A 72,089-nucleotide genomic window follows, 5' to 3' on the forward strand; every position below is an offset into this window, starting at 1 on the left:
ATCCTCCTAATAAAAGGTCTTCCAATCGAACTAGGAAACTAAATACTAAAATAAAATAGGAAACATAATCCTAAATTAAATGGTAAAATTCGCCTAAAATCTGAATAGCCACGTTTTGGACCCCTAAAATTCTCCAAAACTGGCCCAATATAGCTGGATTTAAGGTTTGAAATATTCTGAACACTTTTCCAGAAGGCCACGAACCTATCAGAGGTCATCTCGGGCTCCAACAACGCAATTTAAGCCCGGAAACGTTATTTTCCAGCAGTGCACACTACTCCTTTATTTCGTCGCCAGAAAATAACCGCTTAGTAGAAAAATCTCAAATTTTGATACAAACACGCCAAGAGACACACAAACGTCTTCTAATTTGAATCACTCTAAAATTCATCAATTTGATCATGTTGTACTCCAGAGGAAATCGAATATCTTATATTGAAAATATAAATCAAAATATCAAAATTCTGCCAAAATAATTACCAAAACATAATAAAAATAGGGTAAAATATATAATATAAAATTAACTCATCAACATGAATGTGAAGCACTCCCATTTTCTTGGTTATTAGTAAACCTAATAATGGGCACGACACCCATTCCTTACAAATCCATTCTTTCTAAGTAAACATGCTCTTAATGAGATGCATGTAAACTTTTTTTAATGGTAGATTGGATGAAATGCGGGAAAACTTGAGAATAGGAAGAAATTAGCCCTTTATAATAGTTCAAGAGTAAAATTGTCCAAAATAAAATTTTAGCTGGCAAATCAATAATAAGGTACATGTAGTTAATTATCGGGGAAAATTGATTTAGCTTAGAGTGTTTAATCTTGGGTAACAAAGAAAATCACTGCTTGCACTTTACTATCCTTAGATAATCGCATACACATACAATCACTAACAAATTAAACATGTCATGCAGATTCACATTCGTTTATAAATTCATCTATAGTTATTGGTTGCTACGAGTAATATTACTATTTCAAAACTAGACTAAGACGAAGAAGATGAATTTGAACAACCATTTTAAGAGAGATTATATTCACATATCTCAAATTACTTAGTCTAATGATCTTTTTAATTTTTTAATATTTTTCTATCAAGTATTAGTGGTGCGTCAAAAAATATTAAAAAAATAAAAAGCTGTTGGGAAAATAACCTAGGATGTGTGAATATAATCTCTCAATTTTAAACCTGCAAATTTCAACTTATAAACCACTATTCTTGAATATTTTTTTTTTTTGGACAACGATATTTTTATACTAAGCGGGAGCAATGTAGCGCTTCACACTAGGCTCGTGGTAATATGATTCAAATTTGTTTTTTATGAGACTTGAACCTAAGACTTCTCACTTAAAAGTGAAAAGCAATATCATTAAACCGTAATATGGTACCACTATTTTTGAATTAAGAACAACATCAGATGCTAAATAATTTCTCGTTCAAGAAATGAATAAGGAATAACAAAAGTTGGAAACCTAATGGACCAAAATAAAAGGAAATTGTTATTCGTATTCTAAAATTTTCATTTTATACTTCAAATTTTCTACAATTAAAAAAAAAATTAAACTTATAAAAAATGTAAAATAAAAATTTTAAAGTAGTAATAATAGTTTTCAAATAAAAAGGTTGAAAACTTGAAAACCTTTTCACGCGACACCGACTCTATACGCGATCTCTACTGCCATCTGTCCACATTGTCTTGGATCCAAAACGACATCAGATTGGAGTATCACTCCAAGTATCCAATTCAAACCCTCAAAAATCCCAACCCACTCTTGCTCTCTGTCCGAACTCCCAAAAAAAGAGTGGTAATTTGGCCGGCACTCCATGGACAAAAAGGTCAAATGGAGCTGGACCTCCGCCGCAATCGGAGCGGCATCGGCTCTAGCCATGACTGCGCTCTTGTCGTCAAAGCCCAAAGACCCAACCTTCCACCTCATCTCAATCAACCTCACCTCCTTCAAGCTCAACCTCCCAGTCCTCGAAGCCGACCTCATCCTCACCGTACATGTCACCAACCCCAACATCACCCCCGTCCACTACTCCTCCACCGCCATGTCCATCTTCTACCACGGCTCCCTTCTCGGCTCTGCCCAAGTCCAGGCCGGCTCTCAGTCACCCAAATCGTGCCAGCTGCTCCGGCTGCCAGCTCGGCTCGACGGGCTGCAGCTGGCCCAGCACGCTGCTAGCTTTGTTGCCGACGTGGCGAAACGGGAGATGGTGCTCGACGCCGCTGTGGATATCGCCGGCACGGCGAGGGTTTTGCTGTGGGATCACAAGTTTAAGGTGCACGTGGATAGTCACGTGACGGTTGATCCGGTTTTTCTTGATGTCATTGAACAGGAAAATAAGTCCGAGATGGAGATTTTTATTGCTTGATTAGTGGTTGGGATCATGAACTATAACTCTGTGTTATGCAAAATGCATTTAGTTAATGCAATGAAAAATATGATTTTATTTTATTTTCTTTTTATTCTAGCAGGGAAGCCTAGAAAAAATTCGACATAACTATTATGCTAACTACGGCCTTCTCCTTCTAGTAACTATTATGCTAACTACGACCTTCTCCTTCTATAGTTGCCGGCGTGTCAAATTGCAACCGAGCTTGGTCGAGCAAATATGATGATTGTGGTGGTGTGGTGATGAAATTATCTGTTCTAAAGTTGGGGAGAAAGTGACTATAACTTGGCTACAGTGAAATTTGGAATTAGGGGATTTCACTTTATTTATGAAATTGCTTTTTTTTCTTTTTTTGGGCCGAAGGTCTTGATTTTGCTCTTTTGTCCCTTATTTGGGCTGTTAAAGAGTGAAGCATTTGTGTTAAACTGACTGTAATGCCTATTTTGATTTGAGATCCAAAGGCCGATAATAAAAGATTGGTGGGCATTATTGTCATTCTTGGTTTGGGAGAGGGTGGGGTTCTGTTGCTGAAATCTAGGGGCGGGTCTGAGATTGGGTGAGGGGAAATCAAAAAGAGAGAGCGAGGTAGGAAGGTGGGTTTAACCTGGTATTTTCAATCTGATCAGTTAATCCAATCCAATCCAACCCGTTAAAATTAGTATTCGGGTGAGTGATAAACGGGTTGGATGATTAATGGGTCAATCCATTAAATAACGGATCATTTTGGATGAATTCGTTAACCATCCATTATGGAGGAATGTCGGCCTGGCGAACGAAGTCGACCATGATTGCGGTGCCGCTGATGTTTTGGATAATTTTATTTGTGATACGAGGGAATTGACGAAAGGAAATGGAAGGGTGGGACTCCCACAGTGGGAGTGGAAGATGCGGAAGATGTAGGCGGGGTCTGAGCTCTTTGTTTGCTTCAAAATTCTCAATTCTTTCCCTTTTTCGCTTTTGGATTTTTGTTTTCTGCATCAGTTTTGCATTAAATTTTTACATTTACCAGAAAAACAAACATGCAACTCACCTGGGTTCTTAATTTTTTCCATTGATGGTATCTTTTTTGTTCCTAAAGACTGTGTTTTTGACTTATGAACTAAAGATGAAATTTGAAATATTTTATCTGATTGATGATTATAAATATAAAAGTTGAATTTTTGTTTTGTTTTATCCCATTGAATGTGAAATGTGTTAATTTGTTGTCATGATCATGTATGTATGTCAATGCCATGGTGTTTTATGTTGTGAGACAGTAGTTGGGTAAGCAGTCATCAACCATGACGGTGACACCGTAGATTTGGATCAATGATGGGAACCTGGTGGTTCCTGGAAGGACTAGTTTGATTGGAGTTCCAGACAACATCGTACTTAGGGGTGTCGAAGAAGCTGCCGTAGGTGTAAAGAATGGTGAGGGAGAACTTGTGGGGGCCGTAGCGGTGGATGAGCTTGCCGAGCTCCATCATGGAGATGATGTGACCCATTCCTGCAGCTACGTACAACATTATTACGTCTCCCATGGCGGCTGCTACTGCTCATTTGTTTGGGTTTGGTGTTGTGTTTTCTCTTGAAATTATTTGATTTGATTTGAAAGAAAAGAAAAGAAAGAAAAAAAAAATTGTTAACGGGTGAAACGGATGATCCGTTAGTTTAACGGGTTAAGTTCGGATGACTCGTTAGATTAACGAGTCAGGTTAAACCCGACCCAAACCCAGTAAACCCGACCCGTTTATAGGTCTAGGTGGGTTGTAGAGGCAGAGGGAAAACGGGTGGGGTAGGGGCGCTAAACAGGAAGAAGTAAGGCTTTGAACAGAAGAACGCAAGGTGCCTTTGTGCTTTATTTCAATTCAGTGAGAGAGAAAGAGATCTTATGGAGAGAGAAAGAGACGGATGAGTCGGAATCTTGGTGACACGTGTTATTTTAACTGTTTTTTTCCCTCTCCTTCCTCGCCTAATCTGACAAAAATTCATCATCTTCATCTCTGTCGCTCACATTATCGTAAAAAATTTCAAAACCTCAAACCAATAAATCGCAAAGAACCTCAAACCCTCATATTAACAAAGAGAAATCCCACATTTAATCAAACTTTGAAAATAATTGTTAATATCCCAAAATATGGGTTTAACCTTGACCTGCGGCAACAATGGTGAAATTGCAGAGAGAAGAAGAGAACAATTGAAAAGTATTTTTTAATATTAATTTCATATATGACCGTTGCCTCATTCAAAGAGGATATAACAACTTTTGCTGCCTTCACCAAGTGCGTGAACGCTAGCTTAGCACAACAAATCGAAAGTCTATTAAACCAGCCCTATTTAGAATCTATTACAAAAATACCCACAAATTCTCCTAACAATTAACTCCCTATTACAATTTCGTCTAATGTCCTGCGATTAAGGCAATCTCAAAATTGGGATCATAACAATACTTCCCCCTTCAAGAACCTTGTCCACAAGGTTTTTATAGAGAAAAATCTAAAAATTGTGCTTTAAATTCTTCAAAATCCTCCCAAGATGCATCAGCAACCTTTTGTCCCATCTAATGAACCAATAGTTGTACTCCAACCGAGATACCCTTCTGGCCAGAATTTCTTTGGGAATTTTCAAGGATAATCCATCATCAAGGACCTGTGGAAAGGTAGCATGCAACTCAGTGCCAGTTCCCAATTTCTTCTTGAGGCAGCCACATAGAAGACGAATAAATCTTGCTCTCCATAGGAAACCTGAGCTTATAAGCCATTTCTCCCACCCTTTCAATCACTTCATAGGGTCCATAAATCTTTGGTTGTAGTTTGTGGTAGCTATGTGTTGCCAAAGATTGTAACTGATATGGAATTGATTTCAAGAAAACTGAATCTCCCACTGCAAATTGTCTTTCACTTCGTTTTTTATCAGCTTTAACTTTCATTCGATTTTGACCCAACTCCAAATTACACTTCAACATAGCTAACACCTTGTCTCTCTCTATAAGACTTTGTTCCACTGAGTCTATGGTAATACTACCCACTTCATAAGCAACCATGTGTGGTAGGGGATAATTGTACACCAATTTGAAAGGGTTGAACCTAGAAGAAGTGTGATATGAAGTATTAAAGCACTATTCAGCCCAAGCAAGCCATTTGACCCAAGACCTAGGCTGTCCTCCCACAAAGCATCTCATATAGGTTTCTAAACACTTATTCATCACCTCAATTTGCCCATCACTCTAAGGGTGATAACCATAGCTCATACATAATTTAGAATTCTACAATTTAAAGAACTTTTTTCCAAAATGCACTGATAAAGATGAGGTACCTATCACTAACAATAGATTAAGGCATGCCATGCAATTTAAACACATTGTCAATGAAAACCTGTGCAACTCTAGCAGCTGTGTAGGGATGAGACAAAGCTATAAAGTGTGAGTACTTAGGCCTTCTCCAACCAAAGGGTCCAGAGGGCCGAAAATAGCCTGAAACGCGTCTCTAACCGAGGGCTAGGCTAGATAGCTCGTGGCCCCCCACAAAATCTGAAAGGGCCAAAGGGCTGGCCCAATCCAGCCAGCCTGCCAGCCTCGGGCTGGGCCAGAAATCTGAGCATTCATATCGGATATAACCGACATCAATATAATATATTCCTGTTGGTTATATCCGACAGGAATGCTAGACCAAATTTTCAAATGCAACAGCTAGATGTTATTATTTATTTATTTTTACAGTTTTTTTTTTCTATAACTTCTATTGTACAAAATTTAAATTTAATTTGTTGTTTTTAAATTTAAGTTGTAGTTTTTAAACATAAGTTGTAGTTTTTTAAATTTAAGTTGTTGTAGTTTTTAAATTTAAATAATAAATTATGTTTGGCCCTATAGCTCTTGGGCCCTCAGTTGGAGACGATTTTTTGTGACAGGACTAAAACGAGCCCTATGGCCAGCCTTCGGTTGGAGATGGCCTTAGATAGCCCATCTACCACAATCATGATCACTGATTTACCTTTACATAAAGGCAGCCCAACTATGAAGTCCATATTGATATCAGTCCACACCTTAAGTGGAATAGGTAGTAGGTGCAACAAGCCTGGAGCAGAGGTTGTTTCGAACTTATTTTGCTGACACACATGGCAATTAGCTATGAATTTTCTAACTCCTTCTTCAACCCATGCCAATAGAACCTTTTCTTCAACCTATGATATGTTTTCACCACTCTTTGATGGTGCAGCAGGAGTAAAGTGATGCTTGTCTAACAATCTGCTTCTCCACTCAGAGTCTGGACTTAGAACAATTCGTTTCTTATAGCATAAGAATCCAATTTCAAGTGAGAATCTAGCAAGTGTTAAGCTACTATTGCCAGTATCAAGACTCTCTAAAACCTTCCTTGTCTTTGCTGCAATCCAACTATCATGTTCATTGTTCCTCCTGAGATCATCCAACCATCCACCATAGGGGTATGAAATGGATGCACATTTAGCAGAAGCAAGAGGAGGATATTCATGAAGTTGATAAGTTCCATGGACCCTAGATAATGCATCTGCTACAACATTGTCATGCCCTGATTTGTATTGGATCTCATAATCAAAACCTAAGAGTTTAGACACCTATTTCTGTTGGAAAGGTGTGTTAGCCTTTTGGTTCAAGAAGTATTTAAGACTGTTATGGTCTGTTTTAATCACAAAATGTCGACCTTGGAGGTAACTTAGCCATTTCTTAATTGCATAAACAATGACAATCAATTCCTTCTTATAAGTGGATAGAGCTTGATTTCGAGGACCCAATGACTAACTAGTGAAAGCTATGGGCCTCCTTCCTTGCTACAATATTGCACCAACACCATAACCCGAAGCATCACATTCAATTTCAAAGGGTTTAGAAAAATCAGGGAGTGCCAAGACTTGAGGGGAGGCCATGGTAGCCTTAAGTTTTTGAAAAGCTTCAGCAACAACACTATTCCATTCAAAACTGTCTTTTTTGGTAAGATTGTACAGGGGTTGACAAATTCCCCCATACCCTGGGACAAACTTCTTGTAATAACCTATTAATCCCAAAAAACCTCTTAATTGTTTGACATTTTTTGGCACATGCCAGTCTTTGATTGCCTGCATCTTATTTGGGTCAACTTCCACCCTATCTTGAGACATAATATGGCCTAAATACTCAACCCTACTTTGCCCAAATGAACATTTAGACCTCTTAAGGTACAACTTGTGGTGTTGCAATATGTCAAATATCATTCTTAGATGTGCTAAATGATCAGAACAACTTTTACTATAAATCAACAAATCATCAAAGAAGATAAACACAAACTTCCTCAAATAAGGTTTAAGGTCATTCATTAAGTTTTGAAAGGTTGACAGGGCATTAGTGAGGCCAAAAGGCATGACCAAGAATTCATAATGCCCTTCATGCGTCTTGAAAGTAGTTTTATTCACATCAACTGGATTCATTAGAATTTGATGGTACCCGGACCTTAAATCTAGTTTGGAGAAGTAATTGGCACCAAACAATTCATCTAGTAAATCATCAATCAAGGGAATATGGTAGTTATCCTTAATTGTGAAGGCATTAAGTTCTCTATAATCAATGCACATCCTCCAACTGCCCTTTTTCTTCTTCACCAAAAACACTAGAAAAGCAAAAGGACTATGACTAAGCCTAATAAATCATGCATCCAAGAGCTCTTGCACAACCTTCAATCTCATTTTTCTGTAAATGACCATAGTGATAAGGCCTAATGTTGGGGGGTTTGGCATCAGGAAGCAAATGAATATGGTGATCATGTATTCTAGAAGAAGGTAATTGGGAAGGGATAACAAACAACTCATCAAAGTCACCAAGGAGAGACTGCATTTCTTGTAATTAGTGTTGAGTAAGCTCACTAGCCTCAAGCTTCCTAGTCTTAATGGAATACGAAAACAATCCTAGATTAGAATTGTAAAGTTCCTTGTCCAAGTGTTGCAGGGTAACTTCTTGAATAGATGGATCCACAGGAGGAGTGTGGTACAATTTAAACTATTGCTGATCTTTAGTAAATGCCATGGTAAGTTGTTGGAAGTCCCACAAAACTGGACTAACTGTGGACAGTGATAGAGATTTTACCACACACGCAAAAAGGGTTAAAAATTCCTATAATACTTGCAAGAATGACAAGGTTATTGTAGTATAAAAGAATCTCGCAAGGTCATTCTCCATAGGGATTATTAAATAATTTGAAGCAAACCAAATTCCAATTGATTATTATAAAACATAAATTTGAGATGATTGATTTTTATGACCTATTTTAATAAAACGAATTTAACTAATAAAAATAAACTAATCTGCAATATTAAAGATGAAGAAAAAGGAAACAGTTTTGTAGAAATCAAATTAAGAAAACACTAGGGATCCGCCGTCACCTTAACAATCCTATATAGTTCTCTCAATTACTTATGACTTATACATGCATATTTCGAAGGTTAGGTTTTCCTAATATATGCCTACTTTGACCCCCAACATAGAGCATATATCAAACATGCAATCCGTCTGTGGTATTGAAATCAAATCTAAACAAGCATGACTCATTAAGTTCTATGAAACCTTTTGAAAAACCATGCAACCCTCAAGATGTAGTATTCATCCTAAGTGAACTTGCACATATTAATCACAAGAAGCCTTCGTCAATTTCAGGGACCAACCTCCGACCAAAATTACATCTAATTACTTTTCTAAACTTCCTAATGGTGATCAAGCATTAAGATAATTAGATAGTTTAAATCAGTAATTAATAATTCAAAAACTTGCATGCATATAATCATAAGCAAATTGAAGAGAAACTACATATTTTTGCGAAGCCTTGTGGCCTCACCCTAGTAAAAAGAGAATTAGTTACGCATATTCATAATAAAAATCATAAAGTTTATTGAAATAATAAAAGATTGAGAACACCTAGAATGGAAAAAGTTTGAAAATCTCTACGCTTGGCCAATTTTCTCTCTTCAAGGAACGCACAGAGAAGAAGTAGCAAGAATAAAGCCGGCAAAGCTTATTTAACCTAGAAGAAATTAAATCATCGTAATAAAAGGTCTTCCAATCGAACTAGGAAACTAAATAACTAAAATAAAATAGGAAACATAACCCTAAACTAAATGATAAAATTCGCCTAAAATCTGAACAACCACGTTTTGGACTCCTAAACTGCTCCAAAACCGGCCCAATACAGCTGGATTTTAGGTTTGAAATATTTTGAACACTTTTCCAGAAGGCCACAAACCCATCAGAGGTCATCTCGAGCTTCGAAAACACAATTTAAGCCCAAAAACGTCATTTTCCAACACTGCACACTGCTCATTTATTCTGTTGCCAGAAAATAATTGCTTGGTATAAAAATTCCAAATTTTGACACGAACATGCCAAGAGACACGAAAACATCCTCCAATTTGAATCACTCCAAAATTCGTCCGTTTGACCACGTTATGCTCCAGAGGAAGTTGAATGTCCTATATTGAAAAGATAAATCAAAGTATCAAATTCTACCAAAATAATTACCAAAGCATACTAAGAATAAGGTAAAATATTCATCAGACAACAACTGAACACCCAAAACTACATCACAGTCCCCCCAATGGTAGTGAGTACAAATCCACTGTGTAATTATAACCACCCAAAGAAAAAGCAGCATACTCAAAGCACCCTGAGCCTTTTACTCGACCCCCATCTGCTATGACTTCAAAAGAATTTGTGGCATGAGCTTGTTGTACCTAAAGTTTCAGCAACTTAGAATCAATAAAATTGTGAGTGCTGCCTAAGTCTAATAGGATTGTAACAGTATGACCACCAATGTTACCCTCAACTTTCATGGTTCGTAGGGTCGATTTATCAGCAGTGCCATAGAAAGCACAAGAACTGAGTTTCATAGCCTGCAATTTAGGATTAGAGTCATTAATAACACAGTCCACTAGTACAAAAACATGTTTGCGCGACGAAAACTTGCGCGACGCAGCTAAATGCGTCACGCAAAGTATGTTTGCGTGACGTTAAGCACAAAACGTCGCGCAAATGGCCTTTGCGCGACTGCACTTTGCGCGACGAAGATTGGCGTCGCGCAATACTGTTTTGCACGACGTAAGGGTACTTATGTCGCGCAAAACAGTATTGCGCGACGCCAATCTTCGTCGCGCAAAGGCCATTTGCGCGATGTTTTGTGCGTCCCGCAAGATTTTGGCGCTAAAGCAAGTAAGTTTTACCGCTTTTTCTGTTGACTTTGCGTGACGCAGGGCTACGTGAGTCGCGCAAAACAGCTTTGCGCGACGCACGTGCACTTAGGTCGCGCAAAACATCTTTGCGCGACGTATGTGGCGTCGCGCAAAATAGCTTTGCGCGACGTAAGTGCACGTGCGTCACGCAAAACAGCTTTGCGCGACCTAAGTGCACGTGCGTCGCGCAAAGCTGTTTTGCGCGACGCCATATACGTCACGCAAAGTCAGCGACTTTTTTCTCCTTTACTTAATCAGTTTGGGTGGTAGAAACTGCAAACTAGTTGCAGCAGCTACCTTCCTTGGATCTTGACAATGTTTTCGCCATGCTTTCATGCAACCTCATTCAATATTCCTTCAACACCTTATTTACACTTTAAAACCTACATCTATGGATGGTTTATCTCGTTCGCACCTTTAAGAATAATATTTTGCAACGTTTACTTATTTGAAACAAGAGAACTTTAGAATCTGGGAATGAAAAGAACAAATGAATATGCAAACAACGAGCCTTCGAATTGGTTAAAATTCCTGATCCACGTGTTAGTAACTAGCAAGCTAAATTTTTTCAATTCCATGTGTTAGTAAACAAATAGATTGGCAAGTCGAGATTGTATTTTTGAACTTTAATCTTTTAAGACGATTAAAATTTAATAAAAATATGGTGTCAGATTGTATATTGATTTTAGTCTCTTAATGTGTACTGAATTCAAACTCATATTATATTTTTGTTTTATAGATATCTTATTTAATGTCATTGCATTAAATTTTAAATTTATTATTATACACATTTTAATTCATTAATTTTATTTAACTTCCTCTAACTAGTGTACCTAAACGTCCATATCATAATATATTTCACTAAATTAGTGTACTGAAATATCCGTACCTAAACGTCCATCAAAATGGTAGATTTACTAACACTTAGAGTTTATTAATACTTTCATTAAGTATAACATAAGATTTTGTGGTATCCACTTGTGTAAATACTTTAAATTGACGATCGAATTAGTTCATTGTATTCATATAGGGTCAAGGAGTGTAGCTGTAAAAAATCATCAAAATCGGAGTTAAAACTACCGTTAAATCGTTATTTTTCATTTATAACCGTCGAAAAGTTTTGTCGCGTTACTTGATCTCTAAATGTTTTTTTTTCCTATTTTTGGCGTATGCAATCTCGAAGCATATACAAACAAGTTTGACGGTTGGATCGTTGAAACTAGTTTCGTACAATGTGTTTCCCATCAAAATGGTAGATTTACTAACACTTAGAGTTTATTAATACTTTCATTAAGTATAACATAAGATTTTGTGGTATCCACTTGTGTAAATACTTTAAATTGACGATCGAATTAGTTCATTGTATTCATATAAGGTCAAGGAGTGTAGCTGTAAAAAATCATCAAAATCGGAGTTAAAACTACCGTTAAATCGTTATTTTTCATTTATAACTGTCGAAAAGTTTTTGTCGCGTTACTTGATCTCTAAATGTTTTTTTTTTCCTATTTTTGGCGTATGCGATCTCGAAGCATATACAAACAAGTTTGACGGTTGGATCGTTGAAACTAGTTTCGTACAATGTGTTTCCCATCAAAATGGTAGATTTACTAACACTTAGAGTTTATTAATACTTTCATTAAGTATAACATAAGATTTTGTGGTATCCACTTGTGTAAGTACTTTAAATTGACGATCGAATTAGTTCATTGTATTCATATAGGGTCAAGGAGTGTAGCTGTAAAAAATCATCAAAATCGGAGTTAAAACTACCGTTAAATCGTTATTTTTCATTTATAACCGTCGAAAAGTTTTGTTGCGTTACTTGATCTCTAAATGTTTTTTTTTTCCTATTTTTGGCGTATGCGATCTCGAAGCATATACAAACAAGTTTGACGGTTGGATCGTTGAAACTAGTTTCGTACAATGTGTTTCCCATCAAAATGGTAGATTTACTAACACTTAGAGTTTATTAATACTTTCATTAAGTATAACATAAGATTTTGTGGTATCCACTTGTGTAAATACTTTAAATTGACGATCGAATTAGTTCATTGTATTCATATAGGGTCAAGGAGTGTAGCTGTAAAAAATCATCAAAATCGGAGTTAAAACTACCGTTAAATCGTTATTTTTCATTTATAACCATCGAAAAGTTTTGTCGCGTTACTTGATCTCTAAATGTTTTTTTTTCCTATTTTTGGCGTATGCGATCTCGAAGCATATACAAACAAGTTTGACGGTTGGATCGTTGAAACTAGTTTCGTACAATGTGTTTCCCATCAAAATGGTAGATTTACTAACACTTAGAGTTTATTAATACTTTCATTAAGTATAACATAAGATTTTGTGGTATCCACTTGTGTAAATACTTTAAATTGACGATCGAATTAGTTCATTGTATTCATATAGGGTCAAGGAGTGTAGCTGTAAAAAATCATCAAAATCGGAGTTAAAACTACCGTTAAATCGTTATTTTTCATTTATAACCATCGAAAAGTTTTGTCGCGTTACTTGATCTCTAAATGTTTTTTTTTCCTATTTTTGGCGTATGCGATCTCGAAGCATATACAAACAAGTTTGACGGTTGGATCGTTGAAACTAGTTTCGTACAATGTGTTTCCCATCAAGTGCAATGGTATATGTATTTACTAAGTAGATTTTAATTTATTTATTTTGTGCTTATAACACTTAAGAAATTGAATGATATATATGTAAAAAAAATTATTATGGGTTTTTTTTAGAATAATATATTATTGTGGGGTTTATGTGAAATAAAAATTGAACTTGAAAGGAGTAAAGTCACATTTTTGGTAATTTTTTTAATACTTTAAAAAAAAAATAAAAAAACCTTGCGCGACGCTTTAATCGTCGCGCAAAACCACTTTGCGTGACGTCGAATTGTATACCTACGTCACGCGAATTGATAATTTTAGCGGTAGCGAAAAATTGGCGCTTTTTTTCAATTTTTCCAAGTTTTGCAACCATATATCCTATCCTCTTTTCCTCTCGGTTTTTCTTTCCGTAGAGCTCTTTTCCTCAAATTGCAGACCTCTTTTCCTCTTCCTCTTGCTTAAATTGCAGACTTTCCTCTCGCTCAAATTGCAAATCAAATTGCAGGAAAAGACTTTCCTCTTTTCCTCTCGCTCAAGTCCTGCGTCTCCTCAATCTCTTCCCTCTTGCTCATCTCTCCTCTTCGCATCCTTGATCCCCAAATCTTTAACCCAGACTTGCCTTCCCTCTCTCTTTCCCATAGACTTCTCTCTTCCTTCTCGTTCTAAACGATGGGTAGCCACACGAATCTCGAAGCCGACGGGAATCAAGTCCCAAAATCAAGGTAAGGGTTTGTGATTTGCGATGGGTTTTTGTTATTTAGGGATTAGGGTGAAATTGCAGTTGATGGGTTTGTGATTTGCGATGGGTTTTTGAGATTTGCGATGGGTTTTTGTGATTTGCGATGGGTTTTTGTTATTTGCGATGGGCTTTTTTTTTTTCTTTCTGTTATGCAGCTGAAGTAACTGGAGTTGAGAAATAACAATTGGAGCTTAGAGTCTTTGCATATGAAAGTTGAATATGAGCCTTTGAAAGGCTTTGTAAACGTGTTCTCAATTGTAGGGCATTGGATAGCAATTTTGGGTGAGTCTTGATTCCCCAGTGCACATAATTTTGTTTCAGTTTATTTGTCTACTTTTGCATTTCTGTGGAATTTTTTGGAAACCCCAATGATTCAGAATTGAAATTTATGTGTAAATTGATAAGTGTGGGTATGTCTAACAGAGTAAGAGCAGTAATCCAGTTTGCTGTACCCTGAATGGGGAGGGTAGGTTTCCATCCAGGGCCCTCTTGGCCTTTTTAACCTAGTATTTTGCTCAAGGATTGTCTACCTTGAGAGATTATCACATCATGTATTCTAGGAGCTCCAAATTTTGCACTATCTCTTACTTTTTGGGTGGCCGGCAGTTTTTGTTTAGTAATTTTTACTCTCATTTGCTTTCTCCCGAACATTTCTTGTATTTATCATCCTCTAGCTGTGTAGTTCCCTCCCCCCCTCTTTCTCGCTTCCATAATTCATCAATCATATCAACTCCGATGCAAGCTATTCATAGTTTTTATAAAATAGCATCTAGAGTTGCTTTGTTAACATTGATTTGAATTTATGTTTGCAGTAGCTGCGGTTATTCTGATATGTTCAAATGTTCAAATGGCTATCTTCTGTGCTCTTACTGTCAGTTATGCAGGTGTGTTTTCGATATTCTTTGCATATTATATATATATATATATATATGGAGAAGAATTATGCACAATTCGTTTAGTCAGGTTCTTTTGGTTTCCTAAAGTTAGATAAGTTAATTATTGAATACAACAATACAAACTCACTAAATAAATCATGTAGTGTATCGTATTCGCAAAAATCCTTTCGAGAAAAAGGAATATATTGTATGATTGTAACCTGTAATCTTGACGGGTTTCAAAGTTGACTTTATCTTTATGAGAGAAAGCTTGATAAACTTCTACACCTCTCAAAACAAGTTGATTCTTGCTATTTTTAGCTAATCTTTTGTTCTAGTTATACTACTTTGCGTTCTAGTTAAACTACTTTACGGTTGTCAAAAACAAATTCTGTTTATATTTGTGATCAGTTCGATTTAGGGGTTTTGATTCAGTAAGGGGTATTGATAGTGTGTGGACAGAGATTAAGCTCTGTGGTGGGCAGAAACTATAGTGTGTCTCCTACAGGAGAGGTCAACACCCTGAAGGAGGAAGTGACAACCCTAAAAGGTCAGCTTGCAGCCCAGGACGAGCAGATAAAGGCCCAGAGCGAGCAGATGAGGGCCCAGAGCGAGCATATAAAGGCTGAGAACGAGCAGATGAGAGCTGAGAACGAGCAGATGAGGGCCCAGATGAGTATGATTGTACAGGCCTTAGCGGTGTCCGGTCTCCAAATCCAGCTGCCAACACCTGATCTTACTCCACCTTCGACCTCCCAGCCACCTCACCTACCCGATACCCAGTAGTTTGCAAACCTAGAAGACTACTTGTTGTAGTTTTTTCTTTTTTTTGTTTAGACATCTTGTATGCACATTTTCATATGGTTTATAATTAAACTTTTTCTTGGTTTATTGTTTATTGTTTTAAATAATTACAATATTTATTAAAAATTAAATCCAAAATATTAATAAATCCAAAATATTTTTGTCAAAAAAATTAAAAAAAAATTAAAACATAAAAAGTTTGCGTGATGAAAAGGTTCCATAGGTCACGCAAAGTGGGTTTGCGTGACGTAGGTATGTGTCACGCAAACTGTCTTTGAGTGACGCCAACCCACTTTGCGTGACGCATCCTACGTCACGCCAACCCCACTTTGCGTGACGCATCCTACGTCACGTCAACCCACTTTGCGTGACGCATCTTACATCACGCCAACCCACTTTGCGTGACGCATCCTACGTCACGCCAACCCACTTTGCGTGACGCATCTTACGTCACGCCAACCCACTTTGCGTGACGCATGTTACTACGTCACGCAAAGACACTTTGCGTGACACATGTAACTTCTTCGTCACGCAAAACCTTCTTTCACAGGCGTGGCGCGACGCTTGTCGCGCGACGAAGGTTCGTCACGCAAATTTTTGCGCGACGTTTTTTTGACTTTGCGCGACGAAGGACCTACGTCACCCAAAATATTTTTTGTACTAGTGGTCTTTAGGAGGTTTTGCATCCAGTAAATCCATCATGAGTAATTGCTTAAGACCACATTTATGGCCTCGAACCCACTTATCATAACAAAACCAACATTCTCCACGTTCACATTTCTGTTGGATTTCAGGAAGAGTCAATTTCTCGATTGGCAAGTACCAGGGCGTGGAACATTGTGGGTATTAGGTGCTGTGGGAATAAATTTAGCAGCAAGATGAGCCCTATATGGGGGGAGGTTTTAACTCAGCAAGTTTAATTAGTGTCCAATTGCACATGAATAGCAATGGCTTACTGAACATTTGCAAATTTCAAAATTTTAACATCGAATTTCAATTCACGCTTAAGACCTCCTAGGAAACAACTCTCGAGTAAATTAGGACCTAAATCAGTAGTTCGATTAGCAAGCCTCCCAAATTCAGAGATATAATCACGCAATGTACCCGTTTGGCAAGGCTTAAACAAGGATTCAACACTATAGTCAAACTTAGATGGCCTAAACTCCCTGCAAAATGCTCGGGTGAAATGCTCCCAACGGGGAGTGGAGTGAGTACAATCCATCCACTGAAAACACTGCAGAGGCTCCCTATTGAGATAGAAAGAGGTGGTGAACACCTTTTGATTATTCGGTATATGGTAGCAAGCAAAGAACTGGTTAGCCTTATAGGTCTAGGCCAATGGATCGTCACCCTCAGTGAAATATGGAAAATCAACGCAATGAGTCCACGTTGGACAAGGCGATGAACCACCACTAGTCCCATTTGGGCTTCAAGGCAACTGGATATGGTCCCTATTGCGAAGAGGAGGATGATTGGAGTTTCCCAGAGCGGAAGAATTCTCACCCTCACCACGAGCAGTGAGTTCACGATGAAATTGCTCGAAATAGATGGGAAGATGATGACCGAGTTATGCCGAGAGCTGGGAATCCATGGTAGTAGTAATGGCGGCGTTAACAAAGGAGTTCACATTCTCGGCGATGAGAGTAAGAATGGAAGCAAAAACAATTTCTAATGAAAAAACTCGAGCATCCATGGTGGTGGCTTGGGTAGCAGCAATTTAGTGGGGCATGCACGGAAGGGAGCCAAGATCGTTGGGTGATACCAATGTTAGTATCCCAAAATTTGGGTTCAACCTTGACCTGCAACAATGGTTGAATTGCAGAGAGAAGAAGAGAACAATTGAAAAGTATTTTTTTAATATTAATTTCATATATGACCATTGCCTCAATCCAAGAGGATTAACAACCTTTTGCGGCCTTCATCAAGTGCGTGAATGTTAGCTTAGCACGACAAAACAAAAGTCTATTAAACCAGCCCCATATTAGACTCTATTACAAAAAAAAAAACCCCAAATTTTCCTAACCAAGATTCTAAAAGACGCTAGGCGCTAGTCTGGCGGCAGGCTGGGGCCTAGCGGCTAGGCGACCAGGCAAGGTCTAGGCGGACTAGGTGGATTTAATTAAATCTATTATATTTTGTGTAAATAAGTGTATGTTTATAATTAAAATATATATGATTTCATCATAAACTACAAAATGGAATGACATATATATTATGAGCCATTGGAACATAATGAAAACATAGAGAACAAGTATATAATCTGTGTTCCTTTAAGTATTCAACAAGTCTCTTATAATTTATTGAAAAAATAAAATACAAAAAGAAAGTTATCTATTTTCTGTGTAAGTTAGTCGTAACCTAGGCGGTTCTGGGCGGGCTAGGTGGGTACCTAGGCGGTGTAAGCAAGCGTCTTAATAGATCTAGGCGCCCTTTTTTAATTTTAAAATGCCTAGACATGAATTGGGTCGATGGCCAACAGCCTAGCACCTAGACGGGGATTTTTAGAATAGTGCTCCTAACAATTAACTTCCTATTACAATTTCATCCAATGTCATGTGATTAAGGCAATCTCAGAATTGGGATCATAACACCAACAAATCGATTTCAAGTGTTAAGCAGCTAGGGTTTGGGTCTTTGAATTAAGGCAAGTTGTTTCCGTACGAACGCTGGCACATTGTATCGTGCCTCGTCAACAATTCTCTTAGCTGTACCTCCTACGTTCAAGCCATTTAAGGTAAGCAGTTTCATATTTATAACCAAATTTACAATGTAGGGCTTTTGAATTAGGGATTTGCAAATTGGGGATTTAGGGATTAATTTTTTATTTAGGGTTTTAATTTTGAGAAATTAGCAGGGTAGGCAAGGTTTGATTGCATCAAGATTTGTTATTTGGGATTGTTGATCTGTGTTTGTTTTGTTATTGTGTTATTGGGTTGCTCTTAATTTTGACGATGAACTTGGTTTTGCAATGATCTGTGGATTCTTGGAATTTTTTAAATTGATTAGATCATGCCGTATTATGAAAAACTGAAAAATTTCTGTGTTCTTAGAGGTTTTGGGATTCTTTGTGAGTTTTGTCCATTGCTTTCCTGGGTTATGAAATTTTTATTTGTTCTTCAGTAATTTAGGTTTCAAGCTAATTTCAAGTACTTCAATTGTTTTTCCCTTTAAATGTAACCTAAAAGTTGCTTTTTTGGGTTTGTTTTGAGTTGTTGGACTGAATAGAACAAGCAGTGGTGTTTCATTGCCTTTTACTTCCCATTCTGAATTTGATAATGTCACCGTGCAAAACATACAACAAGAGTACAATGTTAATAAGTCCACACCCACACCCCACACCCACAAAAAAAAACCCAATTACTTGATAAGGTCTCCATGCAAACTTCACAACAAGAGTACGATGTCAATAACTTTTGGCTCCCCACTACTTTATATTTACAGGACATAGTAGCTGTACCTCTCTTAGTCATACTTCCAATGCCGGAACTAAGTTGAAGGAGAAGTTCAGGCGCTCAACAAGGAGGAAAAATATTAGTTGAGCGCTCAACTAATTTTCTTAGTCGGTGGGATGTATTTAGCGTTGAGTAACTCATTTAGATGTCTCTTCAAATCCTCTAACTCTGGAGTTGACATGCGGTAAGGTGCTTTGGTTGGCCGCCTAGCACCTAGTTCAATTGTCGATAGCATGGTCCACCACTGTCCTTGGCGGTAGCTTCTTCAACAACTCCTTCGGCATCACATTGCCAAACTCCTTTAAGAGATGCACGATCTTAGGGACTAGGGAGATGTCCACCACGAGCTTATCTTTCTTCATCGTTGCGAGGAGGGTTACCTCACCATTCTTCCACGACCTTGTAAACTGCATGGCAGACGTGAACTTCTCATTCAGCTTAGTAGATCTCATCAACGGCACCATGCAAGGCATTGTTTTGTCTTGTACAATGCACATAGTATGAGTAATGGGGAATGTTATCCATGAACTCCATGTCCAACATGATGTTGTAGTCATCCATTGTCGTCACAGTGAAATCCAAGTCTTTTTGTTTCCCCCACGGTAATGAAGTTATGAGATTCCCCATGTCCACCAACGGATGAGCATCCTTCCCATACACCACCATTTCAACAAAGATTATCCCATCTTATTGTTGGAAATATGCCTTAAAATCAATCAAATTTATAGGGAAAACAAGGATTAGTCCATAATCTATTCATTGGGCAAGATCGCAATAGGTAGGTTACCAATGCAATATCATTAGTGAGCCCATGTATAACGATTATATATATGTGTAAGATGTAACTTTGAAATAAGGGTGAAGTGCCGATTTAGTCCCTGAACCATCCCCTAAGTGAAAATTAGGTCACTGAATTATTTTTTTGGTAAAATGAGTCCCTAAATTCATTAAAAATTACTAATTTCATCCCTACTATGATATGAAAAGCTATTTTATCCATTTTTTCGTCAACTTAAGTCACTCGACAAACTTTAGAATGTAATACAGTCATTTTCTCACCTATAAGCCCTTAACATTTCATATAGGTTGTGAATCTAACGTCTATTTTACCCTCCAAAGTTAACTCCATATCAATCTACCCCCTAATGTGTGTCACATGCAAGTAATTTGACATATATTTACGAAAAATTGAATATAGTAGCTTCGAATATAATATTAAGGTTATAGTTGTCAAATTTTTATAATTCAAACACAGATTTTTCTAAAAAAAAAAAAAAAAAAAAGTTTATGGACCTAATTTTCACTCAAGTGATAATTTAGGGACTAAATTGACAGTTCACCCTTGAGATAATGTTAAAGAGACCCTCTTCATATGTGTTGATCCTAAACATTGTTCCTGGACGTTGTCTTTGTTTGAGTGGATATCATATACTTTGGTAAGATTGGTACACACTATGTCTACACAATTGTCTAGTCTCAAGTCATTAGTGAGAGTAGCTAAAACAAGTATGTAGGTGCTTAATAAGGATTAAGTTTACTAAACGTGATCTCCTTGAGATCCTATTTATGTATACTAGATACGTACTCATGTCAATAAGAACTCGATTGCTACAATAATGCATATTAATCCTTGGATATGAGGCATCACACATGTCTTGTGATTTGGTCCTTATTCTTAGATTATGTTAAAGACACTCCGATGTAAGAGGGTATCCACGACATCATTAGAGTTAAGCTACCTAATCATAGAGGCAAATGAATGTACAACAAAGAATCTCTAATCTTCACAATTGAAGGAGAATGCTTATCAACATGATTCAAAAGTCGTTGCCCAAAGCATCATGATTTAGAATGAAGTTCCAAACCTATCGAGTTAAATCATAAGTGATCACTTAAGCACTTGACATAAAATAAGCTAACTAATGTGATCGAGAGCATTATATTAGAGAATGACCGCATTACATTGTAATTACAACGGAATAGGTTCTGTTGTAATTAGTACATTAATCACCATGATATGCAACTACGCGTCTCTCATGGTCTATGAGATCCTCAAAGACGATCATTGTTGTCTTCACAAAAGGGTAGATTAAAAGATGAGTTTCAAATCCAACAAAAGAATTAGAACAATCTAATTCATCTCACAACCTCGTCAATAAGAACTTAAAATATCGCACACCCTATTCTAGGTTAAAGATGATGGAAATAATAAATTAGATTAATTAACATGGAAAAATAAATAATTAAACAATTTAATTAACTATTACGATGGTTATATGTCTCAAACTGGCCTCGAAACAGTTTTGGGAGTCAGATGGGATTTTCACTTCAATAGGAGGACCCACCACCAAAGATGTAAAATAAATATGTACATTTAGGTTTTTATTTTCATTTCTAGTCAAAATATATCTTTTACATCTCTCTCCACTAATGTAAAATACACATTTCAAGTCATTTTGCATCTTCCATCGAAGATGCCCTAATCACTGGGAGATTGTTAGGCAATATTGTACTATCACGCCATACATGATACTTCCTTTTAAAATTTGACATGCGGACCTATTTAACAAAACTGGATTTATAATTTATTTTAGGAACTAAAAATAAATAAAATACTTGAAAATTTAAAAAAAAACCTAGTCTGATCCTCTTTCTCTCTTCTTCCTCCGCCAGTCTGATCCTATTTTATGTATAAACGATTTGGCTCTAGCTCTGTCTGGTCCTAACAAAATTCCTCACAATTGATCCTCAATTGATCCACATCTGGTCCTAGCAGATTTCAAAATTTCGAAGAATTGTTTGTGTTTTGGCTTGTGATTCGAGGGCCTTGAGGTCAAAACCCAGACGGTGAAGGACGTGTCTGTACCGAAGTCAGAGTGTCGTGTTGCATAATTCAGACGGCAAAGGATGTGTCTGTACCGGCGTCGATGCGAACTACCTGAGTAACCAGCTGGGCGGGCGGAACACGATGGTGATGCTGGAGACAGAAGGACACTTACCCTATCTGAGCGCCTCGGGTCTACTAGCTCGGAAGCTCTGCTACGCCGTTGCATCGTGGGTGGGGCTTGTCGTAAAGGAGGGTGGAGGGTGGTCGCTGGAGGACGGAGGGATGATAGCTGGGTTTGTTTTTTTATTTTTCAAAGTATTTAATCTATTTTTAGTTTCTAAAATCTTTAATATTAGAATGTAAATTATAAATTCAGTTGTTTTAAAAAGAGTCCACATGTCAAATTTATAAGGAAGTTTCACGGATGACAGCATAGACCTAATAATTTCTCCTAATCACCCCCTCATTACAGTTCTCATTTTCTTTAGGCCTCATCGAATAAATGGTCCTTGTGATGCTAATGTAATCGGAAGATGGTCCTTGTGGTAAAAAATTAGGATTTAAATCCTCGGGGTGTTAGTCAATTAGCAAATTTAGTCCATAAGTGATTTTTCTGTTAAATGTCCGTTACATACAGGGGTAAAAATGTACACCTTCTTCCTTGTCTCTCTGTTATCTCTCTCTGCAATTTGTATTTTCTTGCATGAGGTCATCATTGGCAGCGGCCATAACTTGAGGTTCTTCGAACGATTATGAGCACGTGAGCTTCTTCGGAATTTGACAGTAGCCGTTGCCCTATCCAACGAACCTTCACCTCTTTCCAAGCTCTTAGGCTCTTAGGCTCACGCCCTTCTTCCTCCTCCCAACACAACAACGAATCCGTTCGATTGGGACCCAACTCCGGTCAAATTTCTAAGAAATCCTCAGGCCCCTTGGCTCCACAACTCCAGGTAACTGGCCTTATCACCTCCAGGCCATTGGGCTCGGGCCCACTAAGTTCCGGGGCCAAAAGGTCGTCCAGTCATATTGGCTCGATGAGCAAAGTGTTGTATGGTTTGTCGATGACCACTTTGAGCAAGGAGGTGAAATTGGAGTTTCGGGTGTCGAAGGTGGTGATTTGGGTGTTCATGGTGGTGGCAGTGATGGGGTTGCTAGTGGGTGGGTTTCTGATGGTGGCCGTCAAGAAATTGGTGATGTTGGTGGCAGTGGCGCTCTTTCTGGTGCTGGTGCTGGTGGTTGTTGTTTGGAATTGTGTTTGGGGAAGAAAAAGGCTGCTAGGGTTTGTGAGGAGGTACCCAGATGTTGAGCTTAGAGGTCCCATTGACGGACAGTACGTCAAGGTAATCACTCTCCCCATCCCTCTTAGATTTTCCTTTCCTTTTTCATATTTATTTATTTAGTTGCTTGCCCACTCTTAAAATAATTGCATTCTCTTGCTATTTAAATTAGATACTTTCCCAATTTTTTTTATTGATATTACATAAAGAATTCCGAAAAAGCTCACATGCTCACAATCTTCGAAGAACCTCAAGTTCTGGCCGCTGCCAATGATGACCTCAAGCAAGAAAATACAAATTGCAGAGAGAGAGAGCAGAGAGACAAGGAAGAAGATGTATATTTTTACCCCTATATTTAACGGACATTTAACAGAAAAATCACTTATAGACTAAATTTGCTAACGAACTAACACCACGAGGGTTTAAATCCTAATTTTTTTTTACCACGGACCATTTATCCGATTATGCCTTTTCTTTATTTCTTCATTAATAAAAAAGTTTAGCATTATTGCGCATTTTTTAATGCCAATCCCAACCGTATTTTATTGAGAGTTTTAATGAAAAACCTGCGGTATTGTTCATTTTAACGAAAAACCATATTTTTACACTAAAAAGTTAAACCTAATACTATTTATTTTACCCTTTATTTTACCTTTATTGTTAAACCTCAAATTTTTCAAAATCTTTTCATTAGTTTTGTTATTTTATTTCCCTCTCAAGACTTCCACCAAATCACCAAGTCTCTGTGTCTCTCTCTCTCCACCATCTGAAAACAAAAAAAACCATATTTATTTCAGTTAATGATACTCACGTCCCACACTGCTCGTCTCCCCCAATGAGACCCTTTCCCTTTCCTTTCAATCCAATTATCATCCAACTCTCGCTCTCTACTCTGTAAAACCTTGAACAAGACCAAGCCAAAGAAACAATCTTTGAAAAGCGCTTTCTTTTGTTTTTTAATCGAGTTAAAGCAAAAGGGTTGCTTTCGTTGCCAGCCATGACTGAGGTCCTCCATTCCCCTTCCCATTTTTCTTCCTCCCCAAGACCCAGCTCCTCTTCTTCTTCCTCTCCTCCTCCTTCCAATTCTTCCTTATCCTGCGCAGCCCCGTCTTCTTTATCCGGCCCACCCCGGCCCACCGAAGACGACGACGATTGCGACTCTGCGTTGACTTACTGTGAGGCGAAGGACCGTGACAAGCGCAGAAGGGAGCAGCTTTCTCTGTTGGCGTTGCTGGTAACCTTTTTCAGGAAATCTTTGATTCCTTGCAAGAGTGACAGAGGGGAGTTTTGCGCTATGGAGATCGGCTGGCCAACCAATGTGCGACACGTGGCACATGTGACCTTTGATTGGTTGAATGGGTTCTTAGTATAATCTTCTCAATTGGTTGATCAAGGTGGTGTCTTTAATGCAGTGAGGGCAATGACATTGACAATTGCGGATTCCATCTCATTGTACAATGTGTAAGGAACCCTTTACAACATTACATGAGCTCAACTATTTGTTTTTAAATTTATTTGTTCCCGACTCAAAGCTTGGTAGTGCTTGTTTTCCTTAGAAAGATATCGTGTATCATTCAAGTATTATCATTTCTGCCCTTCTGTTTATCCCTTGACCTTAAGTTTTTAATATGTAGTACAACTGTTTTTGGAGTATCCACGGAGTCCATGCAGTTGTCATACGACTCTAGAGGTAATAGTGTGCCAACAATTCTCTTGCTTATGCAAGGACGGTTATATGCAGAAGGAGGCCTTCAGGTATTCACTTCCCTCCATGCTTTCCAGGTTCATATCACGAATTCTGATTTAAGAATTGGTAAAACTATAGTTCTGGTTCATCTGTTGTATTTCTTGTGTGATATGGGGTAGTTCCTGTTCTATATTATTGCCCCCGACGTTTTCTCAAATTGTTCAATTATACATGTAGGCGGAAGGGATTTTCAGAATTAATGCCGAAAACAGTCAAGAGGAGCATGTAAGGGACCAATTAAATAGGGGAGATGTACCAGAAGGCATTGATATACACTGTCTGGCAGGACTGATCAAGGTAGAGTTATGATTGATAGTTAATGTATTGCATCATTTTTGGCATATGCTTGTTCGCATGAAATATGTGAAGGTTAGCTGATTTGAGTGATGAATTAGGATAGTCCAAAAAGGGTTGTACTTAATAGCTTCTTTTGGGCTAATTATTTCCTTTTCAAGTTTTCAGAAATTACGTGCCAAAAAAATCCCAAAAGAAGTTCAATGTATATATGAATTTAATATGTCTTAAACAACTCTATGTGTTTTAAGACTTAAACAATGAACTTCAAGTGTATGTTTTTGTCAGCTTGTTTTACAAACTCTTAATTTCAGTGTCAATCTTACACTATTTCACACAACCATTGCAGTTATACATCTGAACAAAATGAAACATACAAAGCTAGAGTCCTTTATATTATATACTAAAGCGAACTTGTTTGCAGAAGACGTGTTTTGTAGATGACCCTTTTACCATTTTTGGCGGAATGGATTTTGAGTACGTCTAAATAATCAGCTTTTTGTGCCCCTCAACTATATGGATGTTTACACACTGGCAGCCGCATTGTACATTATTATGTTGCAATGTAGAGCAAGGAGTTCAAAAGCGTCCTATATTATTTAATACAGGTGTTGTGTCTATGAAGTTCATCCTAATAAAGGAAAAGTTAAAAGGAAATCCTATTCTACTATGATTTCTAAGTGTTGCATTAGGTTAAAGTCACCACTGATGCTGCTTTTATGATCCACCTCCACCCTTGCCACCTTGGTACATGTACCACCACTTTTCGAATAGCCTGGTCACAAAGTTCTTGACTATTCTAGGCCATTGCACTAATATTGTGCTTAATTTTGTCATGCTATGACTGTTTCTATGAGTACATTAGCCCTTTGATTATCATGGTAGTTGGGTTGATGAATCTTGATAGAAAAAAACACCTCTTTTATAGAAAGACAATTATAACAGGAAAATTAAGGGCTGGTTTGGTATTGCTGTGCTTTGAAAAAAAGCTGCTTCTGCTGTGCTGTGAGAATTAGCAGCTGTGAAATAAAGCAGCAGAGTGTTTGGTAAACTTTTTTGTAAAAGTGCTTTTGAAAAAAAAAAAGCAGTATTAGAGTGTTTGGTAAACTTTTATGTAAAACAGATGTGAAAAAAAACCGGTTTTTCAAAGCTAGGTTTTGCAGCTTCTTGTTTTTGGCTTTTTTTTCATCCAAAACTGTGAAAAAAAGCTGAAGCTGAGTGTTTACCAAACACAAAAACAATTCCCAGCTTTTTTTGATAGCAGCTTTTTTCATAATCACCTCAGTACCAAACCAGGTCTAAAGGCTAGTTTGGTATTGATGTGCTTTGAAAAAAAGTTGTTTCTGTTGTGCTGTGAGAATAAGCAGCTGTGAAATAAAGCAGCAGAGTGTTTGGTAAACTTTTTTGTAAAAGTGCTTTTGAAAAAAAAATAGTATTATAGTTTTGGTAAACTTTTATGTAAAACAGATGTGAAAAAAAGTCGGTTTTTCGAAGCTGGGTTTTGCAGCTTCTTGTTTTTGGCTTTTTTTCATCCAAAATTGTGAAAAAAAAACTGAAGCTGAATGTTTACCAAACACAAAAATAGCTCCCAGCTTTTTTTGATACTAGTTTTTTTCAGAATCACCTCAGTACCAAACCAAGCCTAAGTTTGATGATGTACTGGTATGTATCGTTTCCGGGTAGTTATTATGTCCTTTGTAATCTGGTTCGGCTTATCTTCAAGATACAGCATCCATATGGTTTGTAATGTGGGCAAACACTGGTGTAGGCTACCATGGGAGTAGGGTAGCCAGCCCTGAAACCAAGGAGTATTGTCTTCCACAGTTAGTTGTCACCTTTTGCCAAATATGCTCTTAGGAAAGGACCAAGAACGATCAGAAGGAATCCTATAAATACCACATTGCTGTTGAAGGGTAGTGTATGCTCACTTTAGTCTTTTGCTAAGCCAAATCTCTGCCTCTGTGCTTTCTCACATTGGCTTGACTGATTTGATTGTTGGGGTTGTTGGCTGACTTGACTCTACACTGTCCCCCTCAATGATCCCACTTTCCCCCTTGATTTAATGAATGTGCAAGGCACAAAGAATTGCGTGGAAAGAATGGAATGGTTGATCTAATTTTGGCATCAACATGTATAAATTTAAATGTATTTCCGTAGTTAGTTTGTGAAAAAGAAATTTTCAAATTGCCATATTTGACATTGATTTGAATATAGTTTCTAAATAAATGTCCAGGTAATGAAGGTCCTGCGATAATTACTCAACTATTTTCAGACTTTTAGTAGTACTCAATTAGTGATTCAATTTCAAGGGAGTTGTCTATGGGATTTGATTAAGTGGGAGTTTCAGACTGGCTCTATAAAGTCAGGGACAAACAATATAAAGTTAAATAGAAAAACAGGTGAGATTCCACTATGGTTTGAAGATGCCCTTATAGAAGCCCTTAGAAAAGCATTTCACTGGGAAGTCATTCTCTCTCTCAAATCCTTCTTATTTTTCAGATTGGGTTTATGGAAGATGACAGGGTTGGATAATTTTTTCTGTGTTCGTTGTTTATGTGCCTCTGTGAATTGTCTTCTACTCAGAATGTGTTTAATTTTATTGTGAATTCTATTTAAAAAGTAAAAACCACAAAGGCTCATGCTAAAAGCACAGTATGAACTTAATTAAGGCGCAACAGTTGACAAATGGGAGCATGATCATTGTTTTGTCGAGGAACCCTTGAGCCTCCTTTGTTGCACTTGCTTTAACTCCAGGTATAGTCGGTCAGTTGTCACTATCTTTTATACCTTTCCTCGATATCGAATGGAAGTGCTCGAGAATGATTTTGAAGTTTATATACTTGCAGCATCACATGCTCATTTTTTGTTCTCAACCAGAACATTAACTCGCAGGAGACAAGTTCCTCTTGCTGGGGTCCAGGGAGAGTGATGAAGAATATAAAAGAATTATTACTATTTTGAGACCTTTTATCATATTTTAGGGGTCTGTTTAGAAGTAAATTAAGGATTCGATTACTGATTTGATTTTGTTAGAGATTTGACAAAGGAGATTGTTCTCAAATTAGGTTATGGTGCAACTTTTGTGGGACAGATTGATTTATAAAATTATGAAATCATATGGGCTCCCTTTGATCTTCGCTTCCTTTCTTCTGTTTACCTGGTCTCTCTTCTATATCTTCTTCTCTTTATACTTTACTAAGGTCCGTATTTTAGTTTGCAAAGTCAAAACTTCTTGGATTTTCATTCACTTTTAATTTTGCAATCAGTGCATTTTTTATCGCAATCTTTACATTTCTTTTACAAGTCAAACTTCATTGTCTAGTTTTCTTCTGGTGCACGTTTTCTAATGCTGCTCTTGAGTTTGGTGGAAATTCTAGGACTTGTGAGTTCCCATGACTTGAATGTTATCTTCAATTGTTTTCTCATGGTTGTGACTCCCACGATGAGGCATCCATGGTTTTTGTGAGCAGCCATAAGGAAAAGTGCTTTCTTGCTGTTTACTTCATCCTGCATCATCTTGATTCTTGATACATTCACCTGATGTTTGATTTGATTTTTTTAGGCTTGGTTTAGGGAACTCCCAGCCAGGGTTCTGGATTCTCTATCGCCTGAGCAGGTAATGCAATGCCAGTCAGAAGATGACTGTTCCCAGCTTGTGAGGCTTCTACCACCGACTGAAGTTTCTCTACTGGATTGGGCCATCAACCTTATGGCTGATGTTGTCCAACAGGAACATCTAAACAAGATGAATGCACGCAATATAGCCTTGGTTTTTGCACCAAACATGACTCAGGTGTGTATAGTTTCCTGTTTTTTCTGTCTTGCCTGAAGAGTGCGTTTGATATACCAGTACTGTGGCAAGCATAATTAATATATCTTCCGAAAGATCGTATGTAGGCTTTCTTATAATCAAATTGCTGACTTGAATACATGCTTTCGCTGCATGTATGAGTTCTTTATTCTTTTCATTCTTTACTTTGGTACATGTAGTAAGTTTTTAAATTTCCAGTTAGTTCTCATATCTTCTTTTGTTCTCATCTTCTTTTTGTTTAATGTTGAAGATGTTACTATGTCATATGTTGTATGCTAAGCTTTGTACTATATGACTGGCATAGGTGTAAACCATCAGCGGGACACCTCCCACTGCTCTAGTTTTACATACATAGAAGGTCATTAAATGTTTTCTGACTAAGTTTGTAATCCCTTATAAAAATAGAAGTAAAACATAAGAATACAATGTTGACAGCAATGAGCCACCGAGGATCACAGATTACTGAATGGTTGGAGCGTTTGACGGATACTAACTGAGTTTTTTGGATTCAGATGGCAGATCCATTGACTGCATTGATGTATGCAGTCCGAGTGATGAACTTCCTGATAACACTTATTTTGAAGACACTGCACGAAAGGAAGGATTCTGTTGTAGAGCCTCCCTTGTGCTATGTAGAACCCTCTGATGAGGATGGACACCAGAGCCCTTCACAATCCTTAAAGGAAGGTATTGGCAAACTTAATGAAGGGAAGGAGCAGTCAGTGTTCACTAAAGAACCTCGATCTGGAAGTTCCTCCAACTCTAATCAAGTCAGTGACGTAACCAATAGAGAGGCTAGCAGTTTGGTGAGCCTGGTTAAGAAGCTAAATCCTGATAACAGTGGGTGTTGCGATGATGCGGTGCAGATGACTCGTTGGTTAATGAAATCGAAGCTGGCAGAGTCTACAACATGACTTCTGAAGTTCAAGCGCACGACTTCTCTAAGAGCGTGCCTGGTCAATCGAGTGATTCAAATATCAAAATGGTGCCTAAAAGACCAAGTGAACAGTAGTCTGTAATACGCGGAACAGGGCCTATTCAGAAGGCTAGGGGAATCAGCACTCTGAGTCGCATAGATTCTACGATGGAGCGGATTGAAGCCTGGCGGTGAAGAAAAGCTCGACCCAACAATTTCAGATTTAACCGATTCTACAACATTGTGTGAATATAAAGTTTGGATGATTTGCAAGACTGGGAAGAGTGCATTGTTCATGTATGTGTTTTCTGTCTTGCTGGGTGGTGGTTTGCTTAACCTGTTTTGTATTTGTTAGTATCAACCGACATTGTTAATAGGAGTCTCCATTGGCGTGGTTCCTGGTGTATGAGTGTGATCAAACATTTCTTTTTACCTTCTCATTTGGTCAGTGAAAAATGAATTCTAGAACCATTTTTCTCACGTTCAGAAACTATGCTAGTATCAGTCGCTCACGAGCAGTGCATGGCCAGAGACCCTCTTAACGTTGTCTATCATCAACAATCAATGGGAACTTGGTCAGGAGTGATGCACAAATCTACCAGAAAATTTTAGTGAAATTTAAAAACTTTAGCACATGTTTGATAGCCATTTCGTATTTAGCTTTTGATTTTTATTGTTGTGTTATGATAGAGGTGAAGCACGTGAAAGAAATGAGGGTCTAGAAGAGTGGGAGAAGGTTGGTTGGAGGTATGTAGAAGAAAGGTAATAGGAAAGCACACAAATTGATAACCGAAAACTATATTAAGTTGTTTTTACTTTTAGATTTTGTTTCCTTTCTTTCTTTTTTATTTTCCCCATGTCTCAAGTAAAGATGTGAAAATTAAAGACTAAATTGTCAACAAACGAGTTTTTCGCATACTATTAATTTAAGTTACCATTGTAGTGGTATCTCAAATTAGTATCACAATTCCATGTAGATAAAGATATACACATATACCCCAATAAGTTGGTACAGTGGAAAGCGATTAAGGTCTTGGATCCCCATCCCAAGTTCAAACTCCAATTAATGCATTCTTTGGAGCTATTGACTCTGCTTTGGTGTATCATTTGATCTGGAAGCCAAAAGTATGTTGCTGCCAAGAGGGAGATGATTCTTTCGTCAATGTATAGTAAGATAATTTTTATATTAAAAAAAAAGATATACATATGACATAACATTATATCATTCTGAAACACCATGGAACATTAACGTGACGTCGAGTATGTAAGTCCTTTCCCATCATATGCGCAGTGGGACCACAAATCCATGGCCAATAAACACGACGTGGGAAAGAAAATTATAACAAGACGATACAAAATCTATCGGATTGTGGAACTCTCCACAAACACTAGCAGTCGGCATCCATCAAATATCAAAGGCTTGTTTGTTATATATTAATGTATATTTAGACGAGGCATCAGACTACGGTGTGATGGGAGCCAACTATTGTCTTATAAAACAGGTGGCTACTGTAAATGAACCACTGGGATATTCCTCACCATGCCATTGAAAATTAGAGGAGGAAATGTAGGACCATGGTTGGATGTGGTGCACCCAACTAGGCATTGAGTTCAAAATTGTTAAATTTTGGTATAGATTCAATCGAACTAGATTAACTTATGGAGCCTTCTTTCTATGAACAAAAAGAAAATTGAAACAAACAAATAATTTTAGAATCACATTCAGACGCATAACATGATCCGAGTCCAAACTATCTGTGAAATAGATAAATTAAACACAAGTAACCATTCGTAAGTGCAAAAGATTAATAATAGTACAAGAAGAGAAAAATAAGGTTGTTTCCATGATAATTGACCAATTAATCACTCAAATCTTAATAAATAAAAAAGAAAACTTTTGATTGATGTGAATGGTTGCTTAGTACTAAAATTAACAAGAAATTTAAGATGACAATTATACAAGAAGAGCTTTGAAAATCAAGTCCAATGTAGCCTCATATTTACCTATCCGTTGATTAATCAAATTGATGTTATTGGTTTGTTTTCCTTTCGTATAGATAATCTATTGTATTTAGACTAATATATCTCTACATACAACTTTTTCATAGTATTCAGTACAAGAGCGAACACATAGTACTCCTAAAAGAATTTACCACTCTTATGCACAAGAAGCAAGCCTCAAATTTGGTATGGTATGGTATTTGACCCAAAAAAAAAAAAAAAAAAAAAAAGGCATGGTATTTACTCTAGTTTGCATCAAGTAACTAATTAAAAATATTGAAGGTAGCTAAGAACTGAAAACTGAAAACAAAATTAGAGTAATCAATAGCTAGACAAAATAAGAAAACTAGACAATCATACCTTAGATAAGATGTTTATCTACACAGTCACAAAAATAAAAGAAGGAATGTGCTATCCACACACCTTATTTTACTTCTCACACACCTTTTGATAATTTATGTCCGTTGATCTTCTTCAATTCATCCGATCCGACGGCCGAAAGTTGGAAAGATGTGTGAGAAGTAAAATAGGGTGTGTGGATATCACACTCCATAAATAAATACTAAAGAGAATGATTAAGCTTGATTTGCTTTGGATATAACAAAATAACAACCCATCAATGTCATGAACGTTGCATACACATCAATACCCTTATAATTTGTTAGGAAGTTTTCTTTTCCTCATGTACGAAATTATAAAATTCGTTCAACAGTATTGTGTGATCAAATTTGACGAAAGCAAATCCTATTCATACATATTCATACATAATTGATGTTTGTGGCATACATTTGAAAGCATATGATTCATCTTGTTTATTTACATCAAAGTTCTGAGATATTTCATTAAAAGAAAATTTCCAACCTTTAAAATGATAAAAATGGTTTAGTGGAAACTGTTAATTAACTTTCAAAAATATTAAGAGCCGTTTGATACCATTTTGTTGTATTTGATTTTTTAAAAAATTGAAAACTCATTTAGTAACTACTTTTTTTTTCAACCACAGGAAAATACTTAGTTTAAAAACAATAAAAAAAACTGAAAGCAACTTCTTTGAGTTTACAAATTTTAGCTTTCAGTTTTCATTTGTTTGAAAATTGAAAGTAGTTACCAAATATGAAACACCTTGATCCGGAATGACCACTTGGACTCCGAATTGAGCCGTGCTGGTCGACACCTGGAGGGTGACAGCCATAATGTGTAGTGACGTGGAAAATGTGAGTAAATTTAAACCTAAAAGTGCCTAAATGTAAGAGTGCGCTGGTGAGCGGGAATGAACCCATTTCACACACGATGTCAGAGCATAAGTAAAGTACAGTAGAGTAGGATGAGAATTATACCATCGAAGGTAATCTCCAATACCAAGATTTTCCAAGAATCCTTGTCGATACGAAAGCTTAGCTACTAAAACATGGAGGGGCGAAAAATAAGGATGAGTGGGCCTAAAAATAAAGCGTTGTAAAGACCTTTTCAAAAACATAATAATCCCTTGCCGTAAAAGAAATATAGTTTCCAAAATATACATACTACGTATAGTAGAAAAATACTTACAGTAACCTGCAAAATCACATAATTCCATACGTCACAATATTGCGTAAATAAACACATAACAACCAATATCACATAATCTCGCATAAACAAACATATGATATCAAGTGCTCATCGACACATGCTGACACACGAGTTCATTTAGAGCTATTCTGACATCAACATGACTAGGTGTAACAATGATATACGCTCTAATACTACAATCACATGAAGACTGGCGCTATGCGCAGCACACACGAGTCCTAATTACCTATAGAAATCTAGGATAGGATTGGCACCTACAATGGATCCAAAGTGAGTGTACAGTACGATGTGCACATACACGTGAAAGACTGGCTCTGTCCCTGGCGAGTACTAACACCTAACATAACTAAAATCATACGATGGTACATCAATAATTTACGTCGCCATAATACTATTCCATAAACATTAATCATGGCCACAAGTATAATTAAGACATCCCCTTATAGTAAGCTTTCCTGTGCATCCCGTAGGATTACTTCCTAATTTCCCACCAATAAGACATTTCTTATAAACGTTAATCTAATTATGGCAATCACTTAAAAAAAATTCATTGATAAGTATATATGGGGAAACTAACCAATACACACACACACACACACACACACACACACACATATATATATATATATACACACACTATATATAAAAGAAAAGAGCCACACACAGATTATGTCGTTGATTCGAACTCGTTTGAACTAAGAAAGCCAAAGTCACGGACAATAGTCGCACCTAAGCATAATATTAGGGTCGTTAGTAAAACTCAACTAAAATGACTAAATTTGAGAAAACGAAGTACAAATTTGGAATCGGAGGGTCGAAATACGCTAAGTGGGGTCCTGGGCAAATTTTGTAAAAAGTCAACGGTCGACCCTAAAAAGTAAACCAAGACACCCTGGTGATCAACTATGTTAAAACTTCGAAATTTCACTAAACGGATGTAAAAATGGACTCAAGGGGTCGAAATTAGCCTAAGAGGATCTTTGAGAAAATTCCGAAAAAGTTAACAGAGGAATATTCCAAAGAATATTCCCAGAATATTAAGCCCACTTTGAAATTGGATCGGGCTAGAAATAATAGCCCAAAGGTTTTGGACCTAGTTTGGTCTTGGACCAGATTTGGGCTTAGGCCCTTTTTTTTTTTTTTTTTGAAGAAGGCCAGAACTGGACCGCTTTTGGTTGGAAAAGTTTTAGCATGATCTACAACACCAAAATGTCTCAAAAAACAACCAAACATACTCCTAAGCATGATCTACAAGTTTTTGGAAAAGTTTTAGACCTTACCTTTGCTGGAGACGGCGAGAACTTGTCGGATTCGACTTTTTGCACAGTGATGGTACTTTGCAACGAGGGAGGGAGGAAAAACAAGGGTTTCTTGGCCTGGTTTAGGTTCATGAGTTAGTCAACGATCGTCGGAGAGAGAGTCCGTGAAGGCAGTGGTGATGGCCATTGTTGTCGTTGGAAAGGTATACAGGAGAGGTGACGGAAAAAGAGTAGGATGGAGAGAGAGAGTCTGAGTGAGAGAGAAGAAAGGGAAAGAAAGAGAGTGCCCAAGACTGGGGAAGGGACACGCGGGTGAGATTGAGAGGTGAGTGTGGGTCCCACGGGCCACACAATAAATTAATAAAATATTAAAATATCCCTTAAAAAAATATTAAAATAAAGAGATAATAATATAAAATTTTGAAATAAAAATATATAATGTAGAACAGTAATTTTTACAAAAGTATTTTCGAATTCGTTGTTCCGTAAAATCTTCATCGTAACTCTGATTTCAATTCCTTTTGCGCCTACGTGTTCGTATCGTCGAGACTACGTAGAATAGTAGCTCATACACATCACGAAATGATGGTCAATGTCAACAATCTCATCACTAGGGCATTTTTGTCAATTCTCTCTTTTAAAATTAATAACATCGTAAAAGTAGGGACGGGTTATCACAATCTACCCACCTTAAAAAAAATTTCGTCCCTAAAATTTGAAATAAGTCGCTAAACATAAAAACTTAAAATAGAGAGAAAATATATAAAGAAGAATTCAAGCTAGAGCGGTTGCATAAAAGAGAATGTCGTTCCGTCGTGATCAGATTGCAATGATTCCTCTTTCATGCCTCCAAACTGACACTTTCCTTCACCTTCAGTACAATACTATAATATAATAATTTTTATAAAAACATAAGGTCGAAAGTATTTATATATATATATATATGTATAATAATATCCTGTCAAAATGCGTATATATAATAACGTAAAGTTAAAATAATTGTACTGAAATTAAAATTGAACATAGAATATTTTTCGCTTACGCACACATTGCGTCACCTACTCTAAAGATAAGTGTGTATATCTTTGGGTTAAGCTCAAACCATAAATAAATAAATAAAAATACTAGCATAACGAACCTAATGAATCCAACGAATAAGTTATCGATATTACGGTCTGCAGCTCGTAATACCAACAACGCATTGTTGTATTGATAAGAAAGCAACAAATTCCCAAGGGTGCAATATTACTATCTTGCCCCTCATTGGGAAAGACATAAATAGTCTGATTAACGCCTCGACCGTGCTTATGTACTACCCTCTCAGGCAACAATGCAAATAGTACACAATTTGCTACATCGTAATCTCGATCATTTAAATACCTGTTCGGAATACTCACCTGTCAATCTTGTACTATGCATAAAATCTTTATACCACGGCTCAAACAGTACCATAGCCAAACCAGAATAATAACTATCGTCGTACGCAACATCAACAAAGATAGGTGTCTAACATAACCAGCTAAAACTATAAAACATTCAAAAGGAATATGTCCTCTAAGGTCCGGATAGTTCATTCAGACTAGCCGTTAGTCTAAGGGTGAAATGTGGTATTAGACAAAAACTTAGTATGTATAGCCTTCAAGAAGACTTCCCTAAACCTGGAAGTGAAACACGTATCATTGTGAGGTACAATAGTGACATGCACACTATATAGCTGAACCATGTAGTCTACAACGCCTTAGCAAGCCGATTCATAGTGAATTTCTCTTGAATTTAGTGAAAACTATGTCGGGAAGACTAAAAGAATAATCAAGAATTTGAGGGTCAAAACAAATCCATCAATTTTAGAATACAAAGTAATTGGAATTAATGCATGACATCTCGCTACGATGGTAGTTTCCGAAATATTCAATCACCGATGGTAAAGATTCACTCAGTAGAGTATTTGTTAGGTGATTGAGGAATTAATGGTCACGACTAAAACTTCAATGTCTGAGCAATTCTCCTAGACAGTTTGTTTGCATAAAAAATAATACAAAGTGCAGTGGGGTGGACACGTACCCAAGGATGACTGGAGGGCCTTGTAGCACAAAGATGTGAATATGGAATAATAGTCAAAATAGATGCTGATCAAAATGCCATAAAATCTAGTAAATTTAAGAATGAGAAATTTTACTAAGTGGTCAAAAATATAGTCCTGATTTGTCAAATCGGTCAATAATTGCCGAAATATCATCATAATCTCCACATGTACAAAATACCTCTTACTAGAAGTTTATGGTGATATTTCCCATATCCGTTCAGATACGAAAAGTGATTATAACTACTCGAACAATTTCTTGATGATTTGTAAGTAACATCGTACCAATATTCATGAATTCTAACTAGAATGGGATAGGACGGGCTGAAGATGATGAATGACAGATATGTCTTTTGATGCGGTAATCCGCAATTAGTTTACACGACCAGGGTAATACATGATAATACAATCGTGGACGTTGATTTGGTTCATTCATCCTCGCTATCAAAAATTTAGGTCATCTTAAATGAAAATGTATTTGAGAAGTTTGCGAGGTTGATAAAGATTCTAGGAAAGTTTCCCCACTAAGACTTGTCATTGAATTTTCAAGTAAAAACGGTAAATGTTGACTTTAAGTCGGGAATAAGGTAATTCACTTCATGCATTCGTCGGTAGACATAAGCAAGACTCCATCATGCTGCATCAGCATGCAGCTGAAACATTTAGAGAAAACGTCATCATGGATTTCAAATTTATCAATATTATAAAAAAGTATAAGAATGAGGGTAGGAAATAAACAACACCTCGGTTGTCGCAACTTTATCATAAAGTCACAAACTAAACTAACTTTCCTCGATCTACAAGTAAGGAAAATGCTATAGCTGAAAAATTGCTAAAAATTTGCCTATAAAATCGACAAGGTCAAGAATAATTTGAATTTCATAGTAATTCGTGGGAATTTGGTATAAAGCTGATTGCCGATGTTTAGAGAATTTGGTCGCGCTGCCGAGGTAAATAAAAAAAGTCGTCGATGATACTACTACAAATTCGTCAGGCTATGGAAGAAAACTCGAGCTACAAAAGTGGGTCGGGTAGACCATCAATTCAAAGTATAGGTTAACGATTTTAGTCATCACTTGATTGAGTTGCTAAAATGTAGGTACGATCCTAAGGTTCAGTCTATTGTCTTTGAGGTTAGGTTTGGGATTCCCTAGATAGTTTAATTGGGTAAATTCCTAATAGGTAAGCTTTTGTAACTAAGTTTTCTTGATGATGTAGGAGTTGTTTGAAAGATGCAAGGATAACTGGTGTAGTACGAGAAGGTAGATCAATGGTGTACTTTACTTCACAATTTGGTGATATCCCAAGTAGAATTTTGAGAAATGACGCCTAAGGTATATATCCTTGAAATGTACCATACTACTTCATTTTTCAACAACACATACTAATAGGTCTTCACAGCTTTCTCAAGACTCAGTTCGCTCTTACAGCGAAGATTAACTTGTGCTCCAAATCTAATATTTGTCGATGGATGTGACCACAAGAATGATTGGTCAAGAATGTTCGGGTTACCTAACTGGGTAATATGGTTAACACAACTGCGAGTTTACTATCCTAATACAAGGCTTGTTCCTAAGTTTCCACGATTTTAGTTTCTTCCGCTCAAGTAGTCATTGCTAATCAATCTATCAGTCGCGCCACTAATTAACGTATTTTAAATATTTTGATATTGTTCATTACCCTAAAACTGTGAACCGGCGTTCTAGCACAAAGGTATCACTCCTAGATACTAGCACATATGTCCGGTATCAAAAATCATACTGCCTGAATACTAGTTGACAGATCCTAGATATCGGACAATATTGTCAATTAGTAGCGTCACCGTAGGCTGATTACAGGTTAGAGCCCTCCCGGGTAGATGGTTTCAGATGATTGGTAAGGAACTAGTCCAATGAGGTGGTTTTGTTGATTATAAGGAAATTGATTACTACTTCTGGTATATCTGCTAACCGTAAGTCTAACAACTCGTACTCTTTACTGATCGAAATGACGAGTACAATATCGAATAAATTTTGGGAACTAGTATTAGTTAAGATGCCCTAAGGCCGGAAAAAGGAATTTGCTAATGATCTACTTTAGAACGGACTAAACGGGAATCAATCTTCCTCCTGAAGATTCGAAATGATAACTAGTGCGTTTAAGAAGATTAGTGTTATCGGGGACTAAAAGTGACTGTCCTCCAAATGTTCTTCCGTCGAGTGCTTACCCTTTATCACCACATTGTCATTCGGGACATTTCTGGAAATTTTGAGACAACTAAAACTTCATAGGAATTCTGATAGGTGATAAACTAACGAGTACTACCAAGGAATTAAAACTAATTGTGGTTTCCTATCTCAAAAGGTTTGGTAATGATGACGAGATAATAGTAATGAGATTGATGAATAAAGTCTTCGGTGGTACACAATTACCAGCACATTAGCCCTGCTTCAGGGCCACAAACTCGTCTCTGAATCGGGATTTTCCTTGGTAGGAAGATTCTTTGTTTAAAGTCTAGAGATGGTCTCCAAAATGTTCTTCTAGAAGGTTGAAAAGTTGACTAAGTGACAGAAAAACTTAGGAAACATTAACACATTTTTCGTGCTCGACGAGGTGGCAAGATTCGAAAATTAGGCTCAAGAACCAAGAATACTTACATCACGCATGTGATGAACGCAATACTTCCCAAACTTATGCTCTGATACCAAACTGACACACCCCGACCCGGAATGTCCACCTAGACTCCGAATCAAGATGTGTTGGTCGATATCTAGAGGGTGACGAAGCCATAATATGTAGTGATGTGGAAAATGTGAGTAAATTTAAGCTTAAAAGTGCCTAAATGTAAGAGTGCGTTGGTGAGCAGGAATGAACCCATTTCACACGTAATGTCAAAGTATAAGTAAAGTATAGTAGAGTAGGATGAGAATTATACCATCGAAGGTAATATCCAATACCAAGATTTGCCAAGAATCTTCGTCAATACGAAAGCTTATTGTAAACACGAAAATTCTTGACGACGAACGAGATAAGAACACGTGTACAAAATATATTTTGTATTAATTAATGATTTTGGGGTTACAATCTCTTTGTAATTTGATCCTCTGATTCGATCTCTGTAAGGTGTTGATTTGTGGATGTGCGATTGATCCAAGGGTCGTCGAGGCTTGATCTTGGATGAACGGTTTGAAGTTTCTTCAAAGGCCGTTCCTAGTGTTGAAAAATGGCAGCGCCACATATGGGTTCGACAAGTCTCCATCGTGGGTCGACGGAGTGGCTTTCGCACTGGGCCTTCAGGAATTGTTTATCCTCCAAATGTTGATTCTGGAGGCCTCCATTCACACACACACACACACACTTATATATATATATATATATATATATATATATATTTGTTTCTGTTTTTTTTTTTTTTTTTTTTTTTGTACAAAGAAATTGTAACAATATCAGACTTTTAATAAAAAAAAAAATTTATTCTTTATTTTGATGTGACTGAACTCGAAGTTGAATGTTTGAGCTGCCTACATACCCTTCCAGAGAAGAGATCAAGTTATAACGTAGTTCAAATGAGTGATGGTTTTGATGATGATTTTGATGATGATTTTGCCGTACACAAATTATGCTCTTGCGGGCCAGGAGCATTTGGTGCCGTTTGCAGTTTCAACTCGTGCAAGCTAGGAGCATTTGGTGCCGTTTGCAGTTTCAGCTTGTGCAGGCAAGGAACGTGTGGTGTCATTTGTAGTTTCAGCTCGTGTAGGCAAGGAGCGTTTGTTGTCGCCTTTTAGGCTGGTGCGAACGAGGAGCTTTGTGAATTTGTCAAACGATCTTGGAAAGGCATTCCTTGCAATCTTCATAACAAAGAGTCTTGACCGAGTGATTGAAGAAGTCTTTGGGGAAGAAATCGCGCATCGTGATGGCAACGGACGATCTTCGTGTCACAATTTCATCATCCTCAACACTTTCATGTTGCTTTAGAGGTTGACGAGAGCTGGTTTGCCCCTTTTCCGATTTGTGAACTTGTGGAGGAGATGTATGCTTTTTGTGCATTTTCTTTGGAGTGACATGAGTCCATCCTTCAACTTCACTTGACTTGACTGACATGGTTTTGGAGCATGTCCCCAGCAGTTGAGGTGAAGATTTTGAGTCAAAAGAGCCAGAAGTGACGGTGGTATAGTTTGACTTCACCACATCGTCAAGATCTAGCTCGATGATTCCTTTCTGAGCCAGCTTCATGATGAGATCTTTCAGCACGAAGCACTTTTCCGTTGGATGACTGATGAAGCGGTGGAATTTACAGTACCTTGGACTGTCAGTATGATTCATTTCTTCTGGCCGTCTGCACTCAGGTAGGTCGATCACCTTTTTGTCAAGCAAGTCTTTCAACATAGCAACCATATTAGATTCGGGGAATGGATAAGTCTTCTCCTCAAGCTCCTTCAAAGTGCGTCTATGCATATCTTAATCACGAGAATCTTCGATTTGAATCGCCTTGCCTCGTGTAGGGATTTTGACTACAGTTGTGTTAACCCTCATTGCTTCCTTGGTGGGTTTCCATGCAGCTTTATCCACCTTTGGCCCCAAAACTTTGTCGTTCTTGTAGTCAGCAATCGGTTCTTTCTTCTTATGACGGGTGATGCTTAACTCCATAACATGGGCGCGGGTGGCTAACTCCTGAAAGGTTCGTGGTTTGATGCCTTGAAGGATGTAGTGTAGTCCCCACTGCATGCCTTGAATGCACATCTCAATGGCGGAGGTTTCATAAAGCCGATCTTTGTAATCCAGACTTAATGAACGCCATCTGTTGATGTAGTCGACAACAGGTTCATCCTTCCACTGTTTCGTACTGGTCAGCTCCAGTATGCTCACAGTGCGGCAAGTGATGTAGAAACGGTTGAGAAATTCCCTTTCTAGCTGATCCCAACTGTTTATAGACTCGAGTTCGAGGTCGGTGTACCAGTCAAAGGCGTTACCTTTCAGCGAGCGCACGAACTACTTGACGTGGTAGTCTCCCTCCGTCCCAGCATTGTTGCAAGTTTCAATGAAATGGGCGACATGTTGCTTTGGGTTTCCCTTCCTATCGAACTGCATGAATTTTGGCGGCTGATAACCCTTCAGCATTCTAGGCGTTAATCTTCTTGGAGTAGGGTTTCGAATACAACATGGAGGTGCGGGAGCTGCCTTTGTACTATGCCTTGATGGTGTCGGTGATCATCTCTTGTAGCTGATGGATAAAAAGAGATCCCATGAGTGTTGCCACTTGGTCTGGCTTTTGCTCTTCTTTGACTTTCTCTACCAGAGGCTTCTCTTCTTCATTGGCTCCTTTCTTTAGTGGATTAACCTTTAGGTCGGGTTTCTCGACATCCTGCATCTCCAGTCGGTTGATGAGTGCAGTGATTTGCAAGTCTTTTTCCTTCACAGTCCTTGTGAGCCTTGCAATTGCTTCACTTATTTGAGCCAGTTGTTCTTTAACAGACGTGACGCCGATGGTCCTGACTTATGCAACCAATAGACACGACTTTCCTTCAAACATCCAGGGTGCTATTGAAGAACCCCATTGGCCATTTTGGGATGTCATCTTGTGCGCCTCAGCAGCATGCTTCGATGCCCCTAGCAAGGTCAGATTGATGACCGACTAGTGCCTTTGATGCTCCTTTTGCTTACTTAGCGGTATCAACTTTGAAGCGGCATGTTGAGGAGTGGTTATGGTTCCAATGGATGCTTCATTCGTGGCAGAAGTGCACATGCTTCTTCCTTTAGTGGTTGCAAGAACAGCTTGTCCCTTGCTTGATGTCATTGATTTTGGAGGTGTGCTTTGGTTTTCTTAAACAGAGAAAGAGATGAGAGATTTGTAAATACAAAAATTCCTGACGACGAATAAGACAAGAACACGTGTACAAAATATATTTTGTATTAATTAATGATTTTGGGGTTACAATCTCTTTGTAATTTGATCATCTGATTCGATCTCTGTAAGGTGTTGATTTGTGGATGTGCGATTGATCCAAGGGCCGTCAAGGCTTGATCTTGGATGAACGATTTGAAGTTTCTTCAAGGGTTGTTGGGGCTTGATCTTGAAGGTTGAGGGAAGTTTATTCAAGAGGGCCTTCAGGGCTTGATCTTTGAAGGTTGATGAACGGGTCTTCAAGGGGGCTTTTGGGCTTGATCTTGAATAATGGTTGTGCGGATTTCTTCAAGGGCTTTTGGGCTTGATCTTGAAGGTTGATGGATGAGCGGATCTTCAAGGGCTTTTGTGCTTAATCTTGAAGAACGATTGGATGTGTGGATTTGTTGAGGTTGTTGATCCAAAAGGCCGTTGGGGCTTGATCTTAGGATGAACGGATGATGAACGATGAACACTTTCTTCAAGGGCCGTTGGGGCTTGATCTTGAAGGATGATTTGACGAAGAAGGAAGAGTGCTTTCTTGATCCTTCAGGATTTGCTTGAGAGCTTTAGAGCTTCAAAGCTTCAAGGTTTTGGTGTGATGTAAATTCCTCTCCTTTTCCTTTGATGGAGAAGGCTATTTATAGGTCAAGAGAATGAATCACCACCATCCATTTTTTTTGGTGAAGTGAGTGGATGTTGTAGGTGAAACAAGTGTGTGATGTTGGTGAAGTAAGTGTGTGAGGTTGGTGAAGTAAGTGGAAGTTGTAGGTGAAATGAGTGTGTGATATAGGTGAAATGAATAAAGGTTTTAATTTTAATACATTGATCAACATTTATTTCACTGAAATTTCAATGTCTACACCCAGCAACTAAAATCTGGAGGGGCGAAAAACAAGGGTGAGTGGGCCTAAAAATAAAGCTTTGTAAAGACCTTTTCAAAAACATAAAAGCCCCTTGCCATAAAACAAGTATAGTTTCAAAAATATACATATTACGTATAGTAGAAAAATACTTACCGTAGCCCGCAAAATCACAGAATGCCATACGACGCAATATTGCGTAAATAAACACATAACAACCAATATCACATAATTTCACATAAACAAACATATCATATCAAGTGCTCATCGACACATGCTGACACACGAGTTCATGCAGAGCTTTTCTAACATGAACATGATTGAGTGTAACAATGATATACGCTCTAGTACTACAACCGCATGAAGATTGGCACTATGCGAAGCACATACGATTCCTAATTTCCTATAGAAATCTAGGACACGATTGACACCTACAATGGATCCAAAGTGAGTGTACGGTGCGATGTGCACATACACGTGAAAGACTGGTCCTGCCCCAGGCGAGTACTAACATTGGTTCAAGAAACGATGAGCAGATAACATAACTAAAATCATACGATGGTAAATCAATAATTTATGTCGACATACTACTATTTCATAAACATAAATCATGGCCATAAGTATAATTAAGGCATCCCCTTATAGTAAGCTTACCTGTGCATCCCGTAGAATTATTTCCTAATTTCCAAACAATAAGACATTTCTTATAAACGTTAATCTAATTATGGCAATCACTTAAAAAAAATTCATTGATAAGTATACATGTGGAAACTAACCAATATATATATATATATATATATATATATATATATATATATACACACACACAAACACACACACTATATAAAAGAAAAGACCCACTCACAAATCACGTTGTCGAGTCGAACTAAGAAAGCCAAAGTCACAGACAATAGTCACACCTAAGTATAATATTAGGGCCATTAGTAAAAGTCAACTAAAATGACTAAATTTGGGAAAACGGAGTACAAATTAGGAATCGGAGCGTCAAAAGACACTGAGAGGGGTCCTGGGCAAATTTTGTAAAAAATCAACGGTCAACCCTAAAAAGTCAACCGAGACGCCCTGGTGATCAACCATGTTAAAACTTCAAAATTTACTAAATGGATGTCAAAAACGGACTTAGGGCGTCGAAATTAGCCTATGAGGGTTTTCGAGAAAATTTTGAAAAAGTTAACATGTCCAAGAATATTCCAGGAATATTCCAGAGAATATTCCCAAAATATTAAGCCCATTTTTGAACTTGGGCCAGGCTAGAGATAATGGCCCAAAGGTTTTGGACCCAGTTGGGTCTTGGACCAGATTTGGGCTTTGGCCCTTCTTCTTTTATAAAGAAGGCTGGAACTAGGCCGGTTTTGGCCGGAAAACTTTCAAAGGCCATAATATGTTCAATTCTTAACCAAAATAAAAAATTCAAAGCCAAAGTAAAGCTTAGGAGTTAGGGAATCGAAATGTTCCAATCTGGGGTTGAGTTGGGACTCGAAATGGTCGAAAATGGCCTGCACAGTGTCGGGGCTTCGCCAAAAATCTAAGGAAGTTTTCCCTGAGTGGTTTCTACGTCCAAACAACACCAAAATGTCTCAAAAACAACCCAAACGTACTCTTAAGCATGATCTACAAGTTTTTGGAAAAGTTTTAGACCTTACCTTTGCTAGAGACGGCTAGAACTTGCCGGATTTGACTTTTTGCACAGTGACGGTACTATGTAATGAGGGAGAGAGGAAAAACAAGGTTTTCTCAGCCTGGTCTCAGCTCGTGAGTCAGTCAACGGTCGCCGAGGAGAGAGTCCGTGAAGGTGGTGGTGATGGCCGTTGTTGTCGCCGGAAAGGTATACGGGAGAGGTGACGGAAAAAGGGTAGGATGGAGAGAGAGAGAGAGAGTCTGAGTGAGAAAGAAGAGAGGGAAAGAAAGAGAGTGCCTAAGACTGGGGAAGGGACACGCAGGAGAGATTGAGAGGTGAGTGTAGGCCCCACGGGCCACAAAATAAATTAATAAAATATTAAAATATCCTTTAAAAAAATATTAAAATAAAGAGATAATAATATAAAAATTTGAAATAAATATATATAATATAAAACAATAATTTTTACAAAAGTATTTTTGAATTCGTTGTTCTGTAAAATCTTCATCGAAACTCTAATTTTGATTCCTCTTGCGCCTACACGTTCATACCGTCGAGTACTTCGAGACTGGTAAAATAGTAGCTCGTACATGTCACAAAATGATGGTCAATGAAAGTCAACAATCTCGTCGGGCATTTTTGTCAATTCACTTTTTTAAAATTAATAACATTGTAAAAGTAGGGGTGGGTTATCATAAAATATGTAGTTTTTAGTTTTTAAGCAAATGAAAATTGAAAACTAAAACAAATTGGTAATCAAATGTTCCCTAAGCTTTTTATGTGATCTTCCTTATGAGATCTTGGTATTTGAAAGTACTAGATTGTATTCTTTTTCATATTGGCTATACTGAAGAATGTGGAAATTGAAACACAAGAACTCATGTGCAATTATAACTCTCAACGACTTACGCTAAACTACCATTGCAAGAAAGAAATGGATTTCAAGTCTAAGGAGAATGTTATTTCAAATTTCATTTCTACCATAAATATAGAGTTTGCTTTGTTTTTTTTTTCTTGGGTAGTTTTGATATAGGCGCCTCTTTTTTTAATTTCTTGGATGAAACATCTACTGTTTTTAAGAATTTGATTAAACATTCTTCCTACAACTAAGTACCACTTATTTTATAAGTAACATCTTTTTAATGCCATATTACACGATTTGCCATTATAATGTACCTTTGATTAATTAATAATTATCATGTTAATATCCCAAATCTCCTAAAATGTAGTAGATTAGTTTTAAAAATCTTAACACATCAAACTTGATCTAATTATGCTTCTACGTGCATTTTATCCCTAACTCCACACCATACAATTAACTAACATGCTATCTTCTTCTACAACCTTTAGCAATTTTTTCATGCTATTGCTTTCCTCAATCGGCCGATCAAACCCTCTTTCGTTCTCACTTATTGGCCATATTCATTTCCTTCATATTTCATTTTATGCACACCGCTTGATCTGAGTATCCATATCAAAGAGTATGCTTTTTGTTTTAGCACACTTTTTACTCATCTTTCCATCTTTTTCACATACCATGGTACATTTGGGAAATAGAATTTAGTGGTACATTTTCTTTTAAAGGATAATTTGGTACGTTTTAAGTTAGAATGGGTACGTTTTAATTTAGCATCGGTACGTTTCAAGTTGTTATTGAACGTTTCAAGGTGAAATGGGTACGTTTCAATTTAGCATCGGTACGTTTCAAGTTGTTATTGGTACGTTTCAAATTGACCTGAATACGTTTCAAATTGATTTGAATTTAAAATTCATTTATATATGGGTACGTTTCAATTTAGTATTGGTACGTTTCAAGTTGTTATTGAATGTTTCAAGGTGAAATGGGTACGTTTCAATTTAGCATCGGTACGTTTCAAGTTGTTATTGGTACGTTTCAAATTGACTTGAATACGTTTCAAATTGATTTCAATTTAAAATTCACATTGATATATCTCATGCCGAATAGCACTAATCTCATTCCAAAGACTCCAAACTCATCATTTTTATCAACAAGTTTTATATTTCAATAATAATTTTATGATGTGGACGAGCCAACAAAAGTGTCACATCCCGGCCCGGGGGGGACCACTTCGCGGGCCCGCTCCACCACCGTAGCATGATATTGTCCACTTTGGGCCCCGACCACACCCTCACGGTTTTGTTTCTGGGAACTCACACGAGAACTTCCCAATGGGTCACCCATCCTGGAAGTGCTCTCGTGCGCTACTCGCTTAACTTCGGAGTTCTGATGGGACCCGAAGCCAATGAGCTCCCAAAGGCCTCGTGCTAGGTAGGGATGGGAATATACATATAAGGATCGCTCCCCTGGGCGATGTGGGATGTCACAATCCACCCCCCCTAGGGGCCCGACGTTCTCGTCAGCACACACGCGACCAGGGTTAGGCTCTGATACCAAATTGTCACATCCCGGCCCGGGGGGGACCACTTCTCGGGCCCGCTCCACCACCGTAGCACGATATTGTCCGCTTTGGACCCCAACCACACCCTCACGGTTTTGTTTCTGGGAACTCACACGAGAACTTCCCAATGGGTCACCCATCCTGGCAGTGCTCTCGTGCGCTACTCGCTTAACTTCGGAGTTCTGATGGGACCCGAAGCCAGTGAGCTCCCAAAAGGCCTCGTGCTAGGTAGGGATGGGAATATACATATAAGGATCACTCCCCTGGGCAATGTGGGATGTCAAAAAGGGCATAAACCCTGATGCCAAAAAAAAATTTCAAAATTCAAAGTTTATAGATAATATTGGTGATTTAGTTAATAGCCATTAATAATATCCTTAAAAAAAAGGTATAAATCCTGACAAGCCAAAAAAATTCCCCTTATCAACTAAAAGGATAAAGTGGGAAATCAACATATAGCATTTTTATTTTAAAAAATAAATTAATGACATGCAAATAAAATAAATTTAAAAATGATTAGGTGGACACTAGTTGAAGCATCTTAATCAAATTTTTAAAAGAAACAAATCTTTAATAAAAATTGTGTAAAAAAAGAGTGGGGGATTCTAATTTTTTCTTTTTTCTTTTCTCTTTTCAATTTCTGATTCGATTATTAAAATGAGTAATATCACTAATCATCCATTAATATACACATATCCAATAACAAATCAAGAATAACCACCACGGGGTGGTCCAGTGGTTGGAATTAATTTCAGGCCTGTATTCCACACGACACGTCCTAGGTTCAATTTTTGGCACTGGTGAATCACACAATAGTGGCCAGGATGAGGTTGAAATACCTTTGTGAGTCTTTCCAGCTCCCGGAAAGGTGGACGGCCGTGGCCAAGCCACTAGTTGGTCCCTTTTTTTTTTTTTTTTTTTTTTTTAAACAAATCAAGAACAATTCCTAATTCCATTGTGTATAGTGTTTATACCAAGTCACTTTCGTTTCTGATATCACAAGCCCGTAGTGGGGAGGCATCGACAAGAAATGTAGAGATGATATAAAGACGGAAGAACTATGCTGAAAGGCTATGGGTTCAAATCCTCTAGCAAATCACGTCAGAACCCTCGACAGCAGCACCCATATTATAATATCAAAATTATATCAAAAGGAGAGTCTCGATCTTAAGAGGCATCAAGATGACATTTGTTGCGAAATATGATTTGATTATCAAAACCGTTTAATTTCCAGATTTATATTTTAAATATTATTGCTTCAAACTCAGAAACCATATTTCCATTATCTTTTGAACATTTCGATTGGTCTTATTCATTGTGTTTGTCAATATATTTTGATAGTTTAAAATAAAATTATTAGAATAGTCTGTCTTTGAAATAGGGACTTGACAATTGATGGTTTGAATTGTTAGAAGGATATGGGGTTGAGCTTACTTGTGGTTCCTTTTGATCAAAGGAATTGTTGATAAAAAACAAGTCGCGGGTTTTGATTTTTTAAACTAATTTGAACTATTAGATCAAATTTTAATGCACTTAACAACCAATGCTAATTCACATTTAGGTACATGTTCATAAGAATCACATAATAAAGCACAATTTCCCATGATCAACTATTCTAGCTAATTAGGAAAACTAATTTACACGCATATTATTTGCGAGGAAAATAGACTTATACGTGTTTCAACTAAATAGACTTATAAGATATGATCACATTCCAACTATAATCGCTTGCGGAGAAATTATTGCGCAGTACTGTATAAGCTGAAATATAGATACTAGAAAAGCGGGAGTTTGCTGTATAAAGCTAAAACGTAGCTAGGCCTTGTGAAATGTAACAATACTGCGTAGTTGAAGAAATGAAGTAACAATAAAAACCCCAAATAAAAAAAAGGTACAACAATAACCACCAAATTTAGGTGTAGAAGAACCAACTCGTACCACCAATCTTTATTAATAGCAACAAAACCCTTTGATTTTTTCAACTCACACCACACGTCTGATCCCGTGCCTCTTTCTCTCGACCATGAAAATCTCATCGTCTTCTATTTCTTTCTCGAAAGTTATAGTACCCTTTTTATTTCTTTCTTTCTTTCGTCCCAAGCATCATCTTGTAGAGAGAGAGATAGAGTAGGAGTACTCCAGTTGAGAACAAATCTAGGCCATGGCTGCCTGTGGAAGCCTCCAACACATCTTTGAAACCCCATTACCCGATACCCCGACAACACTTCTTGAATCCTTCTCCTCCTCATGGAACCAAATCCAGCCTCTCAAATCATCCAACATCGACAATAATCCATCGTCGACCCTCACTGAGATGTTTGGGGAGCTTCATTTCAAAGAGAATAACAATGTTAGTTCTCCAATATTTTCATCACCTTCCATGTCGTCCTCCTCATCGTCCTCATTGACGTTGTCCAATGTAGGATTTGACCCCGAAACCAAGATTGAGAAAATTGAGGAGGAGATGAAGAAGAAGAACGGCCAGAAGAGCCCCTCAAAAGAGTCCTTTTCGAGCAATTACAATATATCTCAGTCTCACAAAAGCAGTGATAGCTTTTCATCAATGAATTCGGAGAGCTTGCAGCTGTGCACGGAGGGACTCGGATTCGAAAGCTCGGACGAAGTTGAGGAGTTTTTCAAGGAAAGTCCTCCTAGTGATCATGGATATCGTGAGGATGAAGAAAATATTATTGTCCAAGAGGAGAAGATTAGTTTTACAAAACAATATTTTCCAATATCAGAAATTAGTTGTCATACAAATAATAATTGTTCTGGTGGTAAATTAGGGTTTAGGAGGTCAAGGAGTACTAGTGTTGGGGGATTCCCTCCGCCGATATCTTGCATAAGCAAGAATGGGAAGCCTTGGGTTTGTTTCAAGTCTTACAGGCATGATGGCAGATTTGTCCTCAAAGAAATCAGAATTCCCACACAAGAGTTCTTGCATGCTTACAGGGAAGATGGACGCCTCAAACTGCACTTCGTCATGTCCGACGACGAAATTCTAGGTGAGGAAGACGATGATGTTGATGATGATCTATCATACAGCGTCGAAGAAGAAGAGGAGGAAGAAGAAGAAGAAGAAGAAAAAGAAGATCATCTAGATGAAGATGCTGCTCATGATTCAATAAATAATGAAGGAAATGATGAGGCAAAGACAAATAACTATGAGGTACAACCATGAGGTTGTTTGTTTTAGGTAGGAAATTAAGTTTCAGTGTTGAATTTGTAGCATGGGATGCTAGTAAGGCTTAATTTCAACTTCTGTGATTAATTCCTCCCAATAGGGTTAAGGAATTGCAAATAATGTTAGATAAAAGAAAGCAAACAAAAATGGATAGATATTGCTTTCCTTAGCCTTTGCCATTGTCAGATAATTCATGATCTCTCTCTGTTCATCTCTTAGTAGTATTTTAGATTCTTCTTTTTTTTTTTTCCTTATAGCAAACCCATTTTCATTAAACATATATATATATATATATATATATATATATATATATAAGAAAAAAAAAAAAGAATAGACCAATCCCTATTCCATTAAGAATTACCTCACGCCGAGAATAATTGTACCGAATCTTTTGAGCCGAAAATCGATAGAAATAAGTTGAGCGCCATCGGTAAGTTGAGAGAAATAACTTTGTCAAACTTCCAAGTTCATTTCCCTTATCCAAACATAGTGTTAGTGCTTGGTGTGGAGTGATGGAGTAAAGATAGTGAGCCATTCCTTTCCCATGTTCTGTCATCTCACTCAGGACAACCAGACGAGTCTTGCCACCATAACAAGTGTTTGGGTGGATATTTAATATTGGGCTCAAGACAAGTGAAGGCCCAGGCATACGTAAATCAAAAAGGAATTGGGTTGGTAATGTGGCAGCCCAAGATGAATTTAAAACCATTTTCTGGCAACTAATAGGTAGCAAGCCTATGAGAGGTGACAAGCAACAGAGGACAGTCACTCTCAGCGAAAAAGTAAATTTCCATGGTGTGGGTAGGTAATTAACAAAAGCAGATGATGACTCAACATGCTCTGGAAGCCATCACCAAAAGGGAAGGCTTGGACAATCGGGCTAGGAAAATCTATAAAAGGAAGGGCACAAGCATAAACTCTCTCTCAACCAATCAATCAAGTAATTATTAGTACACTCAAACCAGAAGAAAAACTTTAGTTTGTTCATCCTTTGTCCTTTTCAAGTCTCAGGTCCACCATAGAAAGCTTTCTTTTGTCTGATTTTAGAAGCTCTACTACCCTTCCCTTTGTTGTAGTATCGAATCAGTTTAGTAAACCTTGTTCATATTTCATTTTCCAAAGATCCCAGCCACAATAAAATACAAGGAGAGGTGTCTACAAGAAGATAAACCTTGCCCGCCAAGGTTGTAATCTTGCCTAAATCTCCTTTATATGTACTTACATAAAGTAGATTTGTAGTGTTTGTTTCTTCCTTTGAACTTCATGTCATTTCTAATTATTTTTGCTCAAGTTTTAGTTATATTAATCTTGTCAACTAATTATTTTGGTTACTTTGCTATCGATCTAAAATAATAACTAAGAAATCAACTTGATTAATCTCAACTTCCTTTATATACGAACATGTGATGCTACAAATGAAAGTCCTTGATCAAAAGGCAAAGAAAAGAACTTAATGCAGACTTAACCTATCTGTGAACAATCCTGATATTACAAGAAGTTAAAGTGACTTATAGCTCAAGAAATCGATTAATTGAACAACCAAGTAAACAATCTGTTAGACAAAAAGAACAATGGCACGCTCGAATCTCAATTAATCCTAATTGTGAGCCTCAAGGCCTAAGAAAGGCTCCACAAAGGCACCTCTCAAACTAATTTCAAATTCATATTGCAGAGAACTAAACATCAAACTATGCCCGATGAAGGAAGGATCAAACATTTAGGTGAAAGGTGAAAGGTGGGACCATAGCTTGTACTATTGCATGCCAAAACGAAGGAAGGATCGAACGTTCAGGTGAAAGGTGGAATTCGGGTAACCTCTTTGCCCGACAATGACATACATGACAGATAACGGATCAACCAGAAGATTTTCCTTCTCCACTCTATCCCAGGATTATAGAGAGCCCTACTTCTTTTAAAAAATCTGGAGGAAATGTAACCAATGATGACTTGCAAGCTACCATGATGCAAGTATTAAAAAGCATGGAAAAAATCTCCTTAGAAACCAGGGGGAGGTTAGCAAGCTGTGATCTTTAACAGGGACATTATAGAGAAAGTTGGAGTTAGAGTACTCCCCACCAAGGGAAGGAACTGTGGCTGAAGGTAGGCCAGATCTAGATCTGGAGAAATGACCAACCCTCCCCTAGTTTCCCTTATTAGAGAGGAAAAAAGATAAAAGAAAGAAGAAAGAACATGCAGGGACCAACGACCAAGAAGAAGTTAGAAACGATCCACAAGAGTTAGGGTTGCCAGATCTCTTGCCACCACTGTTTGAGGTCAAAAAGCCAAGATAGCTAGATGTGATGAAATTTGGTACGCCCAACCCATATGAGGGCCCTAGTACCAGAAGCTTGCTTATTGATAAAGGGAAGCCCCCGCCCTATCGACCACCACCATTGGTTAATAAAGGGGAATGAGAGGCTAATTGGAGGCAACCCGACGCAATAAAAAAACCATTCTCGAGCATAGATCATGGCCTAAAGTGGGGGAATTCTTCCTCCCCAAAGAATAATGTGGCAAATCATCAACTTAGGAATGAACTAGCAGAACTAAGAATACTGGTGATGCAAAATGCTAAGCCTCAAGCCCGCCCGATGTTCAGAATCACTTACTAGAAGCCTTACCCATCACATGTGGATGAACAGAACCATTTCTCTCTTAATTTCAAGATGCCCGTTTTTCCAACTTTTAATGGGGAAGATTGCAACGTTTCCTCTAGAGATCACATTTTTCAAAATTTTAAACTATTTTGTGGCTTTTGAAGACAACCTTAACTACAAGTTAAGGCTATTTGGAAACTCCCTGGTGGGGTTGGCTTCCCAGTGGTATTCTTTGTTGCCCTCTAATTCCATTGCTAATTGGGGGCAGATGGAAATGGTTTTTCACGAACAATTTTATAGAGTAAAGCCAGAGCTGACCATCAATAACTTGGTGAAGGTAAAGCAGTATGAACAGGAGCCTACAGAGGATTTTATGATGAGATTCAGGAGGACTAGGATGAGGTGCCAGTTTCCTATTAAGCATGCTCAACTTATAGCCATTGCACAGAAGGCTTTAATGTTGCCCTTGAGAAAGAAGTTCTATGATGTACAATTTAATGAACTCCAAGAGCTAATGATTACAGCTACCAAGTATGAGAAATTGTTGACAGAAGAACAACAAGTGAAGCACTCCTCCAAGACTCCCCCATTCTACAAAAATAAAGCACAAATACATCGGTTAGAGTTTGAAAGCTTGGAAACAAGAGATAATGAAGACGACTTGAGAGAAGGAATAGATTTGTGCGCGACCGAGATGACTGCTCATTTCAAGCCTTTCACAATGAAGGGTCTGGTTCAACCAATCAAGGATCATAAAATTGTGATGAATGATAAAGGGTTTGTTCTTATTAAGCCTCCAAAATATCAAGCATATTCCTTTGATTTAACCAAGGTTGCTGACATCTATGAGGAGCTAGTACGAGCCCGAGTTATCTCGCCTGATAATACCAAGAATATGCCCAAACCTGAGGAACTAAAGGGGAAGAAGTATGCAAGATTCATATTTTCACTCACTCCGTCACCAATTGTGTGCAGTTTAGAGATTGGATTCAAGACTTGATTGTCAAGAGGAAGTTGTTACTAGATAAGCCCTAGGCTAGCATGATGATTGATACAGATCATTTCCCCGAAGTCTTAATTAATATGATAAACCTTAATTGGGTGGCGAAAGGGAAAAGGAAAGCTACTATGGGAAGAGAAATGAAAGGTGTAGATAGACCCACTGAAGGTAGTAAAAGGTTGCCTGATAGGCCTCAGGCAGTGGTAATCAGGGAAGTAGTGTTGTGTAGTAAGTGTCAATGTGAATGTGAGTTAGAAGTACCAGTACCAGGTGTCATCAGAGTTAGCTAAAAGAAAGGAGAAAGAAGAACATTAAGCCCGCAGAGCTAACCTTCGGGCGTCTGAGTTAAAAAGGTCAAAAAATGTGTTTCAAAGATTGTGAAGAGATTTAGAACCTAAGAATTTGTCTGAAGTGTTCAGGAACTTTGAATCCTCTAAAGAGGTAGAGGATAAGGATGGAAGGCTGCCATGATTGAGGGATGTTAAAGTACCCTGCTCAACCAGTCTTGGTAACATAAGATCAAAAAGGACATAAAGGAATATGAGCCTGATACCATCAGTCATAAAGGTAAATTCAGCCCGACTAGGCCAAAAATGGTATGTGGTAGGAAATGATGGAAGACCTATGAGAGAAATGAGGGCATCCATGATAAGAAGGGTGCAAAGACAACACAAAGCACATGTGAATTCATTACAAATCCCTATTCTGTCAGAAGGTTCTAGGAATGTCAAGATCGAAAAGTTTACCCAGGGAAGTAAGAGGCAACCAAGCTGGAGAAGTAGAAGGGAGATAGAGAAAGCTAATAATAAGATGGAGGGATGAGGATAACATGTTCCTCAAACTCCTCACATTGGGAAGTACATGATTTGAGAAGAATGTAGGAAAACATGGTGATGGTGCCCACCCCAGGGTGGAACCTAGTGCCGATTCATTTTGGGATTATGCCTCCTGAAAGGATTGCACCCCCACTCTTACGAAGGGCATTCCTTTTGGGACCCCAAAGCAACTGCTTGATTTTAACATAAATCTAGTAGGAGAAGGAGAAGGAAAAGGAGATGAGGCACCGAAACTTACGTTGAATGAAGAAGCATAAGCTTGGATGGATCAGTTCATATGCCAGATTAGGGAGAAAAATGAAGGGGCATCTAGACTTAGCAACTTTCATTTTAACATGACTTATGTGTTGTCTTCCATGTTTTACGCTGATCGTGATCAACCAATTGTGATGCAAGAAAATTATTTATCATAGGAACCAATGATGGGCCTTGTGAACCTTGAAAAAACCAACAAAAGAGAACCAAGAGTGGTAGTCTTGCCCAAATCCTATGGGAAAAATGCCCGAGAGGATATACACTGATGAAATGGTGTTCAGAAAGCTAAGTATGACCCTGGCAAACCATTTGAAACCTATCTATGTGACAGCTCATTTGAAAGGAGTTCATTTTAAAAGAATATTGATAGATGGAGGGGCAGCAGTTAATGTGCTACCACTTAAGCAGATGAAGAAACTTGCTAGGATTGAAATATATCTTATTCCAATGGATCTCACAGTGTCCAGTTTTCCTGGGGCTATTCCTAAGACACATGTTATATTGCATTTTGAGGTAGATCTGGGGTCCAAGAAGATCATGATGGCATTCTTTATGGTGGATAACAATTCCACTTATGGGGCTTTATTGGGAAGAGATTGGATACACTAAAGTTTGTCTATACCATCAACCCTGCATTAATAAGTTGCTTTCTACTATAAACCAACTATTGTCAGGCAAGGGTTCTAGGAGATAGTGAAGGCCGAATCACGACCATTTCTCTCTACTGCCAATATTGATGACGCCAACAGTTACAACCCCAACGTTGGAATTTTACAATTTCAGGAGATGATCAGAACGGCCACCTTACCAAGGTGATGGCCTAAAAGCTCTTGGAATAAGGATTGTTGCTCACTAAGGAGGAATACAATTTCACATTATCCTAGCCCACCATCACCAATGATGACAGAACAGAAGAAGAAAGACTAAGTGGTAGCAATCAAGTCCTTAATCAAAAGCTTGCTAGAGTATAGGAATGAAAGAAAGGAAATTAAGCAATGCTCAGCCAAAGAAATGGTAGAATGAGAGGAAGTAAGTTCTAGCATGTAATACGCAGAAAAATTTAAATATATGAATATGTGAAAAGAATTGAGAATTTATATTAATTCATAAAAGTTTAGTTTTAAATTAAACTAGTTACGAGGTTTAAAGTTTGGACATTAATTATTTAAAATATGTAGACCTTATGAGGACAAAATTTATATTTTTTAATAGAGCTCGATCTCATGAATGCATAGGTGCAAACCGTTTGTGAACCGGAGTTAGAATGAAGAAGTTATTAATGTTTAAAGTTGGAGATAAATTGGTAATTTTAAACATCTTTAGAAGGCTCCAGAAAATCTGAAGCCATGTGACATGCCACATATGTGGCTGAGATGAAAGGAAGAAACAAAAATGGACGGTAGGAATTGAAAGAAAAGCATAGAAAGGAGAGAAGAGGGAAGGAATCAGGGGGGGGGGGGAATGGCCAATGGGGGTAGAGAGGAAGGAAAGGAAAGGAGAGAAGGGAGAAGGAGGGAATCCTTCGACCCGGTTATACCCACAACCCGACTCGATCGGATCTTTTGATTCCGGCCACCTTAGACGATATGAAGGGTGTCAAATTGATCCATACTTCAAACCCAATCGTTCCCTCTTCCTAGTACACCCCAAAAATAATAGATTTGGCCTTGAAATCAAGAAAAACGCATCAGTGGGTACGACGGTCATTGCTCTGGATTCCCCAAATTTTGAAATGTTTCTATCAAATTACTACCACCATTAGACTCCCCTTGAGGTCTGGAATGAAGCCCAAACAATGGTAGGGGCGGCGGAGCATCGGAGGTGACGTTTTGGGACCACCCATTTATAAGGTTTTCGGCGGGTTCGAGGCACATTGGGGCCTTTCTAGGCCAAATTGGACTTAGCCGCAGGTATAAAGTTTTCTCTACTCTTCGAGATCTTCATTTCTGTAATTTTTGAGAATTTTTAGAAATAATTAAATTTTCCGACGAGCGAGGGCTGCTGCGGAGGCGCACGGCCAGGGAACCAATATTGTGTTTTTATGTGAATTTCGTTATTCTAATTATGTTTTTGAGACCTAACTGATGTGGTTTGAATATTAATACGATTGTGGTATATGTTGGATTAAATGAATATATTTGGTTTTGGTTTGAATTTTTGGATTCGATGTTAATAGGTCTTGTGAGCACTTTTCTAAGTAAAAATAAAGCCCACTAATAAATAAAATAAACTAATAAATTTCAACTCACCTTATTCTAATAAAGAAATAAATAAAATAAAGCATTTTATTCTATGTGCGTTTATATTTCCATTTTTTTACTTCCAATTCAACTCACCTTTTAGCTTGATCTTCAACAAAAGGGTAACGGAGGGGAAGCAACAAGATCCAAGAAGGAAAACAAACCGAAGTACCGATCTAGCAAGCAAGAACAAGCAATCTAAAATATAAATAAATTTGAAGAAAATGTCTCCAAAATGGTTATAGGTTTTGGAAGATGAAAAGAAAAAGAAATCAAACAAGAGAAGTGGAAAGAAGTTTATAGAAACTGCGAAGAATCTTATTCTGACGTGAGATGTGAAATTTGAACAACTACTAAAACAAATAAAGAATTGTTGTGATCTATTTTATCTGACAAGGTTAGGGTGGCCGGTGGCAAGGAGAAAAGAGAGTGAGAGAGATGTGTTTGTAGAATTGTAGGGGAATGTGTGTTGTTATCCCTCCTACATTGTGCTTTTATTTATAGTAATAAAAGGAGAGAAGATATTCCTTCATCCCCAAGGAATACAAGATACAATAGGAAATGATAACTTACACAATCACACTTAAACTAGGAATGTTTACAACACTCTCTTTTTAATGTATAAATACTCAAGGTAGATTTAGCATCATGCAGAAGTTGAGGAAATCGACTCGTCGACACTGATTCTAAGGAACAACGCTTATTCTCAATAAGGTAGGAACTTGCATAAGTAAATGAGTCTCACTAAAAAATCCTAAGGCTATGGCAAAAACCCAAGTAAGGAAAAAATCCATAGTCAAAGGAAAAATGCATGAGAAATGCAAAAGTCAAAAGAAACGCCTACGGGACATCATCAGGGATATGACCAGCCCAAGGTGGGTGCCTCGTTAAAACTTAGTTAGGTAGCAAAAATCTAGTGGGAAAAATGTTGTTAATCGTAGGGAAAAAGAGTACATTAAGATCAAGCAAGTATCTTCAAGATACTCCCCCTGAGTTTGAGACAATTCCAAAGAGAAATAGCAAAGTTACAACTCAGAAAGTTTACGCATAGCAATTCCATGAACAAGCTTCTGAAACGTCGTCTTCGGCATTGATTTAGTGAAGAGGTTAGCTAGATTGTCTTGTGAACGGATTTGCGTGACTTCAATCTTCTGATGCTCTTGTTGTTGATGTGAAAAGAAAAACTTCAATACAATGTGCTTGGTGTTGTCTCCTTTGATGTAACTCTTCTTGATCTGTTTGATCCATGCTGCGTTGTCTTCAAAAATAGTTGTCGGGACATCAACTATAGGATAAAGATCGCATGAGCTTAGAATATGGCCCACTACTTCTCTCAACCAAAAGCATTCCTAAGTTGCTTCATGTAAGGCGAGAATTTCTGGATGGTTAGACGAAGTGGCAACTAAGGTCTATTTAGTTAACCTCCAAGAGATTGCGATGCCTCCAACTGTAAAGACATAACCCGTTTGAGAATGCGCCTTATGCGGATCAGATAAGTATCTTGACCAACAAGGCGAGAATTAACTCGAGAAGTAGGGGGTGCGACTTCACTCGAGGATCCATAGGGATAAAACAAGCCCAAATTCGTAGTACCCTTAAGGTAGCGGAAGATGTCTTTCATGCCAATCCGATGTCTGCGTGTTGGTGCATTACTGTATCTTGACAAAAGATTAACAGCGAATGAGATGTTGGGTCTAATGCATTGAGCTAAGTACAATAAAGCGCCTATCGCACTTAGATAAAGATCTTCAGGCTCCAAAATCTCTTCATCATCCTCCTTCAAATGGAAGGGATCTCGTTTTGCATCTAGCGATTGAACAACCATAGGAGTACTCGAAGGCTTCGCTTTATCTTCATTAAAGTGGCGCAACACCTTCTGGGTGTAGTTCAATTGATGTACTAGGATTTTATCAGAACAATGCTCTATCTTGAGACTAAGACAGTATCGAGTCTTTCTTAGATCTTTCATCTCAAATTTCGACTTCAGGTGTGTAGCAGTTCTCATGAGCTCTTCAGGAGTTCCGATAAGGTTCATGCTATCGACATGTACTGCAAGAATCACAAATCTGGAATGTGACTTCTTAATGAACACACAAGGACATAGCTTGTTGTTCACATATCCCTAACTAGTCAAATACTCACTCATACGGTTATACCACATTATTCCGGATTGTTTCAAGCCATAGAGTGAATGTCGCAGCCAAATTGAGAGTATGTTCCGGGGTTTGAAAATATTTGAACCAGTTAATGTATGTCCTTCAGGAACTTTCATATAGATTTCTGTATCAAGATCCCCATAGAAATACACAGTTACTACGTCCACTTTCCATATAGATTGTCAGAAACTACCAAACTGATAAGGTAGCAAAAAGTAATCACATCCATAATGGGTGAATAAGTTTCGTCATAGTCAATCCCGGGGCGTTATGAGAAGCCTTGTGCAACAAGACGAGCTTTGTAATGCATAATTTCATTCTTCCCATTACGCTTCTGAACGAAAACCCACTTATAGCAACGGGCTTCACATGTGGAGGAGTAGGAGCTACAGGTCCAAACACTTTACGTTTCGCAAGCGAATCGAGTTTAACTTGGATTACTTATTTCCAGTTTGATCAATCAGTTCTACGTCGACATTCATCAACGGACCGCGATTCAATGTCATCGCTCAACATGATCTCAGTAGCTACTACATGTGCTAATGCTTCATCGATAATCATCGCATTTCTACGCCACACATCATCTAAGCTAGCATAATAGACCGAAATCTCACGATTCTGGGGATGGGTATTCATCTCTCCAAGGACACTTCCGTAATCTAGAATTTCCTTATGAGTTGGATAGAATGAGTAAGCGATAGTCGAATTCACGGTAAGCTCTTCGGGACCTTGTGTGTGGGTTTCCTCTTTCGGGGGTGTGAATCCTTTGAACCAATGGGTCTGCCAGACTTTTGTGTAGAGGCAGATGATTGGCTAGCCGTTAATGTACGTGGATCACCAATATTGGTGTCTTGGGCTTCCAAGAGGGCAATTCGTTGTACATTTGGTACATCTATCTTTGCAGGCGTATTCGCAACTGGAATATGTGATCTTGTCACACGCGCTAGATCTGTGACAAGCCGCAATAAGCCTCAAGCGGACCAACTTTGCTGAGTGCAACATTGCATAGCCCCAAACAGCGATCGGGATCTTGGTACGTATGACCAACGATCGAGCAATCATTTGTAAGCTCTTAATGAAAGCCTCTGCTAGGTTGTTCTGGGTGTGAACTGATAGGATTAAAAGCACACCACAAAGTCGCACACAAATGTCCTATTGATTTTCCTTATTAACACTAAGATTTGTCAATTGTAGCATATGAAAATGAGGGTCTTTCCCGCAGAAGATCGTTTTATCTAACTACTTAAAATGTCACAAAAACTGGGCTACTGTCCCCACTGACCAGCCACCGAAAAATAATTATTAGACTGACTTACACTTATCTAAACTCTACGAAATTTTATATGCAAATACTAGACACACAGAGCTACACTCACACAAATTTTTGGGATTTTTGGAGTTGATTTGCTATTTAAATTAAATCGAACAAAAACAGAACAGAGACAGATTTTTGAGTAGTTCACAAATTAAGAAAAACGAGTTAGGGGAATTGCTATCCACCACCAAATAATCATGCAAACATGTTATGTTTCATTCAAATTCCTTTCATTTCCGGATGAAGATGCTCAAGTTGGCTCAATGTTAGAACCCAACCTATTACTCTTTCTTATGTAATATGTTAAGAGAATGGCGTTTTTAACTTAACTTAGTCCCTAACATGCAATCTAGAATGGTGTTTTCATAGATTTAACAAGTAGAAATCATTAAGAACGAAAAGAGTTTGAGTCATCACAAGGCATCATAAGTACTAGCGTTGTCTTACTTATCCTAGAAATTGATTCACATGTTAATCGCAATTAACAAGTACTACTCTAGAACATATGTAGGTCCTCATTTGACAAGGGCAGGCACACACATATTCATAGCATTAGAATCCTAGATATGCTTACTAAGTATGCATCCGTAGAAAACACAAAAAGAATTCATCAATGAGACAAGTAGTGAACCAATTTTCATCCATTCGTAAAAGTAATTCAAACGAAATGTCATAACAAACTTGCAATCATATTCGGGGCTTCAAAACAGCCCCTAACTACTAAAAATTAGTTACACATAATTCTCAAATTAAACCAAAAGAAAGACATGAGTTTAAGAAGATAAAACCGAGAGAAGAGAATGCCAAGATTTCCTCCTTCCTTTCCTTCCTTCCCCAACGCAGCAGCCTTTCCTTTTTTCCTTGCTTCCTTCCTTGTTTTTCTATATTTTTTTTCACCCTTTTTCTACCCCTTTGCTGCTGCAACCTGTAGGTTTTTTCTTCTTTTCTGCTGCCACAGTTTTTTCTCCATAACTCCCCCCACTAACAGCCATTTAGTGATGACAATAAGTGGGAGGAAATGCTAAAACAATTGTAACTCTTTGGGCAGCCTTTATGCCCATTACTCTCACTTAATTTTTCATTTTCTCTGATATTTGAATAGGTGTTAGCTAGCTTGTTCTTGGCTGCATCAGTTTTGGCTGTTAGTTTTATGGGATTTATTGCTTTCAATGCTTTCTTGTCAGTTACAAACTGCTCAGCCTCCTGAGAACCTTTCAGTGTTAGAACGACCATAACGTTTTCTAGAAAAATTATATTAACAATCCGTGAAATGCTCCAAAAAATAGACATCCGTAGCTTTCCAAGCATATAAGGCTCATTCTCTAATTCATTCTGAGCTGTCCGCAACTTGCTTCCAAAGTCAGCTGACCTGCACAGGCAGTTTTGACGAATTTATTACTTAAAATTCCACTTGTGTTATTTTTCTTTTCTTTACTTGACAAATCCTACAAAACACAAAAACAAAGTAAATAACTCAAAAATATAAGGAACTAACTAAGAAAAGACAAGTGAATTTGATATAAAATATATATAAATATGAGCTTATCATGAACATGGGGTACAAGATGTTCAACTTCAACATCAACCGACATGTAATAGTCATCAAAAGTTTTAGATGTGAATTCTCCAGCATTATCCAATCAAATAGATTTGATCAGATAATCAGGGTGGTGAGCCCTGAGCTTGATAACCTGAGCCAACAGTTTGGAGAATGCAGCGTTCCTTGTGGACAACAAGCACATGTGTGACCAACGTGTGAAAGCGTCAACCAAAACCATAAAGTATCTAAATGGTCCGCAGGGAGGGTGAATCGGTTCACAAATGTCCTCTTGAATCCGTTGTAGAAAAATGGGAGGATTCGGACAAATCTTGTCATAAGAAGGCTTAGTAATAAGTTTTCCCATTGAGCATGTTTGACATGCGATTCCTTCGATCGAACCTAAACTTCGGGTTAGTGGATGCCCATATGAAGATTTGAGGATACAGCACATCGATATTCGTCCAAGATGTCCCATATGATCATGCCAAAGTTTAATTTTGTGCATGGTCCTAGTAGTAGGGCCGGCCACATAGTGGCATTCTATGGGTTGTATGGTCGTAGTATACAGACCACTTGGGATACGGTCCATCTTCTCTAAAATACGCTTCTGGCCATATTTGTAGGAAGTTATGTACAGAAATTCAAGTCGGTTTTTTACATGGGTTTCAGCATGGTAATTGTTATCTCTAATGTCCTTGAAACTCAACAACATTCTTCCGAAACGTGGAGAATAGAGTGCCTCAGCAATGATCAAGATTGTACCATTGGACAACATTATAAGTACCTTACTGTATCCTTCTATTAGGTTGGATAGGCCTAAGAGGGTTGTCAGAGGTGCATTCTTAGGTATGAAGTTAGTGAAATAGATGTGTTCACGGAAAACTGTGTATGTGGTTGCACTATCTGCCAGACAACTAACTTCCCCACTAGTCATACGTATAATGAAAAATTAATTTGAATCGGTCGCATACATAAAAGTTTTAAAAACAAATATCAATTCAAAATAATTTCATTTATTCAAGGATGGTAAGTAATTAAAACTTAATATCCAAAAAACAAATCACCAACAAATAATCCAAACATAAAGGAAAATTGTTCAAAAATCAACCAAAAAACAAAAATAGGGGGAGGAGGGGTTCGGCCACTTGGTCGAATTCGGCCCTAATGTCTTATTTCAACTAAAAATTAAGTCTATGTCTAAGATTCTAATCTTCCATAGGGGTGGTACCTCTTGAAAGTCAGAAACCTCCATCTTTGTAGTCTCCGGTTCGTCCACTCACACGAAGTTTGTTTCAAACTCGTGTGATTCAAACTTCTTACAACAAAAATGATATTCATCTACAACCTTCTTGGGAGATAGGCAAACACAGGACCAATGGTCCTTTGAACCACAGCGATAGCACATATCGGCATACATGGTTTCAAGTGTTTGCCTTTATTCTTGAAGTTCGAGGCTTTGACTCTATTGACCTTGGTAAGATGACTTCTGGCCGCCCTTACCACGCCTTTTTGGTGTTTTGGGCGTTGGTTTGTGCTATAATGTTCTTCAGGCACAGCAGTCGCCCCAGTAAGTCGAGCTTGATATTTCATCAACAGCTGGTTCTGCTTTTTAGCGAAAAATAAACAGAGATCAAATCCGAGAACTTAGTGAACTTCTGAGCTCTATATTGTTGCTACAGGACAATATTAGAAGTAGAGAAGGTCGAATAAGTCTTCTCCAGGAGATCCTCTTCGATTAAAGTTTCATTGCAAAACTTGAGAAGTGATCGGATTCGATAAACTTCAGAATTATATTCATTCAAAGACTTAAAGTCTTGGAAGCGCAAATGCTACCAATCATGTCTTTCTTCAGGCAAGAATATGTCCTTTTGGTGATCAAAACGATCAACTAAAGCGACCCATAATGCACATGGATCCTCCTCAACAAGATACTCAGTTTGCAAGGCGTCATGGATATGTCTTCGAATGAAGATCTTAGCAGTGGTTTTTTCAGCTTCACCAACAGGGTTGTCCATCTCTTCTTCAATAGTAAGACGCAAGTTCTTTGCAATGAGGTAGAGCTTCACATCTTGGACCCACTTGAGGTAGTTCCTTCCAGAGACCTCTAAAGCAGTGAAGTCGAGTTTGTTCAAATTCGACATGTTCCTATCACAAAATAGATGGACAAGATGTGGTTAGAATAAAGGAGAAAAATCAATCCATTCACGTAAAAGTAGAACATACAGGTTCTAATGGACATGTATTGGCCTAATTTTGCATGAAAAAAACTTCAGGTTTTCATGGGTGATGTTTTTAAATGAAAACTTCAGGTTTTCAAACAAGGCATATTTATAAGAAACTTCAGGTTTCAAAATAATTATGAACTTCAGGTTCATATATTCCTGCAGGCAAACACAAATATATACACAGAAAAATGCAACAAGAATATGCAAAAAATAGGATTTTTAGGTCTATAATTATAATTGAATTTAATTATTTGGACTTTGGGGCAAATTAAAGTGTGGGTGAAAAAATATAAAACCCATTTGGGCCTAAAATAATTAGGCGAATAAAACTTGGGGCCAAAAAGAAAAAGTAAGCCACGGGTGGCTAAAAAAACATTGGTCCGTGCGTCCTATGCCCCAAAATTGGGCTAGGGGTCTTGGGTGGAACTGCAGGGCCACAGGGAGGAAAAATATTGGGTCCCTAACAGCTAGCCCCTAAAAAAAAAATTTGCACTAGGCTCACTTTAGGCAGGCCCAAAGAAATTTTTGTTTTTTTTTTTTTTTTTGCTATCACAGGTTGGGGGGAACCAATGGGCCGAGCTTGAGTATTAGGCTACTTCAGGCAAGCCCAATCAAAGAAACTTTTTTTTTTTTCCGCAGGACCAGTAACAGAGCCCAACAGGGCTCGGGTGGAGTCCAAAGACACCCTAGTCGTAGCTAGGTGCATTCGTCGGGGAAGAAAGCCGGTGCCACCACTTCAGGCGGCCTTGCTTTAGGACTATAGTGCTCAAGGCGAGTCCATGGGTCAATGAAGATTTCAAATATGAATGGAGATTAACAAGCTCAACGTTCTATCAAAACCCTAGAAATTCGAATCGGAATTTTAGAGAAATTCTGACAAGATTCAAGAATCTCGGTCAATTAGTGTCGGTGATGAGCTTCGGGCTATCAAACATGGTGACCCGAGGTGTAAGGATAGGCTGCAGGCTGCAGGCCATCGTGCGACGGGGGAAGATGCCATGAAAGACGTCGAGGTTGCTGGGTTTTCAATCCTAGAGCCCTAGACTCCTGCTTGGGGACTCGGTGCAGGCTACAGGCCTGGCGGCGAATAGGTTTTGATATTTGGACTGGGCCACTGCAAGCTACTAGCCTGGTGGCTTGCATGGTGCAAGGGCACGAGTTCAAAGAACCCTAGGTTCCCAATCACAAAATCTTCTCTCTTTTTTTTTTTTTTATTAATTCAATTCTTATATAATTTGATTTGATGCATGTCCAATTAAATAATTTCAATGCATGTACATGTACATATATTTGATGCAATTCATGGCAAAAATCAAATTCACATAATTCAACAATTATGATTATGATGCACACACAATTTATGTAGAATCTAAAATTCATAAAACGTAAAGTTGGGTCATGCATCATGATGAATGTTCATGCTATCAGGATTGCAAAAATATCGAGATAAAAATCGTTGTTTTGAAAGAACCTGATTGCGTGATGATATGGATGAACTAGTTTGATGCAGAAAAATTTCTTCAACCTCAGATTCCTAAGCGCAACGGTAGGAGCGTGTTGTGGTCTATTTTATCTGACAAGGTTAGAGTGGCCGGTGGCAAGGAGAAGAGAGAGTGAGAGAAATGTGTTTGTAGAATTGGAGGGGAATGTGTGTTGTTATCCCTCCTACATTGTTCTTTTATTTATAGTAATAAAAGGAGAGAAGATATTCCTTCATCCCCAAGGAATACAAGATACAATAGGAAAGGATAACTAGAATCAAATATAATCTAAGATTTACACAATTACACTTAAACTATGAATGTTTACAACAAGAATCTCATTATAAAGAAAGTTAAAGTTACACCATTAAACCAATTGGCAATATGAGGAGTACCCCAACTTACTTATAAGTCCACGGAAGATCTGTTCTTCCATCAATGAGAGATTTATTCTCAACGCATTCTCATAAAAGCAAAGGCCAAAATATAATCTCACCTTTTTTTTTGTTTTTTGGTTCTCAACTTTATTATCATATTCCACGTGAAATTGGTGGTAGATGTGATATATATACAGCTTTCTCAGACACATTTGATAGATTCTTTGCTTCTCCCAACATGCATACAGCTGATTTGATTTTCTTCTCTCGAGTAGGAGCATCTTAGGTCTGGGCAATTGAACATGCTATCATTATCTTTACCATGTATGTACATATGCATTTAGTCCTGTAACCCCACATGTACCTTATGATTAATTACAAGGAAACAAAACACTATCAGGAAATACAGCTTGAATGAAGCTGGTGCTAAAGTTCATAAATCCGATGAGTGCGCGCAAGCACGCCCGGGGGAGGCGGCGTTGTTCATTGGAACAACCATGTAGGTTTACAAAAACCTAATAATGTGGTGTGGTAATAAAACAGTAATGAAGCTAATGCTTATAATGTTCTATAATCCTGGTAAGACAGCAGGTTCATTGGACAAAAAGGTTTACTAACTAGTTTCTTCTTCTTCTTGCATTTGTGGAATTTTGGAAACAGTGGTTTTTACAGGCTAATGATGGCGCAAATAAGTCAGAAACCCTAATCGTTGAGGTGAAGGTGTTCAAACAGCATATTGCAAGTCTGACAAGTATGTGAGTTGTATATTTAAGTGTTTCAACACCGGCGGAGCCGCAGAGGGGAATTTATTTTCGGACAGATAGTTGCAACAATCACTAGTGATGATATTGGTGAATTGACTGGGTTACGTGAAGGACCCAAAAGGATCAACCTATACCAACGGACGAATGCCAAAGATTCTCATTTCAGAATAAAAGACAGTATTCTCTAATGTTGGAAGGATGTCGAAGGAAAATTTGGAAGGACGAACGCCAAAAATTTGCACTTATGTCTGTCCCTATCTTTCAGCCATACTGGCAATGATCTTGGGTGGAAGCTCATATGTTATATTTAAGACACAGGAGGGTCGATGTCTGAATACGCTTAAAAACTTTTTTTGAGTCATAAACAACCAAAAATGCAGCAGCCATTGTTGTTCAGGACCGAACTCGCAACTTTGCTACTTACTGCACCTCCAAACAATGAAACTAAATATAAACAATGTAATGAAATTACAATTGAAAAACAATGTACCTAGAGATGTAAAACCATTGTTCAAAAAATCCCCGCCTAGCACCGCCTAAGCCCCGCCTCGGTGCTAGGCGGCTAGTCACATCTCCGGTTAATCTCTAGGCGTTTGAAAATAAAGAAAGGGTGCTTAGGCACCCGCCTAGAGAGCCTAGATGCCTGCCTAGCCCACCCAAACTAACCTCGCAACTCTCATTTAGACAAAAAATAGATAACTTTTATTATGCATTTAATTTTTTTTTATAAATTGTAAGGGACTTGTTAAATACTTAGATTAACACACACTACATGCTTGTCCCCTATGTTTTTGTTATGTTCTAATACTTTATAATCCATATGTCATTATATTTTGCAATTTATGTATCCCAATGCAATTATGCATCTTTTAAGTATGTGTGTGTGTGTGTGTGTGTGTGTGTATAAACACTTATTTATATGATATATAATAGATTTTACTTAAATCCGCCTAGTCCTTCTTGGCCCCTGCCTAGATCCCGCCTAGGCATTAGGCCCCAGCCCGTCACCCGAGTAGCACTTAGTCTTTTTAAGAACCATGTGTAAAACATACCTGGACAACAAATTGAAAGCAGCAATCGAGTTTTGCTGCAAAATTTGGTATATATAATAGAGGAAATTAAGTCTCAAACACATAAGGGAAAAAAGTGAAATTTGCCGCCTGATACACTTTGATAAACTAGGGTTGCTAATTGTTATAGCTACAATCTCATTCCAATGGTACGTGATTTCCAGAAAGCTACCAATTGGAATCGAGAATTTTTGTCTCGGTGTTCATTCAACCTCTACACTTCGTAACTCAAAGAAGTATATGATTTGGACGCCACGTTGTCCTCATTCGACCTCTACACTTTTTTCAGAGATACTGGATTAAGCATCGCATTGGTAAAGAGTAAGCGTAAAATTCTTTATATAAAACGTAAATGACTAGAATCTAATACAAATTCTGATGAAAAATATATAAAAAAATTTAAAAATTAAAAAAAAAAAAAATGACACTTAATGAAAGGGAAACAAAGGAAAGGGCAAGATCAAGCCATCAAGGAACTTGGCCTGGTCATGCATTATAGGAAGCTTTCGGGTTGAATGCTAATGTGTAGTGGATGGTTAATTCCGGGGTCTTGGTTTTTTCCAACCGCCTCGTGTTGGTTTGGAGAATAAGGCTACTATTGTAGTTTGATGGCCAAACTTTATGCGTAGTTCAACTCACCTAATTCATTCATCCTTTGATTAAAAAGAAAAAGAAAAAGCTTTTGGGTTGAGAATATTAGTTGATTAAAAAATTTCTCGTCCATTTGTCGAAATGAGTTGAAGGTCCATTACTCAGAGCTCCTCTCTAGTTTATATATTGATGAGGAAGCTTTGGGTTCTTACTTGCATTGTGCGAGTGTGGGTAAATTAGACCTGCTATCCTGACCATCTACGAGCCAACATCGGAAATTCGCCACAACAGTCGGGTGATCGTACGAGGGCACGTCGAGCAGTGGCTTGTTGGGTGATCGTATGAGGGCACATCGAGCAGTGGCTTGGCGGCTGACATGGATTATGGCGTATTCAAACACCGGTATTTCTGAAAAATACCGACGTTACACCAAACTGGACCTCCAATGGTTGAATGCCATTAACAAGCACAGAACATGAACATAGGAAACACAATGCATAATCCACTAAATCCATTATTCATTAAATCCAAATTTGCCCAAGCAGAGATATATACTTCACCTGCCAATAATACTTCCTCTAAAGTAAATCGTAAATCCTCCAATCCTTCCATTGGGGACTCTTGAAATCACCGCAGCCGCACTGTACTTAGGAAGTACTTCCTTTATTAATTCTAGAGCAAGCATGGTATCAAAACGAATCATCACAACGGGGAATTGCTGCCATCTGATGTCAGTAGCACCTTGTATAAATCTGGGCGGCGATCACGGAATACTCCCCAGCTATGTCTCTTCCATTTGATTTTGTCTAGGTCAAATTGTGCTACTAGTACAGCTTCCTCTTTATCATTAGCAGTTGCAACAATTTCTCCAGTGGGTCCTGGACATTGAATTATGCAAATCCAACAACTTTTTAACAATCCAAATCAATCAAGAAAAAGACTGATTATATTGGAGGTAGTTTCAACTTTCAACTCTTTAAGTTAAAAGAAAACCTGAGAAAAATACCTGCTATGAAAGAGTTACCATAGAAAGTGACCTCACTCTTTCCGTGCTCGGTCTCGATTATCTCCTTTCCTATACGATTTGAAGTTACTACAGGGACCTGTAATTCATCAAAACTGGATTTAGATTACATTCTTTGACAATAATTCAGTATGAAAGAGCTTTCAATTTGTCCCCATTTATTTGTTGCATCTTTTGGGTGGCGAATATTGATTCAAGGCAGTCGCGACTTTTAGAAAATAGAGATTAGAGGACGAAAAAACACTTCACTCCATATATGAGCCACTTAAATGAACAATGACAGACAAACTAACCTCAAACCAACTACAATACTTTCTAAGTCAAATTGTAGTCTGCTCCTCGGCCCTCCTTAGTATCAAAAAGAGAGAAAAGAAAGGATAAAAAAAAACAGTATCCAAACTATGCTGAAAACACATACCACATTAGCCCCAGCATGCCCTTGCATCACTCGCCTCCAGTGATCCCGAGAATCAAGCCCTCCATCTTGAGGTTCGGAACCAATAGCAGTTGGGTAGAACAATATCTCTGCACCTTGAAGAACCAAACACCGGGCAGCCTCAGGGAACCATTGATCCCAGCAAATTGCTGACACAAAATGAAGTACTAGCAGATTTAGTTTTTAGTCTTCGAACTAAATATTCCGTTCAATACACAACAAATACAAGGCTCCATGTGAATTTATTATCCAGTACAGAAAGATTGCAGAGTTTAAATAAAACCCAGAGAATATTGTAGAAAAATCATGAAATTAAAGAAGCATCTAATTAAAGTTTTCTCACCAACTCCAATGGTTGCGAATTTGGTCTTGAAAACCTGCTTAACAACAACATTGCATCATTAATCACCACCAAAATAAATGCAAGCTAAATAGCATTATGCATAGATTGTAATTGTATTAAGCACCAACCTTGAATCCAGTGTCACCTGGATTGAAGTAGAACTTTTCCTGGTAGCCTGCAGCAGAAAACTAGCGGCTGTTATTAAAGGTAACAGGTGAAATCAAACAAGAAGAACATTATGCTACTTGAATACCAGGTCCGTCTGGGATGTGGGACTTCCTATAAAGTCCAAGATCTGCCCCATCAGCATCTATAATGGCAACTGAATTGTAATGAGCATTATTTGCCTCTTCGAAAAAGCTAACTGGTATTACCACACCCAACTCTTTTGCAAGTATTTGCATCCTACATAGCATGCAATTAAAATATCTAATTAAGTATTACTGCCCAAAAGGTGTGTGCAAGTTCAATTAAGAAGCTTTTCTTAACCTCTTTTTCTACAATTTTTTTAAAGGTCCTCCTGATATGTTGTAAAGCTACATTGCAGCACTCTCACCTAAGAATGGTTGGATGATCCTTGTAAGGCTTTGCTCGCTGAAAGAAATCCTCCCTTTGTGCCTGACAGAAGTAATGTCCCTCAAAAAGTTCCTGAAAAAATCATTCAGAAAATGCTTAAAAAATGTGCATTCAATCATAAGTTTATGGAAAAATTTCTCCTCAAAGCATATTTATCTGCGTCATTTAAACCCCCACCCCAAAAACACATATGCCTTGGTTTTACCATAACTATATATTAATGGAAGTCTATCATTGCCCAAAACAAGGTGCTAAAAGCCCACAACAAATACATGCGCATAATAGTTGCAAGCACTGTGTAGCAGTGCTGGGAACTTCATTGTATCAATGAACACAAGAAACACCCATTACTGGATGGAAGCACGAAAGTTTAATTATAAACTTTGTTTCATACTGATTGTAATTGAATATCAGTGACGTAAACCAAGCT

General features: G+C 37.9%; 4 protein-coding genes and 3 pseudogenes across 7 annotated transcripts in view; 4 read left to right on the top strand and 3 right to left on the bottom strand.

The window, feature by feature from the left end:
* The first annotated feature begins 1,729 nt into the window (after positions 1-1,729).
* Positions 1,730-2,464, top strand: LOC137716465 (uncharacterized). Its single transcript, XM_068455924.2, has one exon. It carries the CDS (start codon positions 1,830-1,832, stop codon positions 2,379-2,381), a length of 552 nt encoding a protein of 183 aa, XP_068312025.2. The 5' UTR covers positions 1,730-1,829; the 3' UTR covers positions 2,382-2,464.
* Positions 2,465-13,584: 11,120 nt separating this feature from the next.
* On the top strand, positions 13,585-15,721 carry LOC148698078 (uncharacterized). 3 transcript variants are annotated; one of them, XR_015960818.1, is made up of 4 exons: positions 13,585-13,938; positions 14,111-14,237; positions 14,768-14,839; positions 15,252-15,721. XR_015960818.1 is itself a non-coding variant. In XM_088691190.1 (4 exons), the coding sequence occupies exons 2-4, from the start codon at positions 14,162-14,164 to the stop codon at positions 15,614-15,616; spliced, it is 483 nt and encodes a 160-aa protein (XP_088547316.1). In that variant the 5' UTR covers positions 13,614-13,938; positions 14,111-14,161; the 3' UTR covers positions 15,617-15,721. The 3 variants fall into 3 exon arrangements, 1 of the variants encoding a protein (XP_088547316.1); XR_015960819.1 differs by having other exon boundaries at positions 15,242-15,284; XM_088691190.1 differs by having other exon boundaries at positions 13,614-13,938; positions 15,282-15,721.
* An 8,317-nt stretch (positions 15,722-24,038) lies between these two features.
* On the top strand, positions 24,039-30,302 carry LOC137716548 (rho GTPase-activating protein 1-like; annotated as a pseudogene). Its single transcript, XR_015960820.1, has 6 exons — positions 24,039-24,556; positions 24,811-24,945; positions 25,115-25,234; positions 28,794-29,024; positions 29,555-29,912; positions 29,948-30,302. The product of XR_015960820.1 is annotated as a rho GTPase-activating protein 1-like (transcript).
* A 10,360-nt stretch (positions 30,303-40,662) lies between these two features.
* LOC137714378 (uncharacterized) lies at positions 40,663-42,640 on the bottom strand (annotated as a pseudogene).
* Positions 42,641-49,644: 7,004 nt separating this feature from the next.
* On the top strand, positions 49,645-51,044 carry LOC137714218 (uncharacterized). Its single transcript, XM_068453483.2, has one exon. The coding sequence runs from the start codon at positions 49,811-49,813 to the stop codon at positions 50,828-50,830; it is 1,020 nt and encodes a 339-aa protein (XP_068309584.2). The 5' UTR covers positions 49,645-49,810; the 3' UTR covers positions 50,831-51,044.
* A 13,401-nt stretch (positions 51,045-64,445) lies between these two features.
* Positions 64,446-64,913, bottom strand: LOC137714376 (uncharacterized; annotated as a pseudogene).
* A 4,843-nt stretch (positions 64,914-69,756) lies between these two features.
* The window catches only part of LOC137715409 (N-carbamoylputrescine amidase), a 4,603-nt gene continuing 2,270 nt past the window's right edge, over positions 69,757-72,089 (bottom strand). The window contains exons 3-9 of the mRNA XM_068454733.2: positions 71,640-71,731; positions 71,337-71,488; positions 71,212-71,258; positions 71,084-71,117; positions 70,723-70,889; positions 70,287-70,383; positions 69,757-70,158 (exon numbers count right to left, since the gene is read on the bottom strand). Coding sequence (XP_068310834.1) covers positions 69,983-70,158; positions 70,287-70,383; positions 70,723-70,889; positions 71,084-71,117; positions 71,212-71,258; positions 71,337-71,488; positions 71,640-71,731 — 765 coding nt within the window. The 3' untranslated portion in view covers positions 69,757-69,982. The remainder of the gene's footprint in view (positions 70,159-70,286; positions 70,384-70,722; positions 70,890-71,083; positions 71,118-71,211; positions 71,259-71,336; positions 71,489-71,639; positions 71,732-72,089) is intronic.

This window comes from Pyrus communis, chromosome 3 (genome assembly GCF_041283825.1).
Source record: "Pyrus communis isolate YQ-2024b chromosome 3, ASM4128382v1, whole genome shotgun sequence".
NCBI lineage: Eukaryota > Viridiplantae > Streptophyta > Magnoliopsida > Rosales > Rosaceae > Pyrus > Pyrus communis.

Excerpts from the sequence above, each read along its gene's own strand:
- LOC148698078 (XM_088691190.1), top strand. The coding sequence starts at position 14,162 with ATGAAAGTTGAATATGAGCCTTTGAAAGGCTTTGTAAACGTGTTCTCA. Across the intron at positions 14,238-14,767 it reads GCATTGGATAGCAATTTTGG|TAGCTGCGGTTATTCTGATA; the intron begins GTGAGTCTTGAT and ends TTATGTTTGCAG. Across the intron at positions 14,840-15,281 it reads TCTTACTGTCAGTTATGCAG|TGTGTGGACAGAGATTAAGC; the intron begins GTGTGTTTTCGA and ends GGGTATTGATAG.
- LOC137714218 (XM_068453483.2), top strand. The coding sequence starts at position 49,811 with ATGGCTGCCTGTGGAAGCCTCCAACACATCTTTGAAACCCCATTACCC.
- LOC137716465 (XM_068455924.2), top strand. The coding sequence starts at position 1,830 with ATGGACAAAAAGGTCAAATGGAGCTGGACCTCCGCCGCAATCGGAGCG.